The 60948-nt window shown below is 40.9% G+C and overlaps 2 protein-coding genes across 2 annotated transcripts; both read right to left on the bottom strand.

Moving 5' to 3' along the window:
- Positions 1-559: 559 nt before the first annotated feature.
- Positions 560-1399, bottom strand: LOC139312889 (vomeronasal type-2 receptor 26-like; the record flags this gene model as incomplete). The annotated part of the gene is made up of 1 exon (XM_070938076.1): positions 560-1399. A coding segment is annotated over one exon (840 nt), but the record flags the coding sequence as incomplete, so codon positions are not given.
- Positions 1400-20299: 18900 nt separating this feature from the next.
- On the bottom strand, positions 20300-60681 carry LOC139312883 (vomeronasal type-2 receptor 116-like). Its single transcript, XM_070938063.1, has 8 exons — positions 60640-60681; positions 58816-59034; positions 58263-58279; positions 41055-41346; positions 35399-36206; positions 21370-21504; positions 20844-20965; positions 20300-20332 (listed from the first exon to the last, which is right to left on the bottom strand). Exons 1-8 carry the CDS (start codon positions 60679-60681, stop codon positions 20300-20302), a joined length of 1668 nt encoding a protein of 555 aa, XP_070794164.1.
- Between the last annotated feature and the right edge of the window lie 267 nt (positions 60682-60948).

The raw sequence follows: 60948 nt of genomic DNA, 5'->3' as shown, positions 1-60948 counted from the left end.
AAGGGGGAAAAGTCCTGATATGTCAGGTGATACTGAAGTGACGACATGAGTTTGACATCCCTGATCTAAGGGAAATTCTGCCTGACATTGATGAGGAAGTACAGCAGACCTGGATGCGAACAGGATTTAAACTTTATCACTTCAAAAAGAATTGAATGGTGTAGGGAATTCTATAAAGCCTCAAATATCTAAAGAAAAAACCATGTTTACGTAGCAGCACTAATATTGAACCCATCCATTTAAAATACTAACTTTAAAGATGAACTAAATTAAAAGGAATAAAATGAGAAATTTTTTTACATAAAAATTAACACACCTTTACAAACAAGACTTCCATCAAATCAGAGCATTGGACATAACCGAGGATACTTTGAAAACATGATATACAAAGACTGGAGGATAGTTCCTGATCATAGCTAAATTGTAACCAGTTGCAGCACTTGAAAAGAATTACTTTAATAGACAAGTTTCTACTTCTTGTCAACATTTTTTTTTAAATAAAATCACATTCTAAACATGTCACAAAGACAAATATAAATGAGGCCAATCCTTGCATTAGCTAGAAATTCTTGTTCCTTACTATATTTTCTCTACAATTCAGATCCGGCCTCAGTAGAATAATGTAGCATTTGGGGAAAAAAATACAGGCCAAGAGAGCAGCTCCAGAGGCTAAAATGGACAAGATCTCCACAGCCACCATGGACTTCCCTTTGGTGCTCAGGTAGGTAGGGAGGAAGGAGATCCAAACGCTGCAAAAGACCAGCATGCTAAAAGTAATGAACTTGGCTTCGTTAAAACTATCAGGCAATTTCCTAGCTAGAAATGCCACTGTGAAACTCACAAGGGCCAAAAGTCCTAGGTAAGAGAGAATGCCGTAAAACATTAGAGCTGAGCCTTGTTTACATTCCAAGACAGTCTCTCCAAACAAGGAGTGGAAGTCCAAGTTGGGGAACGGAGGGGAGGTTCCCAGCCAGGAAGCACAAAGAAGGACTTGGACCAGAGGGCAGGATAAAACAATGGAGTTGGTCAGTGGTTTTCCTAAGAGTTTCCTTGTCCTGTTCCCTGGCTTGGTGGCCATGAAGGCCAAAACCACCATGACAGTCTTTGCCAAAACAGCGGAAACTGCAAGAGAAAAGAGAATGGCAAAAGCAGATTGTTGGAAGAGACAGGTGAGCTTCTGTGGTTCACCAATGAAGAGGAAGGAGCAGAGGAAGCAGAGCAGGAGGAAGACCAGGAGGATGTAGGTGAGATCTCGGTTGTTGGCCTTGACAATTGGTGTGTCATGATGTTTATAAAAAATAAGCAGGACTGCAAATGTAATCGCTGAGAGGAAAAGAGCAAGGAAAACTAAGATGTATCCCAGGGTGTCCTGATAGGAAAGGAAGTGGATCTTCTTGGCAATGCATTGGTCCTTGTCCTTGTTGGGATATTGGTCTTCTGGGCAGGGTTCACATTGAGCTGCATCTGAAATCAACAGTCTATTTAAGAATTTCAGGGGCATCTACCATTATCCCTTCTGCAGAGAAGATATGAGTGTTGCCTTTCTGCTATTGTCCTACGCACAAAGGGAGTGAAACCGGCCACTTTGCAATTTTTGGGGAATCAAAAACAGCAAATTGTCTTTTATTTATGATGATCCTGGGGATAGATTATCCAGAGACAAGGATTTGTTCAGTTCCAGCTATCCATTCACTGTGCACTTCCACGAGTAATGTGGCTTTCAGTTTGAGATTGCTGCCTGTTTTTTCCCCTACTTTATAATGGAACACACAGAAAATTGACAGATCCAGAAATGCTGCTGTTTTGTTTGTTTGTACATTATCCCTGCCTTAATCTCTCTGCTTTGTGCTTCAAATGTGTTCATTCAGACTTATTTGATTGCTCCTATTCTATTAAAGAGACATAAATAGATGGATCTCCTCTTTCTCTGGCAGGTCTATTTCCTCAGAGGTTGATAGAGCTGCCGAAAGAATCACACTCTAAATGATATAAATTAATGCTTAACCACATACACCACTTCTTCAAGACAAGATTGGAAGTTGGTTTTACATGTTGGATATTAGAGTAGGAGTAGAATTGCATATTGGGGATTCACAAATTGTGTCCTAAATCTATTCTGCAAGTAATTGCTGAGGATTAGGAAATGTCCTCTGAGGTAGGGCAATTTACTGTAAGGTTCTGCTGAAAAGTAGGAGTGCATATCAATAACAACACAAATGACAACAATAACAAAAAATTGATTTAATGTCTTCTTTGATCCTGGAAGATTTACATTTGATGTCTGCTCTATATCAAGATTGAACTGCTTTTGAAACATTTGAGTCTTATCACTATTCGATTTGCCAAAGAACTGGGAGAGAAGGGTGAGAAAAAGTGCAGATGCTCCAGAGACAGACAGTGAGAGCCAAGAACCTACCAAGGCCACTGCTGAAGGTGTCCAACAAAGAAGTGAACTGTTCTCAAAAGAAAAGGACGATTCATAATTGGACAATGTGAACAACCAGGGGTGGGGAGAAGGAGAAGCTATTGTTTAACCATGTAGGCCTTGCGTGGGAAAAACCAGAGCTGGTTTTGATTCTTTAGTACCGAAATGGTGTATCCAATAATGTTTTGCTTTGGGAATTACAAAGTTCCTGAGAGTGCCTCCTTTTGTTGGGTTCGCTAGTTGGTCCGCTGACACTCTACCTGTCTGATTAGAAATGGTCCCTTCTGGACAAGGGTCACATTGGTAGCAACAAACTGGTTTGCCCTCTGGAACACTTCTCCTCTCTCCTGCATGGCACCTCTTCATGCCACACCTGGCAAACGGCACCTTCTAAAAGAGAAAAGAGAAATGCTTAAGATGGCCTAAGCAATGAACTTGCTGAATTCAGTCTTTTCCCGTTCCTATTTCCCTTCCTTATTCCTACTTCTATGTTCAGATTCTCTTCTAAAAAAATACTTTGCCACTCTCAATCAGAAATCAAGAACAGTCCTGACACATTTATGAATGTGGAAGATTGGAACTGGGATCTCAATCTTCAGAGGAAGGCTTGTGACTGAACTAAAGCATTTCTAAAAGAAAGAACCAGAAATTGAGCATCAATGTTCTATGGAAATCACTGTTGCTTGCTGTAATTGTATTCTGCATTTTAAGCAGATGATGTTCCCAAGCCTAACCCTTTCTGGAATGATATAAATCAGACCTCAAAGCAGATTTTTCACCAAATGACTGCCATAATTTCTAACTCAACTGAATATTTTTCAAATTAGAAAGATGTTCTGCATCTCAAGAAAAGAATGAATCTTTCTATGAACTTACAACATTTCCTTGCAGCTCACCTTTGTCGCCCAGACAATTCCATCAGAGTTAATGGTGAAATCCTGGCCTGGGGGAGCCTCAGGATGTACTTGCCCAACTTTCATGGGGACAAAAGATTGATTGGGGAAGAAAACCCAGTTGAGAAGATCATAACGAGCAGATCCTAGTCCATCTTCTGAGAAGAAGACTTCCTCTCCAGCACTGTTGTTGAACTGCACATTCCTCAAATAGGGAAGAATCTGAAAGAAAGGAGACCTTCAGAAATAGGAGTATTTGGGCTAGAGCTACAAATGAGACATTGTGGCTTCTATCATCACATAATGGACATCGTGAGAAGATGAATTTATATTTGAGAAGCTACTTTCATCTCTTGGTAGCGATCTGAGGAATCAGATGTATTTAACTCTAAAACTAAAAATTATCACTGGGCATGATTTTCAACTCCAATTTGATCAAAACAGAATTTTAGTTCTACAATTTAAATATAATTTTAGGCTTTTTCTCTTGTGAGACTTGGCTACATGCACTTTCCAATAGTTCCTTTGTCCCAAGTTCTTGTTATCTGATAAATGAATGTTTGAAATGAATAAATTATTTCTATCAGAACCATGGGAAATTCTGCTGATTTTCTCGATCATTGATAAAGGCAGCAGAAAGCAGGAACCAGGTTTGATCAACTGGGCCACGTGGAAGGAAGCATCTGACCTGGTTGGTCATGTCACTATTCAGAGAGGTCCAACATTTCAGGCTTTGATGCAGAAAATTCTGATGAGTTTCAGACCAGGAACCCATTAGGACCCCTTTGAATCTTGCTCTGTGCTGTGGTTGTCATAGAAACAGAATCACAGTATTGGAAGGGACATTGGAGGTCTTCTAGTCCAATCCCCTGGTCAAGCAACAGACCCTCTACACTTTTAGACAAGTGGCCATCCTGTCTCTTTTTCAATGACTCCAGAAATGGGGCACCCACAGCTTCTAAAGCTAAACCATTCCTTAAGAAATTTCTCCTTAGTTCTAGTTTGCTTCTCTCCTTGGTTAGTTTCCATCCTTTCTTAATCAGAAGCTGTTTTCACACAACAAGCTGAGTAGCACAACAAATGGTAAACTAAAAAAAGGTGCAGGGTCTCAGATTAACTGGTATGGGAGTATGAAGACATTTAATCAGTAACTGAAGAAATTCATATGGGGAGCTTCCAATTAAAGCATCTGTGGACTGAGTCAAAAGCCACAGAAATTACCTGCCATGATTGGACATCTGAGATCCTCTTTCCAAGCCTCATCATGGTCGGTTGAACTCTGGATCCATACATTGCATGTAAAGCTTGTGCCAGAGCATAAACGGCATTGTAGATATTGTAACTTTCTCCTGTCATTCTTTTTTCAATAGTATAATTGGGCACATTCTCCAGATTCTCCTTTCCTGTGCATTGTTTTTCTCCCTTTGGAGGGATCTTTCCTGATTTATGGAACTTACAGCCAAAGACAAATTCCCACCATGGAGGGAGAAAGACATCTCCTTGGGGGTTCAAGGGGTCTAAAGACAGGAGGAAGTTGGTGAATTCAGAGACATCCCTGGAGTGGTCCCTAAAATGCAAGACTCCATGAAAAATCTTTATATATTGCAATGTGTGTTCAGCTTCTTTCATGCCAAGTTTCCAATGTGAAGTAAAGATATAAACTTTCCGAAATGATACTATTCCAAGTTTTTTAAAAAGAATTTCTGTTCCTATTACAGTGAGAATAACAACTGAGTCTGCAAACAGAATAAACACTTCTGTATTAGACAAGGTGCGGAAATTGAGAATAAATGTCTTCTGAGCAATTTTAATATTATCTAATTCCAGCATTAGAGTGAAGGCCAGGCAGATCTCCTTCTCCTGGAGCATTGGTGTCAGAGTTGAGATAAAATGTTCTCCCCTGTCATCTTCAGGGGCCAGAAGACCAACCCAGTTCCACTGGAAATGCAGGAGCAGCTGGACTAAACCCACATACTGAGGAGATTCCCTGGGATTAATCTGGAAGAAGGAAGGATAAACTCTTCTCTCTCCCTGAGAAAACTCAAAGCCAACACCGAGCTGGAGAAAAAGAGATTCTTTTTTCAAAGACAAAGTAAAAGTTTTGGGTTTTTTTTCATGTTTTATTTATTTTATTTATATAACAGATAAAAATTCAATTTTCATCAAACAGTGTGTAGTCTGGGTACAATTGTTTCTTAAACAGTCATAATCCAAATGTTTACAATAGTATTCTATTGCTCGGTATGCAAATTGCAAGGGGTCTAACAGTGGATCCGTGATGGTTTTCAAGTGGGACAGCAATAGCCTTTCAAAGGTTTCCATTACTACAGATGTTAGAGCAACTGGTCTGTAGTCGTTCAGTTCCTTGATGGAGGGCTTCTTCAGCACTGGGATGATAGTAGAGTGTTTGAAGCAAGAAGGAACATAGCACATCTCTAGTGATTTATTGAATAAACGGGTGAAGATGGGGGCCAATTGGTCAGCACAGACTTTTAAGCAAGAAGGAGTTATCTTGTCTGGGCCTGGAACTTTTCCTGGCTCTTGTCTGTGAAATAGGTCTTGCACTTCCTTTTCTGTGATTACGAGGGGTTGTGAACCCAATGGGATGGGGTCAGTTGTAGGAGGCTTGGCTGTTGTTGGTGTGTCTGAAATGGGAATTGTGGAGATAGGCGACTGTAGTTTCCTTTCAAACCTGCAGTAAAACACATTCAGGTCATCTGCCAGTTGCTGATTTCCTTCAGCCTGGGAAGGAGATTTGCAATATTTTTAAGAGTTTTCCACATGTTTCCTTGTTCATTTGTTGAGAACTGATTCCTTAGCTTTCCAGAATAGCTTCTTTTTGCTGCTCTGATATCCCTTGTTAATACATTTCTGGCCTGATTGTACAGCATTTTATCACCTTTTCTGTAGGCTTCCTCTTTGGAACGACGTAGTTGCTTAAGTTTAGCTGTGAACCAAGGTTTGTTGTTACTGTATATTCGCAAGTTCTTGGTGGGTACACACAGGTCTTCACAGAAGCTGACATATGACGTTACAGTCTCTGTGAGTTCATCTAAGTCTGCAGAGATACTTTCAATTCTTTGTTAAAACCATACATTTTAAAATCTTTCTCGTAACGAGATTGTATCTGCATATGTGGCCACCATTCAATATGCATCCCTTGACTACAAAGAGATTCTTTTTCAAAGACAAAGTAAAAGTTTTATGTTGTCTTTAGTAGTTACCATTGTGTGGCTGATGGCCCTCAGATTGACTCAGTTTGACTGGCAAACTTCACCTTCTTCCCTTCTTAGGCATTTTTATTGGTTGTGGTACGTCACAAGACAAGAGAAGAAACCAACAACCTGATACAGAGAATAAATGGCACTAAAATGATGCCTACCCTTTAATAAAGAGTAATCTAAGGGCGACAAGCTCATTATATGCTCCCACCCCACAAAAAAACTACTTTTAGTTTCATCTTGTATGTTTTGATCTCTGTCTATTCCAATGGAGCTCTCTTACTTGTGGGATGTTAAAGATGCTGAAGATGGAGGCCATCAGTCTTGAGGACTTGGCACTGAGACCACCAATGACGGACAGCAGAGAGTCCTGCAGGTGACATTTGTACCCTGGAACCACTTGGCCTCGTGAGGAGAGCATGGAGAGGCTGTTTAAGGAAATAAATATCTCCCTCTGGAAATGGCGGCAGATGTGGAATCCAAGGGTGATGTTGGGAAGCAGAATAAAATCCTTATTGACCTCGGAGACAGCAAACATCAATGCAAGGAACTGCTGGTAGTTACTGGTGGTGAATCTGTAATGAGAAAAACATTGGAGAACATTACAGGAAAGCTTGTGCATGGCTGTAGAATTTGCTTCACTGTTTGGGGGGACCTTTGAGGACAGAAACTCCCAAATTTCATTGGGTTGGGGTTTTTCCCCCCAAAGGATTTCCCTTGGCTAAACTTTGATGTCTTTGTGAGAAAGGAGAGAAACCTTTTCATAGATATCATGGACTGTTTTATACTCTCTATCATCCCTGCCATATTCACTTTGCTGCAGAGGCTGAAATCCTTTTCATCTGATCCCCTTTCACCATAATTATTTAAGGACTCTCTTGGAGCAGCTTCTTCAGGTGTGGTAAAGATTGCTGAGCACAGGACTACAGTGGGGGTCGCCTCATAGATGTACTGAAGGCCATTATTCATCAGAAATGATGATTCCAACACTGAGAGGGATTTTTGTAATTCCTGAACAGTTTAAGCGTGTTGAGCTTTTATTTGAATTTTCTGCCAGAAGTTACAGTTCAGATTAATATAATTTGACTTCTTCACTAGGCCAGTACAGCTTCCCTCTTCATTTTTTGCTGTTTATCATCTTCCTGATGAAGAGATTGAGAATTCCAGCCTATTTGAAGAGCTTCCTAATTTATCAAGAAAGGCACAAAATATGCACTACACCAGGACAGTTCAAAACACTAGAAATATTTTTTGAAAAAAGTCCCTGAATGTAAAGCAAAGAAACAATTTATCTCCATGTTTCCCCTTCAGCTGAAACTTACCCAATTATTAAAACAAGTTTCACTGTATTAAAGTCTATGACAGGAGACTCGTTAATGATTCCCAAGGGCAAATTCCCACCAATAATGAGATCACCAGGCCTGTAGTAGCTTCCATCTAATATGATATAATCCCTTAACACACACGTGGTTTGCAGCCTCTTTGCTGTAGTTGGAGCCAGTGGCCAGAAGAGCATCAGCATCAGAAGTAGCATAACTCCTGCCCAGTCTTTCTTCACACACATATGGTTTGCAGCCATTTCAGAGAAGTTGGAGATAGGAGATGGAAGGGCATCAGCAGTAGCATCACTCCTGCCCCATCTTTCTTGTCTTCTTCCCTCCTAGAACAGAAAAGAAACTTTGTGCAGAAACTGATATGAAGGTTGCTCCTGAAATCTCACTGGAACATTAGTACAGCAGACACCACCTGTGGCACCTGGATGGCACCAGGATAAATTTATAGCAACAATGCTTCATCTTACCTGTGTTTGGGCCATGAGCATAGAGGAAACAAAGGCATTCAAGTCTCCTGAAACCCAGGAATTAGCTCTTTGCAAGGCAGCCTAAGGTGACATCTTCTGCCCCCATCTGAAGAACTCAGAGATATTTTTTTTAAAGCAGGGTTTATTTTGTAAGATTTTGTATAGAGAAATCCATAGGGGACATGCTATGAATTACTGTACTTCTGATAATTGCAAGGAAAAGCAATTGTTCTACCTATGGAGCAATAGCTTCTCATTCACCAGAATGGAAAAACATGTTTACATGTCTTGTAATGCACAGAGTAGATGGAGTCATGCTGAAGTTGTGAATCTGACCTCCATGAAACTGACCCCCTGGAAAGAAGATGGAGTTTGGCCTGGGCCATAGTTGGTCAGCTAGTGTGAAAGTCATGGGGTTTGGTGGCATACAACTATCAGTTGTACCCTTGTAACTGTGAGCAGTCATGCCAATGCTTGGATGGAAGAACCATTTTTTTTAATAACCACATGGCAGTGGATGAAATTAGAAACTGGGATAACCAAGGATGGGTATATAGTGTTAGGTGAGTCTCTCCTTCACCTGAAGGTGGTTCCATTCAGTGTTGGTTGCAGGATTGAGACTGAGCCAAATCCATTGACTTTCAGGATCCATCTGGAAAGCCTTTTCAGTTTGAGGTCAGGTATCATTTGTATGCTGATAATATTCAGTTGTACAACCACCAATTGACCAAGCGGTGCTATGAAGGTTTTGCCCTCGTGCATGAAGGCTGGATGGGAAGGGAGAGTCTCGGTTTGAATCCTAGCAAAAACAGGGAGCTGTGCACGATTGGTTCTCCCAGAAGTGGAATTTTTCATCTTTGGTTCATCATGACATTGAACTGTAATGCTTAGGACTCTTCTTCACTCTAGGATCTTCCTGGACTAATAGTTTCTGCTCAAGGAGCAGAATGGTACCTATCTCAAGAAAGAAGTGTGCCTGCTTGGAGAATAAGTCTCCGCTTAGTGGGGGCCAAAAGCAGGTATACTAAGCAGGTATATACAGAAGTATGAAGGCTATTGCTTAACGCATTGTAAGCTGCCCTGAGTCTCCGGAGAAGGACAGCATATAAATCGAACCAATAAATAAATAACAAATAAATCACAGTGCAGATCATGGCTAAATTCTGGAGGGAGTTCCTGCGGTCCATTAGGTCATCCCAAGGCCTTAGCTTGGTCTTTCATCTGAGCACCAATGGGAGGGTAGAGAGACTGAATGCCATGGTAGAACAATACCTGAGGTGTTACGTGAACTACCAGCAGTCCAATTAGGCAGACTTCTTGCCATTCGCTGAGGTCGGGTACAATAATGCTGCTCACAGTAGCACGGAACTAACCCCTTTCAAGGTAGTAAGTGGTATAGGCTTCGTCCCAATGCCAGAATACCCAAGGGATCCCCTTTCTTCAATCAGCCTGACGGATTGGCTGTCAAAGTTCTGACCAATGCCTAATAAGAGCAGGAGCCTCAAGCAAAGTTTCAAGGAAAATCCAGTTGTTTATTAGGTGCATCATGTCAGCACGGACCAAATGAAGCCAGTTTCACTCAATTTATGTCTTGCCTCTGACCCTGTTTCCCCCTCCCCCCAAGGTGTGTCATCAGTCACAGTCCCCAAAGAATCAATTTTGTGGGTCGTAGAAGTCACTCCCTCTGGTCATTACTGGTTTCTATGGCGATGGCCTTGACTTTGGCCAGCTAGGTCTTTGTAAATGTTCTGTCAGGTGCAAAACATTTGGATCAGACATGAACTTCCAACTAGACTGATTAATTTCTCATCATACAAGCAGTAACTTTCTCAATTAATGTTTAGCACTAAGGGTTAATGGAATTCATGAGGGATTGGATTTAGTTTATTTGTGGCTATGTAGAGACTTTAGGCTGATTCCTCTTTTAACTCCATGCCCAGGTTCTGCCACTCCTCCAATAGGCTAAGTTTGTTAAACAGAACGAAATTGAGCAGTGGAGAGTCAACTTGCATGAGAGCAACAGAGGTGATGGAGGCAAGAGGGGTGGAAGAGTGGAGGCAGAAAGTCAGGAATTCTTGGGAACAAAGCTACAGTTGAGAAATACCCAGCATGAATTCACCCTTGAAAGATGGGTGTGTTCACCCACCTATGAAGGATTACTTGGTTTGGCTAATATTCAAGAAACAATTCCTGGGTCCTACCCTACTGGACAATTTTAGTGGAACTTTGATAAATCTTGATTTCTGTGAAAGTTCAGGCCTTTAATGGGATGGAAATGGCATGAGTTGCACTTTTAGATGAACTTTGGAAGGAGCAGGGTGAGGCCAGTGCATCCATTCTGACTCAATATGACCTCTTGGTGGTCTATAATGTCATCAACCATCAAACACAGCTGCATGGCACAATTACAGAAGTGCTCACTATTTTCTACGTGACCATAATTAAATGGGATCAGTGGTGGCTGCTTTGAAAATCATGTCGGAAGTGTTTGCCAAGTGAAACTGTTGCAAGAATTATGACTTCAGTTTTTGTATGCTTTACAAACATTCAAATGTTGTCAATGTGATAAGTTGCAAAGTTACTTTTTCATCATCATTGCTCAAGAAGAACCAATGGTAATGTTTTTGTGACTATTACGACTGCTTAATCCTTCAGGCCCCCTCCATCCAAAACCCACTGTGGAATGAAATGCAGGACAGAAAACCAATAATCAAATCTCATTGGAAAACAAACCACTGCCACAATCTAAACCTGAGCTGTGACCATTCTCTACTGTTTCATGCTGCAATGTTCTTGCATTAGGGCTACCCTTGAAGACCCCTTGAAAACTGCAGCTGGTCCAAAATGAAGCCCACAATATTGGACCCTTCTAGGTTCACCCATTTCAGACTTCCGTAGCATAAGTTGCAGTGGCCCCCAGTTTCCTCCAAGGCACCATTCAAGGTGCCGGTTATCACTTTTAAATAACTGCATGTCACAGGATTGGGTGATTGACAGATGCCTCCTGACTTAAATTACAAAGCTGGGATGACTCTCATGCCCTGGATGATGTTGCTAGTAACATGTACTCATTAAGGAAATTAGATTGTGATCCTGGGTCGAATTATTCCTCTGCAGACTCTCTCTGCACAAAGATCTCATAGACCACCTTCGTTCACCAAGGATGTCCAAGAGATGAAATGTCAAGAGAGGTTATTAATATACTCCAAACAGTTATGACATACTTTGCTCATCCATCTCAGGAAACTTCTGCCTGACATTGACAAGGAAGTATAGCAGATCTGGATGTGAGAGAGATTCAAACTCCACCATTTCAAAAATCATTGAATAGTGGTAGGTAATTCTATAATGCCTCAGTTATCTAAGGAAACAACCATATTTGCTTAAAAACACGAATACTGAGCACATCCCTTTAAAATACTAACTTAAAAATGAACTAAATTAAAAGGAATAAAATGAGAAAATTCCCTCCTTGTAATAATAAACACATCTTTATGAACAAGCTTCCCATCAAATCAGGGCACTGGACATCACTGAGGACACTTTGAAAACATGATCAACAAAGACTGGATGATCATTGCTGACCACAGGTAAATTGTCATGTAAGGTCCTGCCTTGCCAGTCTTCTCAAGAAAGAAGAACTCTTGAAACAATTATCATTTGAAAGGGAACTTTTATTGAAAGACGGTGATAGCAAAGGAGATATAGGCAGGAACTGAAGTTTCCCACTCAAAGTGTTAGGCTAAGCCGCTACAAGCAAAGCCCCTCCCAATGTCCAGTTCAACATTGACCCAATCCCAAAGTGCAAAGATGTTTTGAGAACCTCAGGTACAGATGGTGATAACTGTAAATTCCCAGGTGCTTCAATTTCACTTTCTCTAGTGGTGAGATAAAGCAGATGGCTCAAAGTGCATTTCTTTCCCCCTCCCTATTTCCCACAAGGTACAGCAAAGCAAAGTAAATTAAACCCTGCACAAGGAATCTCACACAAGCCTCCCCCTCCCGGCAGAATGGTAGTGTCCCAATAGAGATCTATGAGACCTGACATGTAACCAGTTGTAGAAGTTGATAAGCAATTCTTTAATGGACAAGTTCCTCCTTCTTGTCAACCGTTTTTTTAAAAAAAATCAGATTCTAAATATAAATGAGGCCAATCTTTGCATTACTTAGAAATTCTTGTTTCTTACTATATTTTCTCTACAATTCAGATCCGGCCTCAGTAGAATAATGTAGCATTTGGGAAAAAAGATACAAGCCAAGAGAGCAGCTCCAGAGGCCAAAATGGAGAAGATCTCCACGGCCACCATGGACTTCCCTTTGGTGCTCAGGTAGGTGGGGAGGAAGGTGATCCAAACACTGCAAAAGACCAGCATGCTAAAAGTAATGAACTTGGCTTCATTAAAACTATCAGGCAATTTCCTAGCTAGAAATGCCACTGTGAAACTGATGAAGGCCAAAAAAGCTAGGTAGGCAAGCACAGTGTAAAACATCAAAGCTGAGCCTTCCTTACATTCCAAGATGATCTCTCCAAACTGGGAGTGAAAGTCACAGCTGGGAAACGGAGGAGAGGTTATCAGCCAGGTGACACAAAGAAGGGCTTGGATCAAGGGACAGGCTATAACAATGGAGTTGGTCAGTGGTTTTCCTAAGAGTTTCCTTGTCTTGTTCCCTGGTTTGGTAGCCATGAAGGCAAGAACTACCATGACAGTTTTTGCCAACACAGCAGAAACTGCCAGGGAAAAGAGAATGGCAAAGGCAGATTGTCGTATAAGACAAGTGATCTTCCCTGGTTGACCAATGAAGAGGAAGGAGCAGAGGAAGCAGAGCAGGAGGGAGACCAGGAGAATGTAGGTAAGATCTCGGTTGTTGGCCTTGACAATCGGTGTGTCATGATGTTTATAGAAAATCACCAGGACTGCAGATGTGGTCACAGAGAGTAAAAGAGCAAGAAAAACTAAAATGTATCCCAGGGTGTCTTGATAGGCAAGGAAGTGGATCTTCTTGGCAATGCATTGGTCCTTGTCCTTGTTGGGAAATTGGTCTTCTGGGCAGGGTTCACAGTGAGCTGCATCTGAAATCAAGAGTGTTTGGCTAAGAATTTTAAGGGTATCTGCCATATGCATTATCCCTCCTACGGAGGTGATATGACTTCCTCTTTCTGCTGTTGACCTGTCTACAAAGGGAATGATGAAAGGACTCCCTGTACAATTTATGGTACATCAAAAAGGGCAAATCATCCTCCATTTATGATGATCCTGGGGAGAGATTAGCAAGAGGCAATTTGTTCAGATCCAGCTATACATTGACTGTGCACTTCCATGAGTAATGTGGCTGTCAGTTTGAGATTCCTGCCTGTTTTTTCTCCTATTTTCTAATGGAACCCACAGAAGAACAATATATCTGTTATCCAGAAAGGCTGCTGTTTTGTTTGTGAGTACATTAGCCCTGCCTTAACCTCTCTGGTTTGTACTTCAAATTTTTTCATTCAGACTTTTTCTGCTCCCTCCTGCTCTATCCAAGAGACATAGATAGATGAATGTCCTCTTTCCCTGGCAGGTCTATTTTCTCAGAGGGTGATAGTGCTGACAGAAGGAACATATTCTGAATAATAAAAATTAAAGCTTGGACCACACACCCCACTTCCTCAGGAAAGATTGGAAGGCGGTTTTCCAATTGGATGTTAGAGTAGCAGTGGAAATCCTAGTTGGAGATTCATAAATTCTGCCCTAAAGCTATCCTGCATGGAACTGCTGAGGATCGGGAAAGGTGCCTCTGGGGCCGGGGTAGTTTAGATCTATAAACTGAAAGGTTTTGCTGAAAGATATGATTTTATGTCAATCTTATCAAAAATGACACAATAACAAAAGATGACTTAATGAATGTCTTCTTTGATCCTGGAAGATCTACTTTTGAAGTCTTGTCTACCTGTCTGATTAGAAAAGGTCCCTTCCGGACAAGCCTCACACTGGTAGCAGCAAACCTGCTCACCCTCTGGAACTCTTCTCCTCTCTCCTGCATGGCATCTCCTGATGCCACACCTGGCAAAGGGCACCTTCTGAAAGAGAAAAGAGAAATACTTGGGATGACCTAAGCCAGTGGTTCTCAACCTTCCTAATGCCGCGACCCTTTAATACAGTTCCTCATGTTGTGGTGACCCCCAACCAGGGGTGGGTTCTAAATTTTTTTTACTACCAGTTCTGTGGGCGTGGCTTATTTTGTGGGTGTGGCTTGGAGGTCATGTGACTGGGTGGGCGTGGCTAGCTGGTCATGTGACCAGGTGGCCATGGCTATGTGTATAGGGACTACTCAGAGGGCTGAAAAAAGTCATTTTTGACAGGTCCTCGCACTTTTGACTGGTCCTCACACTTATGACCATCCTCACATTTATGCCTGTGCAGCATTCTTAACAACCATGTTACTCATTTCACAACTGCTTCTCTTCAACATGGTAACAAGATAGGGCAAAAACGTAAAATGTGAGGACAGTCGTAAGTTCGAGGACTGGTCAAAAGTGCGAGGACCAGTCAAAAATAACTTTTTCAGCCCTCTGAGTAGTCCATATGCATAAAAGGATACAGCAATAGAGAGGGATGAAGGAAGGGAAGGGAAATTAGAGTAGGAGTGAGGGTAAGAGAGGGAGGAAGAGAGGAGGAGAAGGAGAAAGGAAGAGGAAGTAGGGAGAAGAAGAAGGGGGGGAAGAGAAAGTAAGAAGGAAAGAAAAGACAGAGGTGGTAGGTTTGAGGAGAAAGATTGCTGTACAATAAAAAAGATGAAAGGGAAGAAAGCCAACCCCAAACAAATATAAAGATATTAAGATAAAGAATGAATTGTTAAACTTTAAAGAATAAAAGAGAACAAATAGGAATAAATAGCAATAATTAGAAACACACATACAAACATACAATGTATTTTCTTTGAACAGAGTATTTGGTCGGTCCACAAATTTAAACAGTTGTAGGAGGTTAGCACCCACCCCTTTCCTAGAAGAATGAAATATTTTGGGAAATATTAAAAAGGCAGAATATTATATTTCCCTGGATGAGAAATGGAGAAGCATATTTTACAGACAAAGCAGCTCCCACCTTCCTGCTCCCCACCCTTTGTTAATGGGCCAGAGGCAGAAAGTCAATCCTTTGTCAAAGGACATTTGCAACACAATAGCAACAGAAACTAACACAATGGGCCCCATCAAGCCACGTGATCCTGTCCACCATTAAAACATCTTTCCAAACAGTCTTCATGTTTCCAGTGTCTTTTTCTCCACTTGGAGCAGAACCCAGAAGGATATTTCTTCCAACACAGTATTTAGTCATTTCAATTAAATTTACAATTTCTATATTTCTTTTTTACCATATTTATTCCTCATCTATTTTTTAAAAAAACCAATATTACCCTTCATCCTCATCTCTAATCTTAATCAAATTCAATTTTTCCCTTCTATTCTATATTATACCCCTTCGCATTGTCATCTATTTTCATATCCATCCTCACATTGGTTAATTATGTAATACAGTTGTTTAATACAAATTCAACATTTTAATATAAATCAATTAGTTATATAACTATTTTTTTGTATATTAATCAATATGAACATGAATATTCCAATTATTTCCATGCAATCCAATTTCTTACAAATCAATTAATTATATTTACCAATAATAATAAACCAAATAATTTCCCCCATATATTCCTCCAAACCACAACTTAACCGTTTCTGCTTTCAACACAATATACAATTAATAGTATCTCAATTGTTACAATTCCCTAGTTAAATAGAGCTTTTTTTCTTTTGTGTTTTAAAATCTTGAACCTCCTCTTGCCCTAAATTTCCCATTGTTTGCAGTTTTGTACCTACTTTTTTGGTGAGGAAAAAGAAAAAGAAATCTCTCTGCCTCATTTTGTCATGTTGCAGCTAAGACCCTGCTTTCACTTTCTCTTTCTCTTTTCAGCATAGCTAGGGGAAAAAAAACTTGCTCCAGGAATTTACCTCTTTGCAGCTAGCTCTTTGAAGCCCCACGGCAAGAATTTAAAGTTTTTTTTCCCTCTAGCCATCAGCTGGGACTCCGGGGGCAGCAATAGATTGGGAGTGGGTGGGGTAAGCAAACGGCGACCGGGCAATCCAACATAGGCAGAGGGTGAGGGTGAGTGAAGGCGTGGGGGGGGGTGAGAGAGGGCTTTGGCGACCCCTGTGAAATGGCCGTTCGACCCCTAAAGGGGTCGCGACCCCCAGGTTGAGAACCGCTGACCTAAGCAATAAACTGCATTCATTGTTTTCCCCATTCCTATTTCCCTTTCTTCTTCCTACTTCTATGTTCAGATTCTCTTCTAAAGAAATAGATTGCCACCATCTATCAGAAATCAAGAACAGCCCTGAGGTAATCAGGCCAGTGACATTCCTGACACACCCATGGACTTGGGAGATTGGATCTGGAATCTCAGCCTGTAGTGGAAAGTTGATGATGGGACGAGAGCATTTCTAAAATAAAGAACCATGAGGATACAACTGAGCATAACTGATCCATAGACATCACTGTTGGTTGCTCTAATTGGATCCTGTGTTTCAAGCAGATGTTGTTCCCAAGCCTAACCCTTTGTGGAATGACACAAATCAGACCTCAAATGTGTTACACGCAAAGCAGATTTTTCACCAAATGACTGCTGCGATTTCTGACTCAATTGATTATTTTTCAAGTTAGGAAGATGTTCTGCATCTCAGGAAGAGAAGAGAAGAGAAGAGAAGAGAAGAGAAGAGAAGAGAAGAGAAGAGAAGAGAAGAGAAGAGAAGAGAAGAGAAGAGAAGAGAAGAGAAGGGAAGGGAAGGGAAGGGAAGGGAAGGGAAGGGAAGAGAATGGATTGCAGAAAATATGACTTCAGTAGCAGGGTTGGCAATGCCTTGAATGCACTACCTGACTCTCTAGTTTCTTCCCCAAATCCCCAAAACTTTAACCTTAGACTGTCTACTGTAGACCTTACGCCATTCCTAAGAGGTCTGTAAGGGGCGTGAATAAGTGCACCAGCATGTCTACCATCCCTGTCTTAATGTTTTCTTTTATTCATATCCTTTTCATGCATTTATAATTATGTTTACACTTGTATCTGTCATAAAATTTATGCTTGATGAAATAAATAAATAAATAAAATGGAATGAATCTTTTCCTGAACTTACAACGGTTCAAGGTGTTGGTTACCACCTTTAACGCGCTCCATGGCTTAGGGCCCGGATACCTACGGGATCGCCTTCTGCCACCAATAGCCTCCCACCGACCAACACGCTCCCACAGAGAGGGGCTCCTCAGGGTGCCATTGGCTAAACAATGTAGGCTGGCGACCCCCAGGGGGAGAGCCTTCTCTGTGGGGGCACCCGCCCTCTGGAATGAACTACCCTCTGGAATACGTATGATTCCCGATCTCCGTACCTTTCGCCGGTCCCTTAAGACCCTGCTATTTCAACAGGCTGGCCTGGCTGAATAAGAATCTGGATGGGGTATTTTAAATTATGGGTTTTTAAATTGACAGGCCAAATTTATTTAATCTTGTTTTAAATTGGTTTTTAAATTTTGTATGGTTCATTGTTTTATCATGGCTGTACACCGCCCTGAGTCCTTCGGGAGAAGGGCGGTATAAAAATCTAATAAACTAAACTAAACATTTCCTTGCAGCTCACCTTTGTGGCCCAGACAATTCTATCAGAGTTAATGGTGAAATCCTGGCCTTTGGGAGCCTCAGGATTTACTTGCCCAACCTTATTGGGGACAAAAGATTGATTGGGGAAGAAAACCCAGTTGAGAAGATCATAACGAGCAGATCCCAGTCCATCTTCTGAGAAGGAGACTTCCTCTCCAGCACTGTTGTTGAACTCCACATTCCTCAAATAGGCAAGAATCTGGAAGAAAGGAGAGCTTCAGAAATCGGAGTATTTGGGCTAGAGCTACAAATGGGACATCATGGCTTCTATCATCACATAATGGCCATCTTGAGAAGATGAATTTATATTTGAGAAGCTATTTCCATCTCTTGATGGCGATCTGAGGAATCAGGTGTATTTAACTCTGAAACTAAAAGTTTCCCCTTTATCACTGGGCATGATTTTCAACTCCAATTTGATCAAAACAGAATTTTAGTTCCACAATTTAAATTTAAATTTAGGCTTTTCCTCTTGTGAGACTTGGCTCTATGCACTTTCCAATAGTTTGTTTGTCCCAAGTTCTTGCTATCTGATAAATGAATGTTTGAAATGAATAAATTATTTCTATCAGAACCATGGAAAATTCTGCTGATTTTCTCTAGCTCATTGACAAAGGCAGCAGAATGCAGGAACCAGGTTTGATCTAATGGGCCATGTGGAAGGAAGCATCTGACCTTGTTGGATCCTTATCCTACGATTGGGTAGATAATATATAGAAAACTATGTTCTGTAACTTTAACTGCTCCAAATATGACTAATTGGCTGTGCTAAGCAGACATATAAAGGAAGGCAGGAAGTTCGTTCATTCCTGTTCCTGCTCCTGCTCCTGCTATTAGAAGGTTGAACTGCTTGAAGGAACTGTGTCTGTGTTTGAAGAGAACTGGAATTGTAAGCAAACTATGTTTTTGTGTTGAACCATGATTGTTTGAAGAAGTTGTTTTGAGAAGCCAAGGTTGTTTCTTACTACAAGTAAAGACTGTTTATTTTTCTTTAAACGTTCAGAGTCTGTGACTATCTGTGTGTTTTGCTAAGCATCGTATCTATTCGCTGTCTGGTCCGTTGCACTACTTTGCAGAAGGCAGTTTTACCCTCAACAGACCTGGTTGGACACTTCACTATCCAGAGAGGTCCAACATTTTAGCCTTTGATGTAGAAAATTCTGGTGAATTTCAGACCAGGAGTCCATTAGGACCACTTTGAATCTTGCTCTGTGCTGTGGTTGTCATAGAAACAGAATCACAGTATTGGAAGGGACATTGGAGGTCGTCTAGTCCAACCCCCTGCTCAAGCAACAGACCCTCTACAGTTTTATACAAGTGGCTATCCTGTCTCTTCTTCAATGGGGCACCGATGACCTCTAAAGGTAAACCCTTCCTTAAGAAATTTCTCCTAAGTTCTAGGTTGCTTCTCTCCTTGGTTAGTTTCCATCCATTCTTAGTGAGAAGCTGTTTTCACACAGCAAGCTGAGTAGCACAACAAAGGGTAAACTAAAAAAGGGGGGCAGGGTCTCAGGTGAATTGGTATGGGAGGATGCAGACATTTAATCAGGAACTGAAGAAATTCATATGGGGAGCTTCCAATTAAAGTGTCTGCGGACTGAGTCAAAAGCCCCAGAAATTACCTGCCATGACTGGACATCTGAGATCCTCTTTCCAAGCCTCATTATGGTCGGTTGAACTCTGGATCCATGCATTGCATGTAAAGCGTGTGCCAGAGCATAAACGGCATTGTAGATATTGTAACTTTCTCCATTCATTCTTTTTTCAAAAGTGTAATTGGGCAGATTCTGCAGATTCTCCTTTCCTGTACATTGTTTTTCTCCCTTTGGAGGGATCTCTCCTGATTTATGGAACTTGCAGTCATAGACAAATTCCCACCATGGAGGGAGAAAGACATCTCCTTGTGGGTTCAAGGGGTCTAAAGACAGGAGGAAGTGGCTGAATTCAGAGACATCCCTGGAGTGGTCCCTAAAATGCAAGGCCCCATGCAAAGACTTTATATATTGCAATGTTTGTTCAGCTTTCTTCATGCCAAGATTCCAATGCGAAGTTAAGATATAAACTTTTCTAAATGATACTTTCCTGTATTTTTCAAAATAACGTACTGCTCCTATTACAGTGCCAATAACAGCTAAGTCTGCAAAGAAAATAAACACTTCTGCTTTAGACCAGGAATGGAAATTGACAACCATCTTGTTCAGAGCTATTTGAATATTATCCAATTTCAGCATTAGAGCGAAGGCCAGGCAGATCTCCTTCTCCTGGAGCATTGGCATCAACATTGAGAAGAAACGTTCTCCCCTGTCATCTTCAGGGGCAAAAAGACCAACCCAGTTCCACTGGAAATACAGGAGCAGCTGGACTAAACCCACATACTGAGGAGATTCCCTGGGATTAATCCAGAAGAAGGAAGGATAAAGTCTTCTCTCTCCCTGAGAGAACTCAAAGCCAACACCGAGCTGGAGAAAATGAGATTCTTTTTTCAAAGCAAAGTAAAAGTTTCATGCTGACTTTAGTAGTGACCATTGTGTGATTGATGGACTTCCAGTCAGGCTCACTCACTTTGATTGGCAAACTTAATCTCCTTAGCCATTTTTATTGGCTGTGGTATGTCAGAAGACAAGAGAAAAATCAACAACCTGATACAGAGAATAAATGGCACTAAAATGATGGCTACCCTTTAATAAAGGATAATCTAAGAATCACAAGCTCATTATATGTCCCCCAACAAAAAAAACTATCTTTAGTTTAATCTTTGGCTTCTGTGTGTGCTTTTGATCTTTATCTATTCCATACTGTATCCAAGGGAGCTCTCTTACCTGTGGGACCTTAAAGATGCTGAAGATGGAGGCCATCAGCCTTGAGAATTTGGCATTGAGATCACCAATGACGGACAGCAGAGTGTCCGGATAGTCACATTTGTACCCTGGAACCACTTGGCCTCGTGAGGAGAGCATGGAGAGGCTGTTTAAGGAAATCTCAATCTCCCTCTGGAAATGGCGGTAGATGTGGAAGCCAAGAGTGATGTTGGGGAGCAGAAGAAAATCCTTATTGACCTCGGAGACAGCAAACATCAATGCAAGGAACTGCTGGTAGTTACTGGGTATGAGACTGTAGTGAGAAAAATATTGGAGAACATTACAGGAAAGCTTGTGCATGGCTGTAGAATTTGCTTCACTGTTTGGGGGGACATTTATTTATTTTATTTATATTTGAATTTATATACCGCCCTTCTCCCCCTAGGGACTCAGGGTTTTTTTTCAAATGATTTCCCTTGGCTAAACTTGGGTGACTTTGTGAGAAAGGAGACAAGCCTTTCTACAGATATCATGGACTGTTTTATACTCTCTATCATCTCTGCCATATTCACTTTGCTGCAGTGGCTGTAATCCTTTTCAACTGCTCCACTTTCAATGTAATTATTTAAGGTTTCTCTTGGAGCAGCTTCTTCAGGTGTGATAAAGGTTGCTGAACACAGGACTGCAATGGGGGTCACCTCAGAGATTTACTGAAGGCCATTATTCATCATCAATAATGATTCCAATGTTGAGAGGGATTTTTGTAATTCCTGAACAGTTTAAGCGTGTTGAGCTTTTATTCGAATTTTCTGCCAGAAGTTACAGTTCAGATTAATATAATTTGACTTCTTCACTAGGCCAGCACAGCTTCCCTCTTCATTTTTTGCTGTTTATCATCTTCCTGATGAATAGATTGAGAATTCCAGCCTATTTGAAGAGCTTCCTAATTTATCGAGAAAAGCACAAAATATGCACTACACCAGGACAGTTCAAAACACTAGAAGTATTTTTTGAAAAAAGTCCCTGAATGTAAAGCAAAGAAACAATTTATCTCCACGTTTCCCCTTCAGCTGAAACTTACCCCTTTTTAAAAACAAGCTTCACTGTATTAAACTCCAGGACAGGAGACTTGTTAATGATTCCCAAGGGCAAATTCCCACCAATAATGAGATCACCAGGCCTGTAGTAGCTTCCATCTAAATCAATATAATATCTTAACACACACAGGGTTTGCAGCCTCTTTGCTGTAGTTGGAGCCTGGAGAAAGAAGAGCATCAGCATCAGAAGTAGCATGACTCCTGCCCGGTCATTCTTATCACCTTCCCTCCTAGAAAAGAAATCAAGGTTTATGCAGAAACTGATTTGAAGGTTTCTCCTGAAATCTCACTGGAACTTTAGCAGATCAGACACCACCTGTGCCTCCTGAAGGGCACCAGGACAAATTTATAGCAACTATGCTTCCTCTTACCTGTGTTTGGGCTGTGACCATAGAGAGAACAAAGGCATGGGAGTCTCCTCAAACCCAGGAGTGAGCTCTTTGCAACACAGCCTAAGGTGACACGTTGTACCCTCCATCTGGTGAACTCAGAGATAATTTTTAAAGCAGATTTTATCCTGGAAGTTCTTTGTGTCTGGAAATCCACAGGGGATAAATGAAGAATGACTGTTCTTGTGATAATTGCAGGGAAAAGCCATTGACCTGTCCCCTTAGCAACAGCTTCTCTTCATGCAGCAGAATGGAAAACATCTTTGTGTCTCTTGAAATTCCCAGAGCAGATGGAGTCATGGGGAAATGGTGTTGTTGACCTACATGGAAGTGATCCCTGCACACAAGATGGATTTTGGCTTATGCCCTACTTTGGTCAGATAATAGGAGGGCTACTTGGGAATAGTGGCACAAGGCATAAATGGAATCTGAGGAATTCCATTTATATTAACTTCAATTTTTTTGCAAGACTTGAAAATTTCTCTTGCTGTATCCTAAGGGTAGACTTGTCATCCGGGTGTTTCTTTTGGTCTTTGGGGGTGCTGCTCCCCAAATTGCCAGGTCTGAAATTCTGTTCTAGAAGATTCATTCACAGGACCAGTTGGGATCATTACTACTATACCAGCCTTCTTGCTGCACAGCAACTTCCATGTCTGACCTTCTGTAGGGCATTTCTCAGTTGACTGTGGGGTTCCCCAGACTTATGGTCTTTAGAGATGTCCATTTGCCATCCCAGGGGCAGGCCTTAGAGGCATCTCACCATGGCCACCATCATTCTTAGCTCAACTCAAAACTGACCACTTCCAACCTGATCTGAGGAGGAGCTGTCCTTGTCATCTTTGTCCTGGCCAGATCATGGCCTGATGACTTTGAGATTCTTTTATGCTGCCCCTCTCTGCAAGGAGGCTGGATCTCTTTGACCAGTCCACTCTTAGTGACTGATGGGGTTCCAAAGGGAACTGAGGATTATAACCCAGACTCTGCTGCATGGTCCTTCTGAGCCTTGGCCACTACCAGGAATAGGAAAGCTACTGAGACCTTCGATGGGATCGCTTGCATGCAACCTCTCTTGGTCCATTGTCCCCAACATTAAACTGAGGGAGCTGAAAAGGATCTGGAGACATCCAGAGCTCTGCTGAAGGAACATGAGGGATGAATCTAACTGAACATGAGCTAGAGCAGGGGTGTCAAACTCCATTTCACTGAGGGCCAGATCAGGATTGTTGTTGCCTTTAGGGGAGCCAGGAGTGGCATGGCTTTGTGGTTGTGGGTGTCTGGGTGGGTGTGACCAGGGTGGACATGGTGAGCTTGATGTCCCTCATGTTGGGGGGGGGTGGGATCAGGCTGATCCACTGGAGGAGACTCACTGACCCTCTTGGGCCACACGGGGGGTACAGATGGCAGCATGAGTCATCTGATCTTTGAGCTCCCAGGGCACCAGGACTCCACAGCCCTGCCCCACTTCCCTGAGGGGCTGTCTGGGCTCACTTGTCTCCTGATGCTGCTGTGCTCACTCTCCTTGCCCAGTCTGGGCTTCCTGGACTGTGGGGTGGGGCTGAGGGACAGTGGGGCTCCTGCTGGATGACTCTGCTACTGCTGGTGCCACTGCTTGAAGGCGAGGTAGGGGGTGAGACGGGGGTGGCCTGGACGTGGGGTCTCGATGTACGCTGGTGTAGGGCATGTAGGTCAGCTCTGGGCTGAGCTCAGGCAAGGCAGAGTAGGAAGGGGAGTCCTGGCTGCCTCTTGGAGATAGGTCTCCCTGCCCTTCCCATATACTGGGGCCATTGTGGGTGGGGAAGTGGTGGGAGGCTCATCCCACATGTCTGGTGGAGCTGGAGGAAGAGGTTTGGAAAGCACAGGCTGCGCCCCATGGTGGAAGCAACAGCAGCAGGTGGAAGCAGATGCATGGGGGAAGGCATAAGATTTGGTCTGCAAGGGGGCCATGCAACTGCCTGCCCTGTTCCAGCTGGGATGGCCATGGGCAAGCAAAAACAAATGGTGGGACAGAGTGGGTGAGTGAGTGGGCAACCACCTGGTGCGTTCAGCAGGTCTGATCATGTGCCTCCCCCATGGCTCTGCCTCCCCCTTCTGCTTGGAGGGCCAACCTGGCAGTCCCAGTGCTTGGACCCACCTGCCCAGCATGGGCTGTGACTACTGCCAGACGCTGTTGGACCCTGTGCACTCGTCCCCTCCTGTGTGTGGACTGGGGTGGGATTGGCCTTGTGTTTGACATACCTGAGCTAGAGCTTCTATTAAGGCCTACCTCATGGCACTACATGCCTCAAAATGTCAATATTTCTCCATTCTTTTTGCACTTCTTATAACACTGAGTGACACCCGTGGCCTTTTTAAAGATGATCTGGAACCTTCTAGGTAAGGGTCATGTGTAGGTTTTCCTTCAGGCCTCACAGGATGTTATAAAGATGGTGGACCGTAACTTTATATGTTTACAATCTATTAAATAAATGAGCCTCAAGAAGATTTTTAAATTAAACTGTTTTATTTACGAAAATAAACAAAGCCTATTCAACAGAATATCCGTTGTCAGTCTCTTCCTTAAGTATCTTGTCAGCTCTTTCTCCAATCGCCCTGTACGATTGGAGTTTGGGCCTTTCTTCCTCAGAAGGGAGAGGCTTTAGGGACTTCAGCTCTGCCTCTGATCCCGAACTGGGTTAGCCTGCTGGCAAGCAGCTCCTTATATACTGACAGTTAGTGACAGTTAGGGAAGGCATAGAAAAAGCCCCGGAGATTCAAAACCAGGAGCTGCACTCTGATTGGCCTATTCAATTATCTAAGCCAAAGGCCATTAATAGGCACAGCAACTGTGAGGGAATTTTTTTTCCCACACTCACAGAGGAATTCTGGTTGATAAAATTGCTTGGATCTCTTCCCAGTTGGAGGCCAAGCATGGTGTGGATCCTATGGAGAAGGCTGGGGAAAGGACTTACACAATAATTTAGGAACAGTTTGATCTGGTTGATCCCAAGGATGTCGACAAAGTCCATGGGATGTAGTTGTGACCACCTGTGAACTAGATCCATGCCTCCCTGTTAATGACATGGTTGTTAAATGAATCTAGTTTCCCCATTGACCTGGCTTGTTGGAAGGTCAGAAAAGAGGACCCCAGGACACTGCAACGGTCATAAATATGAGCCAGTTGCCAAGGGCCCAAATTTTGACCACATGCCCATGGGAATGCTGCAATGGTCTTAAGTGTGAAAAACAGTCATAAGTCACTTTTTTCAGTGCCTTTGTAACTTTGAATGAGGATGGCCTGTATAATGTCACATAAGGGTTTTAAACTCCTTCTGTGTTTAATTTTTATATTGATTGTATAATTTTTGGTTTTTGGTTTATTTAGATCAATAGGCCAATTTTAAATAGCATATTTTCTCCTTTTATTGTAAGATGTTCTGCACTCAGAAAATAAAATAAATAAAAGAAATCACCGTTGTTGACCCCCACCTGAAACTTCACCTTCGCTGGAGCTCCAGAATTTTCTGCAATGCTGCAGAAACAGCCAGAGGGAAGCAGAACGAATCACTTTGTCACAAGGCCACATGGTGCAATGACAGAAGTGGCCACCATATTCCAAAGGACCACAACAGAATGAGGCCACTGGTGGCTGCTACCAAAATCATGCTGGAAGTGCTTCCTAAGTGAATCTGTCCCATCACTTATGGAACTACATCATTTTTTATGCTTTATAGACCTGTGAACATGGTCAATGGTTGATGCTCCCCTCTTTGCAAAGTGGACAACCCAGCCAGGCCATGGCAGGAGTGATCACGATTGCCTTTTGACTCCCTTTGAGCTGCCCCACTTTGGTGGAAGTGCATAAAATGAGCATGTAGGCCAGACAGATCTGCCCCCACCATGCAGCAGCCAATCCAGTGCTTCAGTTTGGTGACCAATTCTATGGCCTGGGGTGTCCAGTTTGCAAAGAGAGGCCTGCAAGCTGTAGCCTGCTATCAATACAGGACAGGACTGGGCTCTCTGTACAGTTATCTGGGAGGAAAAATAATTCAATCTCTCCTGGAGTGACAGAGCCTTTAATTTAGGAAGCATCATCTATGGCTCTCCAGTTGGGACCACCAGTTGTATAATGCCTTTGTTGGCCTTGCTGGTGGACAGAATGTCAGCTATCCCATCTTAGACATTTAGGAAAGAAAAATCCTTGACTCTATTTGTATAGTTGGGTATACTTTTACTAAAAGTCAAGTGGTTGCAGTGTAAGCAAAGTCAGATCTGAAGTTTCCCGCATAAACCATGTGATTTTCCCTTCTCCCAGGACCTTCCCCATATGTCATCCTGTTAGTGTCCAATGAGGTTAAAATGAGCTGTTTTGGTTTCTAAAGTTTGGAGCCTGTTTGGTGGCCCTTTGCATTCTGTTCCCATGCCTCTGTCCTTGGATCGTTCAGGCATTGTCTCTGGTTGCCTCTTCTGCTTCCTATCATTCCCCCCTTCCCTATCTCCCTCCTCTCATCCTTGATGGCAGATCTGACCTAGAGCCTGTTACTGTCTGCAACCCACATGGCCCCGATCCCTCTTTGCTGAGAGTGATTCTCATGTGGGGGGCAATGAAAAAAATGGGGAATGCGCCCCAAGTCCAGGAGTCAATAGAGGAAGAGGAGGTTGGTGCAGTGGGAAGGACCTTCTGAGAATGTTTTTTTTCTGAGAACAGTTGAGACACGCAGGGCTAATTGTCTGATGTTGCAAATCTGCCAGAGCAATTTGTACTACAATGTATCACCCAGGGTGAGGCAGTGGAGGAGAGTGGCTGGGGAGGGGTGGCTAGAGAGAATCAGTGGGGGGGGGGGGCTGATGGGGAAGAGCTACCAGGGAGAGACTGATGGTGAGGGGTGGCTATGATGGGTTAGCTGAAATGGGGTGGCTGGGGTGAGACGGCCGGGGCAAGGCGACTGCATGCAATTGTCCCATTCCCATCAGTGTGTTGGGTTGCAAAGTTACTATTTCATCATTGTTGCTAAACAAGCACAATCTGTCATGTTGATGTAGCTATTACAACTGCTTAAGCCTTCAGGCTCCAAATGCAGGACCAAAAACCAATAATCAAGTCTCAGAGTAGAATTGCTTGTTAAGAGTGTGCCCAGGATACATTTTCTCCAGAGAATAGTGGGAGGAACCCTTGAAGAGCAAAGATTGCACTCATATTTATACATTTGAGAAAGAAGGAGAAAATGATTTATGCATAAGGAATAGATGATGTAAGCATACCTATTCATAATTAACAAACTATCAATTATGTTGCCACTCTTCTATTGTTATTATCTTCAACAGAGAAATATTCTCTTAATAAAAAAAAGTATGTCAGTTACGTTGCCATAGAAATTTTGATAAAGCTTATTGAAAATCAGAGAATTTGAGTTTGCTATTTTATGGACCAGTTAGCACACATTCCTCCATTGTTTTCTATTTCCCACATGAGAGGCCATTTTATGGAAAGGGAGATGTTATTAAAAAGAACTGAATACTGGTAGAGAACTCTATAAAGCCTCTGACGTCTAAGGAAACAACCATATAGGCCTAAAAACACTGATTCCAACTCTTTAAAACACTATTTTAAAAAATAATTAAATTAAAAAGAATGGAATGAGAAAGTGTCCTTCTTGAAATAATGAATAGATCTTTAATAACTAGTTTTCCATCAACATCAGGCACTGGACAACACGAGGATATTTTGAAGACATGATAAACAAAAGGCTGGGTGATTGCTGTTGACCACAGGTAAATTCTAACCAGTTGCAGCATTTGATAAGGAATTTTTTAATGGAGAAATTACTCTTTGATGACATCATATTCTAAACATGCCACAAAGAGAAATATAAATGAGGCAGATCCCGGCATTAGTTAGAAATTTTTGTTTCTTACTATATTTTCTCTACAATTGAGATCGGGCCTCAGCAGAATAATGTAGCATTTGGGGAAAAAAATACAAGCCAACAGAGCAGCTCCAGAGGCCAAATGCTGTAGCCGAAGGGTAGCAATTGTCATCCGGGTGTCTCTTTTGGTCTTTTGGGGTGCTGCTCCCCAAATTTCCAGGTCTGAAATTCTTTTCTTGAAGATTCATTCACAGGACCAGTTGGAATTGTTGCCATTGTACTGCAGGGCAACCTCCCTGTCTGAGCCTCTGGAGGGCATTTCACAGTTGACTGTGGGGTTCCCCAGATTTATGGTCTTGAGCGATGTCCATTTGCCATCCCAGGGGCAGGCCTTACAGCATCTCAAAATGGCCACCATCCTTCTTGGCTCAACTCAAAGCAGACCACTTCCAATGGGATCTGAGGAGGAGCTAACCTGGTCCCCTTTGTCGTGGCCAGATCATGGCCTGATGGCTTTGAGGTTGTTTGATGCTGCCTCTGTCTGCAGGGAGGCCACATCTATTTGACCAGTCCAATCTTAGTGACTGATGGGGTTCCACAGGCTCTGCTCCATGGTCCTTCTGAGGCCTTGGCCACTACCTGGAATAGGAAAGCTACTGAGGCCTTGGAAAGGATCACTCGCATGTAACCTCTCTTGGTCCATTGTTCCCAACATGCCCCATCATTCAATTGAGGGAGCTGAAAAGGATCAAGAGACATCCAGAGCTCTGCTGAAGGAACATGAGGGATGAAACTGACTGAACATGAGCTAGATCAGGGGTGTCAAATTCCATTTCATTGAGGGTCAGATGAGGATTGTTGTTGCCCTTGGGGGGCTGGGGTGGTGGTGACTGGGTGGTTGCAGCTGCCTGGGTGGGCATGGCCAGTGTGGGTGTGGCCAGTTCAATGTCCCTTGTGTTGGGGGTAGGACCAGGGTGGGTGCCAGGCCCTGATCCACTGGAGGACTCTCACTGATCCTCTCAGGCCACATGGGCAGGCCCTGGAGGGCAGCATGGGCTGCCTGGAGCCCTGGGCAGCAGGTACCCAACACTTGAGTTCCCAGGGCACCGGGATTCTACTGCCCAGCCCCACTTCCCTGAGGGGATGCCCGGGCCTGCTTGCCTCCTGATCCTGGCTGCTGCTGCTAGTGGTGCCACTGCTGCAAGGCAAGGCAGGAAGGAAACCAGGGTGGCCTGGCTGTGGGGCCCCAAGATACAAGCAGTGTGTGTGGGTCAGCTCTGGAGCTTTGCTCGTGTGCGGAAGAGTGGGGAGGGGAGTCTCAGCTGCTTCTTGGGGATGGGGCCTTCCTGCCCTCCTGGACTCACAACTCTTTCTAGTTGCATAACTTCTTAAAGTGTGCCAGTTGGACCTTTTCCTGGATTGTGATTCCCTGGGCTCAGTCACTCATGCCCTGGTCCTCTTGCATTTGAATTCACACAATGGGCTCTACATAGGGCTACCTTTGAAGAGCATTTGGAAGCTACAGCTGGTGCTGAATGAAGCAGGGTGGACAATGTTATCTATCCCTAGAATGGCTCATGTCATAGCCCTGTTTTACAAGCTGCATTGGTCTCTGCTTTGCATCCGTGTCCAACTGAAGGTTTGGGTTATCACATTGAAAGTCCTCCATGGCATCCTCTTTGAAACAATAAACACATCTTTTTGCAGTTTAACGTTTTTTATTAGGTTATTAGATAAAATACAAAATACAAAAGTAAATAGGAAGACACACTGTGTGTGAGGGGGAAACAGGGAGAGAAAAACAAGGAATAGAATAGAATAACAGAGTTGGAAGGGACTTTGGAGGTCTTCTAGTCCAACCCCCTGCCCAGGCAAGAAATCCTATACCAGGAGAAATTGGGGAAAAGAAAAGAAGAAACATTGACTTCTGACTCCCTCTGTTGAAGAAAAAAAAGCATTAACTTCAAACCACAACTTTTTGTTTTTCCATAGTAATATAAACTATCCATTTCTATAAAAACATATCAACCTAATCGGTAAAACCCAAAATCAAAGTTTCATTTTTTTCCACCTCAAGCACAAAGTTCAGAAGCGGTTTCCATGTGGAAATAAAGGTACTTATATTCTTTCCTTTAACCAAAATGATCAATTTTGCCACTTCTTCCAACTCCATCAGCTTCTGTAGCCATTCCTCCATAGTGGGAATCTAAGTGTCCTTCCATTTTTGTGCATATAATAGTCCTGCTGCTGTCAATATCTATAAAATCAAAATTTTTCTCCAAGTCTTTTTCCATTAAACCGAAAGGAAAAGTTTCTGGTTCCATTTTTACTTTCATTTGAAGAATATTCTGTATTATAATATGAACCTTACTCCAAAATTTCTTTGCTTTATCACATGTCCACCATAAATGGGAAAACTTCCTTTTTTCTTTTACACTTCCAACATTCATTTCATCGGTCTCTCTTGATTTTATGATTTTATGGTTGGTTTTAAATTTTGATATGGATTTTAAATTGATAAATTTTAAACTATGGGCCAAATTTAATTATTTTAAATCTATTTTTTAATCGTATTTATGTATAAATGTTTTTATTTTGGCTGTTCACCGCCCTGAGTCCGAAAGGAGAAGGGCGGTATAGAAATTCAAATAATAAATAATAATAATAAAAAATAATTTGAAATACCGTTATACATTCTGGATAACTTATCTGGTGTTAAATGCCTGCGATACATCATCTTATAAAATTTTTCTTTTAAATTATAGTTTAGTGTAAATTTTAAACCTTTCATCCGCATATTTTCTAATTGTTCAAGATCACATTATATCCAAAATTCCTTAGCCAGTGAATCATACAGTGCTTTACATGTTCACTTTCCAAATTCAATTTCAATAACATTTTATAAATCTTAGCAATAATATGTTCATCACTACCACACAGTAATATTTCCAATTCATTCTTTAGCAAAATCAAACCCACAACTCTTTTTATTTGATTTAAGCCATTCTTTCAGTTCTTGATATGTAAACCAATGGCAAACATACCCTTCTAATTCAAATTCTTCCCTCAACTTTAAGGTAGGTTCACCAGAGTTGAAAGATAATATTTTAACATACGTCCAGCGCTCTGGCTTCGCCACCATTTATTTTCTTAAAAAAGCTTCTTGAGAGGACACCCAAAGAGGCAACTTCATATAGAACCTTGTTTTATATTTATTCCAAACTCTAAGTATGGCACATCTAGCAAAGTAATTATTAAAATCAACATTAACTTTAACTTTATCATACCATAAATAAACAAACCTTAATTCCTGTCCCCCTAATCCAAGTAGCCTCTTATTCTGGAGGTTCACCCACTCTTTTAACCAGGCCAGACAACATGCCTCAAAATACAATTTCAAGTTTGGAAAACCCAAGCCCCCTTTTTCCTGAGCATCTTGCGGTAGTTTGTATCAGATTCTTGGTTTTTTCCTTTGCCATATAAACTTAGAAATATCCAAAATAATAAACACATCTTTAACGAGAAGTTTTCCTTCCATACAGGGCACTGGACCTCACTAAGGACACTTTGAAAACATGAAAAACAAAAGACTGACCAGAGGAATATTGTAAGCAAGGATAAGGAATTCTTTTATGGATAAATTCCTCCTTCATGTCATCATTTATTAGAAATCTTATCACATTCTAAACAAGCCAGAAAGACAAATATAAATGAGGCAACTCCTTGCCTTGGTTAGATATTCTTGTTTCTTACTATATTTTCTCTACAATTGAGATCGGGCCTCAGCAGAATAATGTAGCATTTGGGGAAAAAAATACAAGTCAAAAGAGCAGCTCCAGAGGCCAAATGCTGTAGCCGAAGGGTAGCAATTGTCATCCGGGTGTCTCTTTTGGTCTTTTGGGGTGCTGCTCCCCAAATTTCCAGGTTTGAAATTCTTTTCTTGAAGATTCATTCACAGGACCAGTTGGAATTGTTGCCATTGTACTGCAGGGCAACCTCCCTGTCTGAGCCTCTGGAGGGCATTTCACAGTTGACTGTGGGGTTCCCCAGACTTATGGTCTTGAGAAATGTCAGTATGCCATCCCTGGGGCAGGCCTTACAGCATCTCAAAATGGCCACCATCCTTCTTGGCTCAACTCAAAGCAGACCACTTCCAATGGGATCTGAGGAGGAGCTAACCTGGTCCCCTTTGTCCTGGCCAGATCATGGCCTGATGGCTTTGAAGTTGTTTTATGCTGCCTCTGTCTGCAGGGAGGCCACATCTATTTGACCAGTCCACTCTTAGTGACTGATGGGGTTCCACAGGCTCTGCTCCATGGTCCTTCTGAGGCCTTGGCCACTACCTGGAATAGGAAAGCTACTGAGGCCTTCGATGGGATCAATCACATGCAACCTCTCTTGGTCCATTGTTCCCAACATGCCCCATCATTCAATTGAGAGAGCTGAAAAGGATCAAGAGACATCCAGAGCTCTGCTGAAGGGACATGAGGGATGAAACTGACTGAACATGAGCTAGATCAGGGGTGTCAAATTCCATTTCATTGAGGGTCAGATCAGGATTGTTGTTGCCCTTGGGGGGCCGGGGTGGTGGTGACTGGGTGGTTGCAGCTGCCTGGGTGGGCATGGCCAGTGTGGGTGTGGCCAGTTCAATGTCCCTTGTGTTGGGGATGGGACCAGGGTGGGTGCCAGGCCCTGATCCACTGGCGGACTCTCATTGATCCTCTCAGGCCATGTGGGCAGGCCCTGGAGGGCAACATGGGTTGCCTGGGTCCTTGGGCAGCAGGTACCCAACCCTTGAGTTCTCAGGGCACCGGGACTCTACTGCCCAGCCCCACTTCCCTGAGGGGATGCCCGGGCCTGCTTGCCTCCTGATCCTGGCTGCTGCTGCTAGTGGTGCCACTGCTGCAAGGCAAGGCAGGAAGGAAACCGGGGTGGCCTGGCTGTGGGGCCCCAAGATACAAGCAGTGTGTGTGGGTCAGCTCTGGAGCTTTGCTCGTGTGCGGAAGAGTGGGGAGGGGAGTCCCAGCTGCTTCTTGGGGATGGGGCCTTCCTGCCCTCCTGGACTCACAACTCTTTCTAGTTGCATAACTTCTTAAAGTGTGCCAGTTGGACTTTTTCCTGGATCATGATTCCCTGGGCTCAGTCACTCATGCCCTGGTCCTCTTGCATTTGAATTCACACAATGGGCTCTACATAGGGCTACCTTTGAAGAGCATTTGGAAGCTACAGCTGGTGCTGAATGAAGCAGGGTGGACAATGTTATCTATCCCTAGAATGGCTCATGTCATAGCCCTGTTTTACAAGCTGCATTGGTTTCTGCTTTGCATCCATGTCCAACTGAAGGTTTGGGTTATCAAATTGAAGGTCCTCCATGGCATCCTCTTTGATACAATAAACACATCTTTTTGCAGTTTAACGTTTTTTATTAGGTTATTAGATAAAATACAAAATACAAAAATAAATAGGAAGACACACTGTGTATGAGGGGGAAACAGGGAGAGAAAAACGAGGAATAGAATAGAATAATAGAGTTGGAAGGGACCTTGGAGGTCTTCTAGTCCAACCCCCTGCCCAGGCAAGAAACCCTACACCAGGAGAAATTGGGGAAAAGAAAAGAAGAAACATTGACTTCTGACTCCCTCTGTTGAAGAAAAAAAAAAGCATTAACTTCAAACCACAACTTTTTGTTTTTCCATAGTAATATAAACTATCCATTTCTATAAAAACATATCAATCTAATCGGTAAAACCCAAAATCAAAGTTTCATTTTTTTCCACCTCAAGCACAAAGTTCGGAAGCAGTTTCCATGTGGAAATAAAGGTACCTATATTCTTTCCTTTAACCAAAATGATCAATTTTGCCACTTCTGCCAACTCCATCAGCTTCTGTAGCCATTCCTCCATATTGGGAATCTAAGTGTCATTCCATTTTTGTGCATATAATACTCTTGCTGCTGTCAATATCTATAAGATCAAAATTTTTCTCCAAGTCTTTTTCCATTAAACCCAAATGAAAAGTTTCTGGTTTCATTTTTACTTTCATTTGAAGAATATTCTATATTGTAATATGAACCTTACTCCAAAATTTCTTTGCTTTATCACATGTCCACCATAAATGGGAAAACTTCCTTTTTTCTTTTACACGTCCAACATTCATTTGAAATACCGTTATACATTCTGGATAACTTATCTGGTGTTAAATTCCTGCGATACATCACCTTATAAAATTTTTCTTTTAAATTATAGTTTAGTGTAAATTTTAAACCTTTCATCCGCATATTTTCTAATTGTTCAAGATCACATTATATCCGAAATCCCTTAGCCAGTGAATCATACAGTGCTTTACATGTTCACTTTCCAAATTCAATTTCAATAACATTTTATAAATCTTAGCAGTAATATGCTCATCACTACCACACAGTAATATTTCCAATTCATTCTTTAGCAAAATCAAACCCACAACTCTTTTTATTTGATTTAAGCCATTCTTTCAGTTCTTGATATGTAAACCAATGGCAAACATACCCTTCTAATTCAAATTCTTCCCTCAACTTTAAGGTAGGTTCACCAGAGTTGAAAGATAATATTTTACCACACGTCCAGCGGTCTGGCTTCGCCACCATTTATTTTCTTAAAAAAGCTTCTTGAGGGGACACCCAAAGAGGCAACTTCGTATAGAACCTTGTTTTATATTTATTCCAAACTTTAAGTATGGCACATCTAGCAAAGTAATTATTAAAATCAAAATTAACTTTAACTTTATCATACCATAAATAACCAAACCTTAATTCCTGGCCCCCTAATCCAAGTAGCCTCTTATTCTGGAGGTTCACCCACTCTTTTAACCAGGCCAGACAACATGCCTCAAAATACAATTTCAAGTCTGGAAAACCCAACCCCCCTTTTTCCTGAGCATCTTGCAGTAGTTTGTATCAGATTCTTGGTTTTTTCCTTTGCCATATAAACTTAGAAATATCCAAAATAATAAACACATCTTTAACTAGAAGTTTTCCTTCCATACAGGGCACTGGACCTCACTAAGGACACTTTGAAAACATGAAAAACAAAAGACTGACCCGAGGAATATTGTAAGCAAGGATAAGGAATTCTTTTATGGATAAATTCCTCCTTCATGTCATCATTTATTAGAAATCTTATCACATTCTAAACATGCCAGAAAGACAAATATAAATGAGGCAACTCCTTGCCTTGGTTAGATATTCTTGTTTCTTACTATATTTTCTCTACAATTGAGATCGGGCCTCAGCAGAATAATGTAGCATTTGGGGAAAAAAATACAAGTCAAAAGAGCAGCTCCAGAGGCCAAAATGGAGAAGATCTCCACAGCCACCATGGATTTCCCTTTGGTGCTCAGGTAGGTGGGGAGGAAGGTGATCCAAACACTGCAAAAGACCAGCATGGAAAAAGTAATGAACTTGGCTTCATTAAAACTATCAGGCAATTTCCTAGCTAGAAATGCCACTGTGAAACTGATGAAGGCCAAAAAAGCTAGATAGATGAGGACAATGTAAAACATTACAGCTGAGCCTTGCTTACATTCCAAGATGATCTCTCCAAACAAGGAATGGAAATCCATGTTGGGAAATGGAGGAGAGGTTCCCATCCAGGTGACACAAAGGACTGCTTGGACCAGAGGACAGACCAAGACAATGGAGTAAGTCAGTGGTTTTCCTAAGAGTTTCCTTGTCTTGTTCCCTGGCTTGGTGGCCACGAAGGCCAGAACCACCATGACAGTTTTTGCCAACACAGCAGAAACTGCCAGGGAAAAGAGAATGGCAAAGGCAGATTGTTGGAAGAGACAGGTGATCTTCCCTGGCTGACCAATGAAGAGGAAGGAGCAGAGGAAGCAGAACAGGAGGGAGACCAGCAGGATGTAGGTGAGTTCTCTGTTGTTGGCTTTAACAATTGGTGTGTCATGATATTTATAGAAAATCACCAGGACTGCAGATGTGCTCATAGAGAGAAAAAGAGTGAGAGAAACTAAAGTGTATCCCAGGGTGTCTTGATAGGCAAGGAAGTGGATCTTCTTGGCAATGCAGTGGTCCTTGTCCTTCTTGGGATATTGGTCTTCTGGGCAGGGTTCACAGTGAGCAGCATCTGAAATCAAGAATCTTTGTTTAAGAATTCATTCATTCAAGGAAATCATGGTGCACTTATAATGATTCTAGGATAGATCAGCCAGTGACGAGGATTAGTTCAATTCCATTCATTATGAAATTCCACGAGTAATGTGGCTTTCAGTTTGAGATTTCTGCCTGTTTTCTCCCCTACTTTATAATGGAACCCACAGAAGATCGATAGACCTGTTATCCAGGAATGTTGCTATTTGTTTATCTGTACATGATCCCTGCCTTAACCTCTCTGTTTTGTGCTTCAAATCTGTTCATTCAGACTTATTTGATCATTCCTACTCTATCAAAGAGGCACAGATAGATGAATCTCCTCTTTCTCTGGCAGGTCTATTTCCTCAGAGGTTGATAGTCTAGATGGATGAAGCATGCATTAAGTAATAAGAATTAAAGCTTGGACTGAAAACCCCACTTCCTCAGGAAAAGATTAGAATTTGGGTTTCACAATCAGATATTACAGGAGGAGTTGAAAACAAGTTGGAGATTCATAAATTCTGCCCTAAAACTATCCTGCATGGAACTGCTGAGGATTAGGAAAGGCGACTTCTTTGGCCAGGGCAATTTAGATCCATCAACTGAAAAGTTCTGCTGAAAACAGAACTCAATCATATCAAAAATGATCACAATAAACAAAATAGATTTAATGAATGTCTTCTTTGATCCTGGAAGATCTATTTTTGAAGTCTGCTCTACCTGTGTGATTTGAAAATGTCCCTTCTGGACAAGGGTCACACTGGTAGCAGCAAACTGGCTTGCCCTCTGGAACTCTTCTCCTCTCTCCTGCATGGCACCTCTTCATGCCACATCTGGCAAAAGGGATGGTCTGAAAGTGAAATATTTGAAATTACTTAAGCAATGAACTTGCTGCATTCATTCTTTCCCTCATTCCTATTTCCTTTTTTTATTCCTACTTCTATTTTCAGATTCTCTTCTTAAGAAATAGATTGCCACCATCTATCAAAAACCAGGAACAGCTGCTGGGGGACTCAGGCCATTGGCACTCCCAACCTACCATCAGATGTTGGAGATTGGAACTGGGATCTCAGCCTGTAGAGGAAGGCTTGTGACTGAACTACAGCATTTCTAAAAAAAAGAACCATGAGGATACACTGAGCATCAATGGTCCATGGAAATCACTGTTGCTTGCTGTAATTGCATCCTGCATTTCAAGCAGACATTGTTCCCAAGGCTAACCCTTTGTGGAATGACACAAATCAGGCATCAAACGTGTTACATGCAAAGCTGATTTTACACCAAATGACTGCCAAGATTTCTGACTCAATTGATTATTTTTCCAGTTAGAAAGATGTTGTACATCTCAAGAAGAGAATGAATCTTTCCTTGAATTTACAACATTTCCTTGCAGCTCACCTTTGTGCCCCAGATGATTTCATCAGATTTAATGGTGAAATCTTGTCCTGGGGGAGCCTCGGGATTTACTTGCCCAACCTTCTTGGGGAGAAAAGATTGATTGGGGAGGAAAACCCAGTTAAGAAGATCATAACGAGCAGATCCCAGTCCATCTTCTGAGAAGGAGACTTCGTCTCCAGCACTGTTGTTGAACTGCACATTCCTCAAATAGGGAAGAATCTGAAAGAAAGGAGACCTTCAGAAATAGGAGTATTGGGGCTAGAGCTATGGTTATGGCTTCTATCAGAACATGGTGACCATCTTGAGAAGATGAGTTCATGTCTGAAAAGCTAGAGGAGTTCTCTTGGTGGAGAACTGAGGAATCTGCAGTAACACCAAATATTTAACTCTGAAACTACAAATGGTTTTCCTTTGGTCCTTTGTATCATGGTTTCTTCAAATCAAGCTTTATCAGAATAAGTACACTGAAAGATTTTAGTGCCACATCCCAAAATTAATCATAATTAATTAATTAATTAAATTTATTTATTTATTAATTAATCAATTAATTAATTAAATTTATTTATTTGTCAGTCATATATAAGATAACAGGTAAAAGTATAAACATAATTTGGATACTTGAAAAAATTAAATAAAAAGAAATATTAGGACAGGGACATTAAGCTTTTTGGTATGCTTATGAACGTCACTTACAGACGTCTTGGGAATGGGGTGAGGTCAACAGTAGAAAATCTAAGGTTAAAGTTTGGGGGTTTGAGGAAGTAACCACAGAGTCAGGTATTGCATTCCAGGCATTGAGCACTCTGTTGCTGAAGTCGTATTTTCTGCAATCGAGTTTGGAGCGGTTTACCTTGAGTTTGTATCTATTGTATTCTCATGTATTATTGTGGTTGAAGCTGAAGTACTCATTGACAGGTAGGACATTGTAGCAGATAATTTTGTATACTACATTTAGATCAGACTGAAGGTGGTGTAGTTCTAAATTGTCTAATCCCAAGATTTCGAGCCTGCTGGCATAAGGTATTCTGTTGTGAGCAGAGGAGTGGAGTACTCTTCTCGTGAAATATCTCTGGACTCGCTCAATTGTATTAATGTCTAAAATACAGTGCGGAGTCCAGGCAGATGAGCTGTATTGAAGAACTGGTCTAGCAAAGGTTTTGTATGTTCTACTTTGCAGTATAATATTACCAGAAATGAAGCTTTGCAAGATTAGATTAACAACTCTTAATTAACTCTTAACTCTCTGCTTTTTTGGCAATGTTGTTACAGTGAGCTCTGGCACTTAGATCATTTGAGATGAGTACTCCAAGATCTTTGACAGAGTGAGTGTCGTCTATGAGGTCGTAGATGGTTTTCCTCCTGTAATACTTGATTACATGTAGTTTTAAATATTTACTTTGTCCTGGGGTCTTGTAACCAATAAATTCACTTTAGCAACAATTAAATAATTTGCATGAGAACAAAGTACAATTCCTCTGATTTTCTCTGTCTGAGAATTGAACAGAGCAAGAACAATATCTGATGAAATGGGAATCAAGGAAAAGGCAAGGCTTGCCCTGGTTTTGCTCTTCACTGTTCAGAGAAGTTCAATGTCTATCCATTAATGCAGAAAAGTCTGATGTGTTTGAGACAAACAACCCATTAAGACTATTTTGAGTCCTGCTTTATGTGCTCAGGTGAACCAAGATTTGCTGCATTCACACTACAACCTGAGCAGTGCAATAAATGTAAAACTGGAAAAATTGGGTGGGGTCAAACAGGATGTTAACTGATAGAAATATAAACCAAGGTTAAAAGGAATTGAGTGTCTTTTTACAAGTTGGATTTGGGTTCCATGCTGAGGGTAACAGAGGTTGTTATGCAACTGTCTCAAGTAGGACTTCTACTGACTTCTGGAAGCTTCTTTCTCAAGCACAGCCAGATTGTTCTTTTGGTCTCAGCTGACATCTACTCCCTGTCATGGTTACCTCCTGAAACTCTGGCAACCATTGAAGCCTTTCAGGACTTTATGAAGGTCTTTCTTCTATGGATCTTATGGACAGCTCATTTGGTTTACTTCTCTTCTCCCCCTCTCCAAACTCTTCCAACAAAACATTGTTCTTATTTCATATCTTTCTAATAATTGCTTTTAATATGTTTTCCTTTCTAAGGAAGCCACAGAAATTACCTGCCATGACTGGACTTTGGAGATCCTCTTTCCAAGCCTCATCATGGTCGGTCGGGCTCTGGGTCCATACATTGCATGTAAAGCATGTGCCACAGCATAAATGGCATTGTAGATATTGTAACTTTCAGCTGTCATGCTTGTTTCAAAAATGTAATTGGGGAGATTCTGCAGATTCTCCTTTCCTGTACATTGGTTTTGCCCCATTGGAGGGATCTTGTCTGGTTGGTGAATCTTGCAGCGAAAGACCTTTTCCCACCATAGAGGGAGAAATGCATCCCCTTGTGGGTTCAAGGGGTCTAAAGACAGAACAAAATGTTTGAATTCTGAGACATCCCCAGTGTGGTCCCTGAAATGCAAGACTCCATGGAAAGGCTTTAGAAATAGCAAGGTGTCTTCAGATTCCTTCGCACTAAGTGTCCAATGGGAGGTTAAGATCCAAACATTCTGAAATGTTTTCTTCTTGAATTTTTTACGGACAAACAACATTGTCTGTACACTGACACTACATTTGGGGTCTCCAAAGAGAATAATCACTTCAGTTTTTGACCAAGTCTGGAATTTGAGAAGTAATTTTTTCCATATAATCTCAAAATCATGTGATTTCAGCCTTTCAGTGAAGGCCAGGCAGATCTCCTTCTCCTGGAGCATAGGTGTCAGAGTTGAGATGAAATGTTCTCCCCTGTCATCTTCAGGGGCCAGAAGTCCAACCCAGTTCCACTGGAAATATAGGAGCAGCTGGACTAAACCTACATACTGAGGAGATTCCTTGGCATTAATCTGGAAGAAGGAAGGATAAACTCTTCTCTCTCCCTGAGAGAACTCAAAGCCAACACCAAGCTGAAAAACAGTGAGATTCATCTTTCAAAGACAAAGTAAAGTCTTAGGGCAACTTTAGGAGTCACCATTGTGTGGCTTTTGCTCCACCAGTCAGGCTGAGTGACCCTCAGTGGCAAGCTTCATCTCCTTCCCTTCTTAGGGAGAGCCACCTCTTACACATCTTGACTGATTGTGATATGTCAGAAGACAAGAGAAGAAACCAACAACCTGATACAGGAAATAAATTTCACTAAAATGATGGCTACTCTTTAATGAAGAATAAATGAAGAGCCACAGGCTCATGATGTTCCTCCCCCAAACTACTTTTAATTTCCTCTTGGTTTATGTGTGTGTTTTCATCTTTGTCTTATCCATATTGTATCCAAGGGAGCTCTCTTACCTGTGGGACCTTGAAGATGCTGAAGATGGAGGCCATAACCCTTGAGAGTTTGGAGTTGAGACCACCAATGACGGACAACAGAGTGTCCTGCAGGTCACATTTGTACCCTGGAACCACTTGGCCTCGTGAGGAGAGGATGGAGAGGCTGTTTAAAGAAATAACTATCACAGTCTGGAAATGGCCATGGATGTGGAAGCCAAGGGAGATGTTGGGGAGCAGAAGAAAATCCTTATTGACCTCGGAGACAGCAAACATCAATGTAAGGAACTGTTGGTAGTAACTGGAGATGCGTCTGTAGTGAGCAAAACATTGGCAAACATTACAGGAAAGCTTGTGCATGGCTGTAGAACTTGCTTTACTGTTTGGAGGGACTTTTGAGGGCAGAAACTCCCAAATTTCATTGGGTTGGGTTTTCTTCAGAGGATTTTCCTTGGCTAAACTTGGATGACTTTGTGAGAAAGGAAACAAGTCTTTCCGTAGATATCTAGACTGTTTTATACTCTCTATCATCCCAGCCATATTCACTTTGCTGCGGTGGCTGTAATCCTTTCCAACTGCTTCACTTTCAATGTAATTATTTAAGGTCTCTCTTGGAGCAGCTTCTTCAGGTGCGGTAAGGATTGCTGAGCACAGGACTACAGTGGGGGTCACCTCATAGATTTACTGAAGGTCACTATTCATCAGCAATGCTGATTCCAAAAGTGAGAGGGATCTTTGTAACTCCTGAACACTTGAAGCGTGCTAAGCTTTTATTTGTATTTTCTATCAGAAATTACTGGTGAGATTAATATTATAATTTGACTTCTTCACTAGTCCAGCAAAGCTTCCCTCTTCATTTTTGTTTTTTGTCATCTATCTGATGAAGAGATTGAGAATTCCAGCCTATTTGAAGAGCTTCCTAATTTATCGAGAAAAGCACAAAATATGCACTACACCAGAACAGTTCAAAACACTAGAAGTATTTTTTGAAAAAAGTCCCTGAATGTAAAGCAAAGAAACAATTTATCTCCACGTTTCCCCTTCAGCTGAAACTTACCCCTTTTTAAAAACAAGCTTCACTGTATTAAACTCTAGGACAGGAGACTTGTTAATGCTTCCCAAGGGCAAATTCCCACGAATAACGAGATCACCAGGCCTGTAGTAGCTTCCATCTAATTCGATATAATCCCTGAACACACACATGGCTTGCAGCCTCTTTGCTGTAGTTGGAGCCAGGAGCCAGAAAAGCATCAGCATCAGAAGTAGCATGACTCCTGCCTGGTCATTCTTATCACCTTCCCTCCTAGAAAAGAAATCAAGGTTTATGGACTTTGGAGGCCTATAGTAGCTTCCATTTAATTCGATATAATCCCTGAACACACACATGGTTTGCAGCCTCTTTGCGGTAGTTGGAGCCAGGAGCCAGAAGAGCATCAGCATCAGAAGTAGCATAACTCCTGCCCAGTCTTTCTACACACACATATGGTTTGCAGCCTTTTCAGAGAAGTTGGAGATAGGAGCTGGAAGGGCATCAGCAGTAGCATGCCCCATTTTTCTTGTCTTCTTCCCTCAAAGAACAGAAAAGAAACTTTGTGCAGAAACTCATTTGAAGGTTGCTCCTGAAATCTCACTGGAACATTAGTACAGCAGACACCACCTGTGGCACCTGGATGGCACCAGGATAAATTTATAGCAACAATGCTTCCTCTTACCTGTGTTTGGGCCATGAGCATAGAGGAAACAAAGGCATTCAAGTCTCCTGAAACCCAAAAATTAGCTCTTTGCAAGGCAGCCTAAGGTGACATCTTCTGCCTTCATCTGAAGAACTCAGAGAGATTTTTTTTAAAGCAGGGTTTATTTTGTAAGATTTTGTATTGAGAAATCCACAGGGGACACACTATGAATTACTGTACTTCTGATAATTGCAAGGAAAAGCAATTGTTCTACCTATGGAGCAATAGCTTCTCATTCACCAGAATGGAAAAACATGTTTATGTGTCTTGTAATGCACAGAGTAAATGGAGTCATGCTGAAGTTGTGAATTTGACAAAACAATAAAAGAAAAATTAAATCTTACTAAACATAAAATCAATCTGATTACCCAGACAGAAATTGCACAGAAAATCAAATTAGCAAAACAGAAACATTTTGAGCATGCAAACAAAATGGAGCGCTGGTTAGCGTATAAACTGAAAAAAGAAAAAGAAAGGAGAACAATATTTCAATTGCAGGACGAAACAGGACAAATATACCAAAGCAATCTAGACAAAAAACGTATAGTCAAAGATTTTTTTCAAAGTCTCTACAAGAAAGAAGAGATTCGGGATGAAGACATTAAGGAATACTTATGTAAAACAAACATCACAAAATTAGAGGAGTCCCATAGAGAAGCATTAAATAGACCAATTACGATGTCTGAGCTGATGGAAGCAGGGAAAAAGCAAAAAAATAACAAGGTTCCAGGCCCGGACGGAATACCAACGGAGTTTTATAAAAACTGTCAAAATGCAATGGATGAACTGTTACTCCAAGTCCTCAATGATGCATTATTAGAAGCAGAAATTCCCAAATCCTGGACTGAAACCATTATTACACTCATCCCCAAAGAAGACACGGACCCCACACAAGTTAAAAATTATAGGCCGATCTCATTGCTCAATGTAGATTATAAACTCTTCATGTTGGTTATAACACAAAGACTGAAAACAATTATTTATAAATACATACATACAGATCAGAACGGTTTTGTCCCAAGAAGACAGATCAAAAACAACATAAGAACAATTATCAACGTCCTGGAATATTACGAGAAAAGAGTTGATAAACAAGTAGCCTTAATCTTTTTAGACGCACAAAAGGCATTTGACAATCTAAATTGGAATTTCCTCATATTGCAACTAGAAACCATGGACTTTGGTGTCAAATTTTTACATATGATTAGAAAAGTATACTCCCTCCAAACGGCCAAAATTATGATTAATGGAGATATGACTGAAAATCTGGATATACAAAAGGGTGTGAGACAGGGTTGCCCTTTATCCCCACTACTGTTCATAATTTCATTGGAAATATTACTAAATGAAGTCAGGAAAGATGCCGAAATAAAAGGTTTGAGAACACGGAAAGAAGAGTACAAATTGCAAGCCTTCGCTGACGATGTGGTATTTATAATGGAGCAACCGGAAATAACAGGAACCAAACTTTTAGCGAAGATAGAGGAATATGGAAGAGTCGCAGGGCTTAAAATTAACAAACAAAAAACTAAAGCATTAACAAAGAATTTGACAAAGGTACAGGAGACAAAACTAGAAGAGAAATTAGGAATACAAATTGTAAAGAGAATAAAGTATCTAGGAATCTGGCTTACTACTAAAGCAATAACAATTAGAGAAGACAATTATAACAAATTAATGAAACAAATTAGAAAAGATCTGGAAACGTGGAACAAATTACAACTGTCATTTCTAGGGAAAATTGCATCCATAAAAATGAATATACTGCCTAGATTACTCTACCTTTTTCAAGTAACCCCAATCTGGCCAGGAAAGAACTTTTTTAAGGACCTTAATAAAATAATAACAAAATTTATTTGGAATGGGAAAAGGGCCAGAATCAAAATAAAGTGTATGCAAGATACTCGGGAAAAAGGAGGTTTAGGCCTACCGGACTGGGAGTTATATTACAAAGCAGCATCGCTAAACTGGATAAGGGACTGGATAGACCTCAAGAATAAAAGAATGCTATCACTAGAGGGCTTTGAATTACAACGCGGATGGCACGCCTTTTTGTGGGAGGGAAAGGACAAGCATCATGGATATTTCCAGCAACATATTATCAGAGAATCATTGTACAAATCATGGCAAGAGATTAGAAAACACTATAACAAGATTCCACGATGGCTATCGACAATGGAAGCACTAATATATCCCAATGCCATGGATATAGAGAAAATGAGGACTTATAAAGAACTACTGAACAGTGAAGGAGAATTACAAACAAGACAAGAATTACAAAATCAGGGTATAGACATTGATTGGTGGCCATACATGCAAATAGAATCAAGATACAAAACTGATCGGGCACAATTCGGATTCCAAAATGAACCAAATGAATTGGATAAAATATTACAAAGTACAGATGAGAAAATGATTACCAAAATTTATAAGTACCTACTAAAATACAAATTAGAAGAGGAGGTTGTCAAAGAGAATATGATAACAGGGGCCAAAAATATAGGATATACTATTGAATTGGATAAGTGGGAAAATTTGTGGAAGATAAATTATAAGATGACATTGTCTATACCCTATAAGGAAAACCTTTACAAAATGTTCTACCGATGGCACCTCCCACCGGCGCGCCTAGCCAAGATGTTCCCAAATACATCTCCAATGTGCTGGAAATGTAAATCACAGAAAGGGACATATTATCATCTCTGGTGGTCATGCCGAAGGGCAAAACAATATTGGCAACAAATTAAAACAATGATTGAAGAAATCACGAAACAAAAACTGGAAATGAGGCCGGAAATCTTTTTATTGGGAATAATCACAGCACAATATACTAAAGAAATAAAATATCTGATCATCCATATCCTCACAGCAGCACGTATACTCTTTGCCCAACATTGGAAATCTGAACAGTTACCCACAGAAGACAAAATAATAGCCAAAATTACAGAATGTGCAGAATTGGATAAGCTCACAAAAGAAATACAAGAGAAAGACGATACTTACATTAATATTTTAATGTAATGAGGTAAAAAGAAAAATTATGCAGGGGAGGGAGGGGTTCAAGTTTTTACATAAGTGTCATATTAAGGGTTTTTTTGTGTTTTTTTTTATCTTTCTTTACTAGTTATGAGTATATTATAGGGAAGTCTGGGGGGAGGGGAGGGTTAGGGAGGGATAGGAAGGTTGGGAAGTTTGGGGGGGGGCTGGTGGTGGTGGGGGAAAGGGGTGAAAATGTAATTGTAAAACTTTTGCAATAAAAAAAAAAGAGAAAGACGATACTGATTACTATTTAGTATGGCAAAGATGGTACAGCTGGCTGGAGGCAAAAATAGGAATATAAAGATAATTTTCGACTATTCAACAGAAATGCATAGAAGTAAACAAGGAGTCAATTATATATATACATATATAACCATGTAAACATGTGACTGTAGATATAGATACTAATAGAAATATGAAAATAACCCACCGTTGTAGTAACTTCTAAGAGTCAGTCATTGGACTGAATTGATGTTTGTTCGTTTTGTATGTTGTTTCAATGTATTTATGTTGGTTTTTTTTATTATTATTATTAATAAAAATAAAAAAAGAAAGAAAGAAAGAAACTGACCCCCTGGAAACAAGATGGAGTTTGTCCTGGGCCATAGTTGGTCAGCTAGTGTGAGAGTCACGGGGTTTGGTGGCAGACAACTATTAGTTGTCCCCTTGTAACTGTGAGCAGTCATGCCAATGCTTGGATGGAGTAACCATTTTTTTTAATAACCACATGGCAGTGGATGAAATCAGAAACTGGGATAACAAAGAATGGGTATATAATGTTAGGTGAGTCTCTCCTTCACCTGAAGGTGGTTCCATTCAGTGTTGGTTGCAGGAGTGAGACTGAGCCAAATCCATTGACTTTCAGGATCCATCTGGAAAGCCTTTTCAGTTTGAGGTCAGGTATCATTTGTATGCTGATAACATTCAGTTGTACAACCACCTATTGACCAAGCGGTGCTATGAAGGTTTTGCCCTCGTGCATGAAGGTTGAATGGGAAGGGAGAGTCTCAGTTTGAATCCTAGCAAAAACAGGCAGCTGTGCATGATTGGTTCTCCCAGAAGTGGAATTTTTCATCTTTGGTTCATCATGACATTGAACTGTAATGCTTAGGACTCTTCTTCACTCTAGGATCTTCCTGGACTAATAGTTTCTGCTCAAGGAGCAGAATGATACCTATCTCAAGAAAGAAGTGTGCCTGCTTGGAGAATAAGTCTCCGCTTAGTGGGGGCCAAAAGCAGGTATACTAAGCAGGTATATACAGAAGTATGAAGGCTATTGCTTAACGCATTGTAAGCTGCCCTGAGTCTCCGGAGAAGGGCAGCATATAAATCGAACCAATAAATAAATAACAAATAAATCACAGTGCAGATCATGGCTAAATTCTGGAGGGAGTTCCTGCAGTCCATTGGGTCATCCCAAGGCCTTAGCTTGGTCTTTCATCTGAGCACCAATGGGAGGGTAGAGAGACTGAACGCCATGGTAGAACAATACCTGAGGTGTTACGTGAACTACCAGCAGTCCAATTAGGCAGACCTCTTGCCATTCACTGAGGTCAGGTACAATAATGCTATTCACAGTAGCACGGAACTAACCCCTTTCAAGGTAGTAAGTGGTATAGGCTTCGTCCCAATGCCAGAATACCCAAGAGATCCCCTTTCTTCAATCAGCCTGACGGATTGGCTGTCAAGGTTCCGACCAATGCCTAATAAGAGCAGGAGCCTCAAGCAAAGTTTCAAGAAAAATCCAGGTGTTTATTAGGTGCATCATGTCAGCACGGACCAAGTGAAGCCAATTTCACTCAATTTATGTCTTGCCTCTGACCCTGTTTCCCCCTCCCCCCAAGGTGTGTCATCAGTCACAGTCCCCAACGAATCAATTTTGCAGGTCATAGAAGTCACTCCCTCTGGTCATTACTGGTTTCTATGGCGATGGCCTTGACTTTGGCCAACTAGGTCTTTGTAAATGTTCTGTCAGGTGCAAAACATTTGGATCAGACATGAACTTCCAACTAGACTGATTAATTTCTCATCATACAAGCAGTAACTTTCTCAATTAATGTTTAGCACTATCTTGGTATTACATAAGGGTTAATGGAATTCATGAGGGATTGGACTTAGTTTATTTGTGGCTATGTAGAGACTTTAGGCTGATTCCTCTTTTAACTCCATGCCCAGGTTCTGCCACTCCTCCAACAGGTTAAGTTTGTTAAACAGAACGAAATTGAGCAGTGGAGAGTCAACTTGCATGAGAGCAACAGAGGTGATGGAGGCAAGAGGGGTGGAAGAGTGGAGGCAGAAAGTCAGGAGTTCTTGGGAACAAAGCTACAGTTGAGAGATACCCAGCATGAATTCATCCTTGAAAGATGGGTGTGTTCACCCATCTATGAAGGATTACTTGGTTTGGCTAATACTCAAGAAACAATTCCTGGGTCCTACCATACTGGACAATTTTAGTGGAACTTTGATAAATCCTGATTTCTGTGAAAATTCAGGCCTTTAATGGGATGGAAATGGCATGAGTTGCACTTTTAGATGAACTTTGGAAGGAGCAGGATGAGGCCAGTGCATCCATTCTGGCTCAATATGACCTCTTGGTGGTCTATAATGTCATCAACCATCAAACACAGCTGCATGGCATAATTACAGAAGTGCTCACTATTTTCTAAGTGACCATAATTAAATGGGATCAGTGGTGGCTGCTTTGAAAATCATGTTGGAAGTGTTTGCCAAGTGAAACTGTTGCAAGAATTATGATTCCATTTTTTTTTATTGAAAAGTTTTATGAAAAATACAAACATTTTCACCCCCCACCCTTCCCCCCTCAACCCCACCCTCCCCTTCCCACCCTCCCTTCCCCTCCCTCCCTCCACCCCCCTCCCTAGACTTCCCAGAACGAGCACAGGGTATAGCATTCACAAACCAAGAACTAAAATGTGCTAACAAATTATTACATTTCATATTCTCCCTAGGTCCTTAACTCCTTATAACTCAGAAAAAACAAACATAAACTACTTAATATTATTTCATTCATAAGCTATATAAATCTTCTTATTCGGATACTTCTTCTGTATGTAATCAATCCATTTTCTCCATTCCGATATATATCTCTCATTTGAATGGTCTTTAAGGTATGATGAAATTTTTGCCATTTCCGCCAAATGCACAACTTTTAATGTCCATTCCTCAATAGTAGGTGGATCTTCCTTCTTCCAGTACTGTGCCACCATAACCTGGCAGCCGTTATTAAGTTCAAAACTAGCTTAGTCTCTATTACAGTACAATTCGTAACTATTCCCAACAGAAAAAGCTGTGGTGTAAATTTAATTTTTTTTCTTCAAAATATTTTGAATAATCCACCATATTTTTATCCAAAAAGCCTTAATCTTTTTACATGTCCACCATATATGAAAATATGTAGCATCTTCACACTCACATCGCCAACACTTGGGTTGTAAATTTGGATACATACAAGCTAGTTTTTTTGGGTCTAAATGCCATCTATAAAACATTTTGTAAAAATTCTCCCTTAAATTTTGTGCTTGTGTAAATCTTACATTTCTAACCCATATCTTTTCCCATGTTTCCATCATTATTGGTTCACCTACATTTTGTGCCCATTTTATCATACAATCCTTGACTAAGTCTGTTTCTGAATCTATTTCCAGTAATGCATTGTACAACCTTTTTATGTGCATTTGACCTTCATCTCTTATTTGCTTTATCAAATTCTCATCCTGCTGCAAAATACCAATTTTTTGATCTTCTCTCCATCTGGCCAGCAGCTGTCCATATTGAAACCAAGTCTTAATAATCCCTTCTTCTTTTAGTTGTTCCATGGATTTTAACTGTAGTCTGACTCCTTCCTTATAAAGGAGTTCCTTATATGTAATCTTACCTTGCTTTTGCTCTAAATTTATGTTCTCTATCGCGTGTCTGGGTACTGTCCATATTGGTAACCTATCATTTAGTTTATATTTATACTTTTTCCAGACACGCAATAGAGCATTTCTTAATATATGACTTTTAAAAGTCTTATCTACTTTCTTATCATACACTAAGTAAGCATGCCAGCCATAAACCAAACCATATCCTTCAATATTCAATATCTTTTCCTCCGTTAAGTTTATCCAATCTGTGATTGCTGAGAGGGCAGCAGCTTCATAATACAATCTTAAATTGGGCATCTTAAGACCACCTCTTTCTCTAGTATCTTGCAATATCTTTTGTTTGACTCGTGGTTTCTTCCCTGCCCACACAAATTTATTTATGCCCTTCTGCCATTCCTTCAAGTTCTCATCTTTTTTAAGTATAGGTATCATTTGAAAAAGAAATAGAAATTTTGGTAAAATATTCATTTTTACAGCGGCTATCCTTCCCAGCAAAGACAGTTGTAGTTTTTTCCAGTTGTCCAACTCTTTCTGTATTTTGTGCCATAATGGTTCATAGTTATACTGATATAATTTCGTATTTGCAGTCATAATATAGACCCCCAGATATTTAACCTTCTTAACTACTTCAAATCCTGTTAACCTTTCTATCTCTTCTTTTTGGCTCCTAACCATATTTTTAGCTATTATTTTTGTTTTAGCTGCATTTATTTTAAAACCAGATACTTATCCATATAAGCAGGTTATATCCATTAAGGCTGTAATCGATTGTACCGGTTGGGTTAAGGTAACAACCAGGTCATCCGCAAATGCTCGTACCTTGTATTCATGCTGTCTAATTTTAATTCCCTTAATTGTATTCATCTCGCGTATCTTGTTTAATAAAATTTCCAGCGTCAAAATAAACAATAACGGGGACAAAGGACAGCCTTGCCTTGTTCCTTTTTCTATGTTAAAAGCATCTGTTAAACCACCATTAACTATTATTTGCGCTGTTTGTTTTTGATATATTGTCTTAATAGATTGTACAAATTGTTCTCCAAATTGCATCCTTTCTATTAGTTTTAGTAAAAATTGCCAATTCAATCTATCAAAGACTTTCTCAGCATCCAAGAACACAAGCACTGCGGGGACCTGGTTGTTCCTTCCCAAATACTCTAATAAGTTAACAATTTGCCTTACATTACCCTTCATTTGTCTACCATTTATAAAACCAGTTTGATCATGGTGAATCATTTGCTGCATGACTGTCATTAATCTATTTGCCAAAATTTTAGCAAATATCTTATAGTCTGTATTTAATAATGAAATTGGCCTATAATTTTTGGGATCTGTATAGTCACGCCCTTCTTTTGGGATCAACGAGATAAATGCTGTCTTCCAAGTTGGAGGTACCTCTCCTCCCTGTTGTATATTGTTAAATAATTTTTTCAACGGTTCTATCATTTCCTCCTGTAGGGTTTTATAGTAAATAGCCGCCAAACCGTCCGTCCCAGGAGCTTTACCCACTTTCAACTGCTTAATTGCTAATGCAATTTCCTCAGAAGTTATCAATTGATTTAAACTATCCCTCTGCTCATTTGAAATTGTATAAATATTCTCTTTCTGCAAATATCTATCTATATCTATATCTTTAATTTTATCACCAGTATACAGCCTCAAATAAAACTCTAAAAAAGATTGTTTAATCAATTGTTGCTCATAAACCTCTTTACCCTTATATTTTATTCTCTCTATTGTCCTTGATTTTTGCTTTTTCCTTAACAAATATGCTAACCACCTGCCTGGTTTATTGGTATTGTAAAAAGTATTATGTTTTGCATATCTTAAATTAGTTGCCACTTGATCTGCTATTAACATATTAAATTGACCTTTCAATAAATTGATTGTCTCTTTGATTTTCTTATCTGTTGGATTAGCTACTAAAGCCCGTTCCTGTTTACTAATCTCATCTTCTAATTCTTTTCTTTTTGTCCCCTGTTTCTTTCTATATTTATTATTCAAATATATCAAAATTCCTCGCATATATGCCTTACTTACTTTGCATATTCATAACAAAAAATTCTTTCATAAATTTTTTACACTCTTTTACATTTTCTTCATACCTAAACAAATTATCATTTAACCTCCAGGACATCCTAGGCCCTTTTTCATACTCCAATTCCAGCCAAACTGGACTCTGGTCTGTCAATGTTCTTGAGCAAATCTTCGTATTTTTCACCCTAGATAAAAGATCGTTAGTAATTAATATAAAATCAATCCTTGAAAAGGATTGATGTCTATCTGAAAAAAAAGTAAAATCTTTTTCTTCCAGGTTTCTTTCACGCCAGATATCTCTCAACTCCCAGTCATCCATCATTTCCCAAAACGCTTTGGGCAATTTTGCTCTTGTTAACACATTTTGTTTAGGTCCCTTCTTGTCTTTTTTAATGTCCAAACACCATTCCAGTCGCCTAACAGGATACAAGTTTTATATGCCCACTGTGTCAATTTTGAGTGTAGTAAATTATAAAAGTTTTCTTGTTGTTGATTCGGGGCATAAACTCGGATTACAAGTATTTTTTCTCCTTTTACTAAAAGTTCTATCGCTAAAAATCTTCCTTGATCGTCTGCTTCAATTAATTTAGCAACTAAGTCTCTTTTCAAATATATAACTATACCATTTTTCTTTTCTGGTGCTGCTGCTACGTAAGATGTACCAAGTCTTGCATTAATCAAATATTTTTGATCTTGTATTCTTATATGAGTCTCTTGTAAGCAAATTACTTCATTCTTAAATTGCTTAAGATAGTGAAATATTTTTCTTCTTTTCTGTGGAGAATTCAAGCCATTAACGTTCCAAATCAAAAATCTAGTTCCCATTTCTGGGCCTTTGGAGCCTCTGAAGCAAGTCCTGATGCTCTGATCTCATTTGAGTTTTAGGTCTTGCTCCCCCCACTGCTCCTGTTTTAGTAGTATCTTGGATCATTTCTTGAGTTGCCATCTGGGATTGTTGCTGTCTTAATTCTTCCTTGAGTCTAGCTGTCACCGATTTGGTCTGTCTTTGATCTTTTGGTAACTGCGAGAAATCAATCAGCGCCAACTCTTGAGTAGCCATTTGGATTTGTAATATTTCTTCTTGATCAGTCAAAGCTCCCCCCTGAACTACTGTCAAGAGCTCTTCTGTCTCAGCTTCCATTACTTCTTTCTTTCTTTTGCCTTCTGGTGATTTAGTTAATTTGGGTGTGCCAGCCTTTAATACATTAGTATGAAAATCTCTTGCTTTCCAAATTGTATTAAGCCGATATCTCTCTCCTAAATCACCACTAGTCCAGTTGGCACCTCCCATCTGTACTGTATCTGACGTTTTCTCAGTTCATCCACCAGAAAGGCATACTCCCTTCTAGCTCTCAAGATCTTAGGGGGGATTTCTTTCATTGTCATTACTTCCTGGCCTTCCACCCGAAGCTTGTTTTTAAAAGTAGCCTGTAAAATTTTGTTACGTACTCTCCTTGTAGTAAAATATATTATATATTATATATATTATTATAAAATCCTTCACCCCTCTGAATCTTAAAGCAAATTCCATGTCTCTGTATTGTATCATTGTTACATCGTCTTCAGCCCTTTGAATTCTGTTTTGAACTTCTCCTATTTTACTATCCAAAATTTCAGAAGATTGTTTAATTTCCTCAACTCTGTCATCCACCATCTCAATATTACCTGCCAGACACTTAAATGCCATTAATATATCATCCCCAATCCCCTGATTGTGAATTGCAATCTCATCTGACACAGCCTGTATCTTTTCATTAGTTTCCTTAATTTTTTCATTAGTTTCCTTAATTTTTTCATCAATCACATCAACAATTTTATTTTGGGTGACTTGGAGAGCTTGTTGCAGCATCTCCAACGTTAAGGTCTGTGGATCCGCTGGATGTGCAGGAACTTGTAATCTAGGAATATGAGCTGGGGAGCTACCAGCACTCCCAGTTCCTTTAGTAGGAACAGTTTTTACAGACTTTGTGGCCATTTCCAGTTTAAAATTAGTCTTTATATTTAATCAGAGTCAAAAAGAAGAGTTCCTCAAAAGATTTCCCAATATTAATTAATGTTTAAAATCCTCCTTCTGTCAGCACAAAAGCTTTTTTTTTTTCCAGGCAAAGGGCTGCCAGCAAAACGAAACTTTTCCTGTAACTTTCCGTTTCCCCCGCCCTTTCAAGCTTCAATCGCCATATTGTTGCAAAGTACTAAGTGATTACTTCCGAAGGAGGCTCTAGGCATTGGAGTTAGGTAAAAAATACTTGCAGTCTGATTTCTCCTTGCTGGTTCCGCCTGCTGTTAGTTCAAGATGTTAATTCCCTCATTTCCATTCAGCAAGATTGGTCGCGGCTTCTAATTCCGCTAATTAGCGGAGACGTCCCTGGTCTGGAGCGGCTTGACAGGCTTTTAGGGAGTGCACACCCTTCGTGCCCCAGGAGTTTTCCTAGGGCTTTCGGGGGGGCTCTACCTCCACCTGCCTGCTCTTCTCTCTCCCCTTTGCCCGGGGAGAGAATTTCAAGCCTCCAGACAGCGTTTGTCAGCTGTTCTGGGGCTTTAACGGAGCCAGGAAGCGAACGCTCTCAAAAGAACGTCTTTCGAGGCTCGCGGAGCCAAGCGGAAGCCCATGATACCATTTTTTGTATGCTTTACAAACATTGAAATGTTGTCAATGTGATAAGTTGCAAAGTTACTTTTTCATCATCATTGCTCAACAAGAACCAATTGTAATGTTTTTGTGACTATTATGACTGCTTAATCCTTCAGGCCCCCTCCATCCAAAACCCACTGTGGAATGAAATGCAGGACAGAAAACCAATAATCAAATCTCATTGGAAAACAAACCACTGCCACTATCTAAACCTGAGCTATGAACATTCTCTACTGTTTCATGCTGCAATGTTCTTGCATTAGGGCTACTTTTGAAGACTCCTTGAAAACTGCAGCTGGTCCAAAATGAAGCCCACAATATTGGACCCTTCTAGATTCACCCATTTCAGACTTCTGTTGCATAAGTTGCAGTGGCCCCAAGTTTCCTCCAAGGCACCATTCAAGATGCCGGTTATCACTTTTAACTAACTGCATGTCACAGGATTGGGTGATTGACAGATGCCTCCTGATTTACATTAAGAAGCTGAGATGACTCTCATGCTCTGGATGGCATTGCTAGTAACAGATACCCATTAAGAAAATTATGTTGTGATCCTGAGTCAAATTATTCCTCTGCAGACTCTCTGTCCACAAAGATCTCATAGACCACCTTCGTTCACAAAGGATGTCCAAGAGACGAAATATCATGAGAGATTATTAATATACTGCATACTTATGACATACTTTGCTCATCCATCTCAGGAAAATTCTGCCTGACATTGACAAGGAAGTTTATCAGATCTGGATGTGTGAGAGATTTAAACTCCACCATTTCAAAAATCATTGAATAGTGGTAGGTAATTCTATAATGCCTCAGATATCTAAGGAAACAACCATATTTGCTTAAAAACACGAATACTGAACGCATCCCTTTAAAATATTAACTAAAAATGAACTAAATTAAAAGGAATAAAATGAAAAATTCTCTCCTTGTAATAATAAACACATCTTTATGAACAAGCTTCCCATCAAATCAGGGCTCTGGACATCACTGAGGACACTTTGAAAACATGATAAACAAAGACTGGAGGATTGTTGCTGACCACAGGTAAATTGTAATGTAAGGTCCTGCCTCGCCAGTCTTCTCAAGAAAGCAGAACTCTTGAAACAATCATCATTTGAAAGGGAACTTTTATTGAAAGACTGATAGCAAAGGAGATAGAGGCAGGAACTAAAGTTTCCCACTCAAAGCGTTAGGCTAAACTGCTACAAGCAAAGCCCCTCCCAATGTCCAGTTCAACATTGAGCTGATCCCAAAGTGCGAAGACGTTTTGAGAACCTCAGGTAGAGATGGTGATAACTGTAAATTCCCAGATGCTTCAATTTCACTTTCTCTAGTGGTGAGATAAAGCAGATGGCTCAAAGCACATTCCTTTCCCCCTCCCTATTTCCCACAAGGTACAGCAAAGCAAAGTAAATGAAACCCTGCACAAAGAATCTCACACAAGCCTCCCCCCTCCCGCCAGAATGGTAGTGTCCCAATAGAGATCTATGAGACCTGACATGTAACCAGTTGTAGAAGTTGATAAGGAATTCTTTAATGGACAAGTTCCTCCTTCTTGTCAACTTTTTTTTTTTTAAAAAAAAAATCAGATTCTAAATATGTCTGAAAAACAAATATAAATGAGGCCAATCTTTGCATTACTTAGAAATTCTTGTTTCTTACTATATTTTCTCTACAATTCAGATCCGGCCTCAGTAGAATAATGTAGCATTTGGGGAAAAAGATACAAGCCAAGAGAGCAGCTCCAGAGGCCAAAATGGAGAAGATCTCCACGGCCACCATGGACTTCCCTTTGGTGCTCAGGTAGGTGGGGAGGAAAGTGATCCAAACACTGCAAAAGACCAACATGCTAAAAGTAATGAACTTGGCTTCATTAAAACTATCAGGCAATTTCCTAGCTAGAAATGCCACTGTGAAACTGATGAGGGCCAAAAAAGCTAGGTAGGCAAGCACAGTGTAAAACATTAAAGCTGAGCCTTCCTTACATTCCAAGATGATCTCTCCAAACAAGGAGTGAAAGTCACAGCTGGGAAACGGAGGCGAGGTTATCAGCCAGGTGGCACAAAGAAGGGCTTGGATCAGGGGACAGGCTAGAACAATGGAGTTGGTCAGTGGTTTTCCTAAGAGTTTCCTTGTCTTGTTCCCTGGTTTGGTAGCCATGAAGGCAAGAACTACCATGACAGTTTTTGCCAAAAGGGAGGAAACTGCCAGGGAAAAGAGAATGGCAAAGGCAGATTGTTGGAAGAGACAAGTGTTCTTCCCTGGTTGACCAATGAAGAGGAAGGAGCAGAGGAAGCAGAGCAGGAGGGAGACCAGGAGGATGTAGGTGAGATCTCGGTTATTGGCCTTGACGATTGGTGTGTCATGATGTTTATAGAAAATCACCAGGACTGCAGAAGTGATCATAGAGAGGAAAAGAGCAAGAAAAACTAAATTGTATCCCAGGGTGTCTTGATAGGCAAGGAAGTGGATCTTCTTGGCAATGCATTGGTCCTTGTCCTTGTTGGGATATTGGTTTTCTGGGCAGGGTTCACAGTGAGCTGCATCTGAAATCGAGAGTCTTTGTCTAAAGATTTGTTGAGCAACTACCACACAAATTATTCCTCCCACAAAGATGGTTGCCTTTCTCCTGTTGACCTACCCACAAAGAGAGTGAGGAAAGTACCCTTGTGCTATTTATGGGGCATCAAAAAAAGCAAATTGTCCTTCATTTACGATGATCCTGGGGATAGATTAGCCAGAGACAAGGATTTGTATAGTTCCAGCTATCCCTTCACTGTGCACTTTCATGAGTAATATGGCTTTCAGTTTGAGATTGCTGCCTAATTTTTCTCCCATTTTATAATGGAACCCACAGAATACAGACAGATCTGTTATCCAGGAATTCTGGTGTTTTGCTGGGGTGTACATTATCCCTTATCCTGATAGTCTTAATCTCTCTGCTTTGTAGGTCAAATCTGTTCATTCAGTCTTTTTTGTCTCCTTTCTGCTCTATCAAAGAGACATAAATAGATGGATCTCCTCTTTCTCTGGCAGGTCTATTTCCTTAGAGTTTGATACAGATGCCAGAAGAAGCTCACACTAAATGATCAAATAAAAGCTTGGACCACATGCCCCACTTCCTCAGGAAAAGACTGAAAGTTGGTTTCCCAATTGAATGGGAAAGTAGAAGTAGAAATGGATGTTGGGGTATTCATAATTTGTGCCCTCAAACTATCCTTGCTGAGGGTCGGGAAAGGTGGCCTCTGTGGCCAGGGCAGTTTAAGTGTTTAAACTGAAAGGTTCTATTGAGTGCATATCAATCTTATAAAAAATGATAATAACAAAAAAATTGAAGTAATGAATATCTTCCTTCATCCTGGAAGATTGACATTTGTTATCTGCTCTTTATCAAGATTGAACCACTTTTCAAACATTTGAGCCTTATCACTATTCAATTTGCCAAAGAACTGGGAGGGAAGGGTGAGAAATAATGCAGACACTCCAGAGACAGACAGTGAGAGCCAAGAACCTATCAAGGCCAATGCTGAAGGTGTCCAACAAAGAAGTGAACTGTTCTCAAAACAAAAGGACGATTCATAATTGGATAAAGTGAACAGCCAGGGGTAGGAAGAAGGACAAGCTATTGTTTAACCATGTAAGCCTTGGCTGGGGAAAAACCAGAGCTGGTTTTGATTCTTCAGTACCAAAATGGTGTATCCAATAAAGTTTTGCTTTGGGGATTACAAAGTTCCTGACAGTGCCTACTTTTGTTGGGTTCACTAGTTCGACCATTGACACTCTACCTGTCTGATTAGAAATGGTCCCTTCTGGACAAGGGTCACATTGGTAGCAGCAAACCTGTTCGCCCTCTGGAACTCTTTTCCTCTCTCCTGCCTGGCATCTCTTCATGCCACACCTTGCAAAGGGCAACTTCTAAAACACAAAAGAAAAATACTTGAGATGACTTAAGCAATCAACCTGCTGCATTCATTCTTTTTTCCATTCCTATTCCCCTTCATTATTCCTACTTCTATGTTCAGATTCTCTTCCAAAGAAAAACTTTTCTATTGCAATATGGAAAAGCTCCTGTGGGATTCAGGCCAGTGGCACTTCTGCAACACCCATGGATTTTGGAGATTGGAACTGGGATCTCAGGATTGTGACTGAACCATAGCATTTCTAAAAGAAAGAACCATGAGGATACAACTGAGTGGAAATGATCCATGGAAATCACTGTTGCTTTCTGTAATTGCATCCTGCGTTTCAAGCAGATGTTGCTCCCAAGCCTAACCCTTTATGGAATGACACAAACCAGACCTCAAAGGTGTTACCTGCATAGCAGATTTATCACCACATGACTGCCACGATTTCTGACTCAATTGATTATTTTTCAAGTTAGAAAGATGTTCTAACATATCAGGAAGAGAATAAATCTATCTCTCAACTTACAACATTTCCTTTCAGCTCACCTTTGTGGCCCAGATGATTCCATCAGAGTTAATGGTGAAATCTTGGCCTGGGGGAGCCTCAGAATTTACTTGCCCAACTTTTATGGGGATAAAAGATCGATTGGGGAAGAGAACCCAGTTGAGAAGATCATAACGAGCAGATCCCAGTCCATCTTCTGAGAAGGAGACCTCATCTCCAGCACTGTTGTTGAAGTGGACATTCCTCAAATAGGGAAGAATCTGAAATAAAAGAGACCTTTAGAAATAGGAGTATGTGGGCTAGAGCTACAAATGAGACATTCTGGTTTCTATCACAACATGATTGCCACCTTGAGAAGATGGGTTTATGTTTAAGAAGCTAGTTCCATCTCTTGGTGGTGATCTGAGGAATCAAGTGTTTTGAACTCTGAAACTAAGTTTTCCCTTTATCATTGGGTATGGTTTCCAATTAGTATTTCACTGAAACACAAGAATTTTAGTTCCACAGTCTAAATTTAATTTTAGGATTTTCCTTTTGTGATACTTGGCTACATGCCCTTTCAAATAGTTCCTTTGGCCCAAGGCCTTCTTAACTGATAAATGAATGTTTATTCATTTAAATAAATGAACCCACTTTTTCCAGCAAGCCGGGCTGGCTTAGGAAGAAATTTTTTAAAATTTTTAAATGTTTAATTGGTTTGTGGTTTTTTAAATTTTGGGCCAAATTTATATAGATTTTAATTGTTTTTAATATTTGTATTTCATGTTTTTAATTCTGGCTGTGCACCGCCCTGAGTCCTCAGGGAGAAGGGCGGTATATAAATTGAAAATAATAATAATAAAAAAATGTTTGAAATGAATAAATCATTTCTCTCAGAACCATGGAAAATTCCACTGATTTTCTCTGGCTCATTCTCAAAAGCAGCAGAAGGCAGGAACCGGTTTTGATCTATTGGGCCACGTGGAAGGAAGCATCTGATATGGTTGGTCACTTCACTATCCAGAGAGGTCCAACATTTTAGCCTTTGATGCAGAAAACTCAAATGAATTTCAACCAGGAACCCATTAGGACCACTTTGAATCTTGCTCTGTGCTGTGGTTGTCATAGAAACAGAATCACAGTATTGGAAGGGGCATTGGAGGTCTTCTAGTCCAACCCCCTGATCAAGCAACAGACCCTCTACAGTTTCAGACAAGTGACTATCCTGTCACTTCTTCAATGGCTCCAGCAATGGGGCTCCCACGACTTCTAAAGTAAACCCTTCCTTAAGAAATTTCTCCTTAGTTCTAGGTTGCTTCTCTCCTTGGATAGTTTTCATCCATTCTTAGTGAGAAGCTGTTTTCACACAGAAAGCTGAGTAGCACAACAAAGGGTAAACTAAAAAAAGGGGCAGGGTCTCAGATGAATTGGTATGTGTGGAATTGGGATCGTAGAAACACCCAGGAGCATAGAAGAGTTCAGAGGCAGATGCATAAATAAATGTCTTAAACGTATTTTTTCATATGATAAATCATATTAACTATGTACAACAGAGATCAAGTCTCATGAGGAACAAACACAAGAAGTGAGAGATGGAGAGAGCGAGGTGGAAAAGATGGAGGGGTTTTATACTCAGGTTAAGCCCCTCCTTTCCACATAGGGGTGGAGACACTCTCTGCCTCCACTGGCATCTATATGACACATGTGCCAATGGCTTGCAAATACAACAAATAGTAGCACAACAAATGGTAAACTAAAAAAGGGGGCAGGGTCTCAGATGAATTGGTATGGGAGAACGCAGACATTGAATCAGTAACTGAAGAAATTCGTATGGGGAGCTTCCGATCTAAGTGTCTGTGGACTGAGTCAAAAGCCACAGAAATTACCTGCCATGACTGGACATCTGAGATCCTCTTTCCAAGCCTCATCATGGTCAGTCCAACTCTGGATCCATGCATTGCATGCAAAGCATGTGCCAGAGCATAAACAGCATTGTAGATATTGTAACTTTCTCCTGTCATTCTTTTTTCAAAAGTGTAATTGGGCAGATTCTGCAGATTCTCCTTTTCTGTACATTGTTTTTCCCCCTTTGGAGGGATCTTTCCTGATTTATGGATCTTGCAGCCAAAGACCACTTCCCACCATTGAGGGAGAAAGACGTCTCCTTGGGGGTTCAAGGGATCTAATGATAGGAG

This window comes from Pituophis catenifer, unplaced genomic scaffold, assembly GCF_029215685.1.
Source record: "Pituophis catenifer annectens isolate HBS135680 unplaced genomic scaffold, rPitCat1.0.hap2 SCAF_1, whole genome shotgun sequence".
NCBI lineage: Eukaryota > Metazoa > Chordata > Lepidosauria > Squamata > Colubridae > Pituophis > Pituophis catenifer.
Note: the sequence above shows the minus strand (reverse complement) of the source record. Positions and strands in the feature narration are given on the sequence as shown.

Excerpts from the sequence above, each read along its gene's own strand:
- LOC139312883 (XM_070938063.1), bottom strand. The coding sequence starts at position 60,681 with ATGAGGCTTGGAAAGAGGATCTCAGATGTCCAGTCATGGCAG. Across the intron at positions 36,207-41,054 it reads GCATCTTCAAGGTCCCACAG|ATTGCCAAGAAGATCCACTT; the intron begins GTAAGAGAGCTC and ends AAGGACCACTGC. Across the intron at positions 20,333-20,843 it reads GCATCTTTAAGGTCCCACAG|ATGACAGGGGAGAACGTTTC; the intron begins GTAAGAGAGCTC and ends TTGCCCCTGAAG.